The 69,909-nt window shown below is 50.3% G+C and overlaps 3 protein-coding genes across 6 annotated transcripts; 2 read left to right on the top strand and 1 right to left on the bottom strand.

The window, feature by feature from the left end:
- Window positions 1-10,813: 10,813 nt before the first annotated feature.
- Window positions 10,814-42,470, top strand: LOC120388114 (galectin-4-like). The gene is made up of 10 exons (XM_039509713.1): window positions 10,814-10,879; window positions 12,426-12,514; window positions 16,291-16,489; window positions 19,234-19,353; window positions 20,751-20,798; window positions 30,258-30,302; window positions 32,108-32,137; window positions 32,712-32,800; window positions 33,353-33,518; window positions 41,894-42,470. The coding sequence occupies exons 1-10, from the start codon at window positions 10,850-10,852 to the stop codon at window positions 42,035-42,037; spliced, it is 960 nt and encodes a 319-aa protein (XP_039365647.1). The 5' UTR covers window positions 10,814-10,849; the 3' UTR covers window positions 42,038-42,470.
- Window positions 42,471-55,346: 12,876 nt separating this feature from the next.
- On the bottom strand, window positions 55,347-62,544 carry TRAPPC6A (trafficking protein particle complex subunit 6A). The gene is made up of 6 exons (XM_039509750.1): window positions 62,422-62,544; window positions 60,776-60,843; window positions 59,806-59,923; window positions 58,875-58,958; window positions 56,878-56,971; window positions 55,347-55,511 (listed from the first exon to the last, which is right to left on the bottom strand). The coding sequence occupies exons 1-6, from the start codon at window positions 62,479-62,481 to the stop codon at window positions 55,480-55,482; spliced, it is 456 nt and encodes a 151-aa protein (XP_039365684.1). The 5' UTR covers window positions 62,482-62,544; the 3' UTR covers window positions 55,347-55,479.
- BLOC1S3 (biogenesis of lysosomal organelles complex 1 subunit 3) lies at window positions 59,829-64,856 on the top strand. 4 transcript variants are annotated; one of them, XM_039509747.1, is made up of 3 exons: window positions 59,829-59,954; window positions 60,406-60,879; window positions 63,823-64,856. In XM_039509747.1, the coding sequence occupies exon 3, from the start codon at window positions 63,840-63,842 to the stop codon at window positions 64,407-64,409; it is 570 nt and encodes a 189-aa protein (XP_039365681.1). In that variant the 5' UTR covers window positions 59,829-59,954; window positions 60,406-60,879; window positions 63,823-63,839; the 3' UTR covers window positions 64,410-64,856. The 4 variants fall into 4 exon arrangements, with proteins under 4 accessions (XP_039365681.1, XP_039365680.1, XP_039365677.1 ...); XM_039509746.1 differs by lacking the exons at window positions 59,829-59,954; window positions 60,406-60,879 and adding an exon at window positions 62,394-62,527; XM_039509743.1 differs by lacking the exons at window positions 59,829-59,954; window positions 60,406-60,879 and adding an exon at window positions 62,493-62,601.
- Window positions 64,857-69,909: the final 5,053 nt, after the last annotated feature.

Below are 69,909 nucleotides of genomic sequence, written 5' to 3'. Positions count from 1 at the left end.
GGGTGTGTGGAGCTTTTGTTGTTTTAAAACCCTTTTTCCTCTTAGGTTATGCTTTGTCCCTATTGTTAAGATTAAACAGTACTTTGGTCTGAGAAAGCCGTCCGGTCACTGTATGCTCCACTGGTCACAAGCTCCCAAAGGGAGGATCGCTGGCACTGAACCCACACAGACCTGCTGGGTAAACATGGTTGACAGGGCACTATAGCCTGGTCTGAAAGTGGGAGATGCACATGATTCCTCTCGAGAGGTAATCTGGGGGGTAAGTGCCCTGTGAGAGACCAAAGAGAGACAGAGGTTCAACCAGCCCTGGCTAGTGACACCTGGGTTTTAAAATACCTGAGTTTTAAAACACATCATTTTCCTAGTGAAGATGAGGTCCCAAAGGGGGTGTTTCAGTTGAGTTCAGCTCACTCAGCAGAGTTAACACCACTGAAAAGACCAATATCAAGTGGACAGGGCCTAGAACATCCTTGTTTGCTCAAAAGGGAGGGCAAGCTTGCCTCCGGGGCATTGTTATCTTTAATGCTCTCTGATTGTTCCTGACAGCTTTGTTTATGTTCTGGATCTGCTCTCAGGAAGTCAGCTTTTCTAGGGCTACACCTAGCTATTTGAGATGACTGGTCCTGCAAGTTCTGAGGAAACAAGCCTCTTAAATGTAATTGTCATTCTCGTGGTTGACTGGAGAGACAATTCCCTAAACCTATGAATGAGCCCTATGACCTTATTCTCTGGTCTAGTGCATAGCAGACCCATGAGCCCAATGCTCTAACTGCAGAATTTAAAAATTCATAGGCACAGAGGAAACAATTACAGACTTGAAAGCCTGATCCTGTGGTGGCCAACTGCCCAGTTTCTTACCTGAAAGTCTGGTTGAAAAGGGGACCTGACAGATCTACAGATCAGGCACTCAAAATTTGGTTACTGCAGGCAGGGAAGGTGCTGGGTCATCACCTGTTCCAGCCTCTACTCAGTCAGGACTGCCACCTACCTGCGTCAGGGGGCTGCAGCTCCCAGCAGGCAAGTCCCTCATGTGGGGGCTCGGACAACTCAGCCCAGATCCTCTGACATTTCTGCTACTGTATGCTTGGTGGCTCCTTGTGTAGGGGGCTCTGCAAAACTCCACCAACTGCCCCAGCTGTATTTGCAAGGCTGTGCTAGCAGAGCAGCTCTGGGCTAGGGCTCTTGCCAGAGCGAGCAGCAGCTGGTTCACAGGCTCATCCTCTCCTGGCTTCATTTGGGACAATATTTATTCAGTTGGTTTTTAACTCAGACTGCAAAGCAAAACCCTGGGTAACAGCAGCTTTGCCAAGAGTTAGCAGGAGCTAAGGCACTGCAAGGGCAGCCACTCCTGTGGTGAGGAGAATGCAAATCAGCCTGAGTGCATGTCCTCTGTCATACTGCTTAGCTCTGTCCACATGTAACCGAAAAGGGTGAATAAATAGTGTTTCTACTGGGAAAAAAAAAAAAAAGACCCAGGAGTGGGGGTGGAAGGAGAAAAGCCATGAGCGATGGAGGGGGAATGGGAGTGGACGGGGGCAAAGCCTCAGGGAAAGAGGCAGAGCAGGGACAGGGCGTCGGGGGGGAGTGTCCAGCATTTCCAGAGTGTCCAGTTTTTAAATATTACCAAGTTGGTAACCCTAATCCCGCCCCTTAGAAGTCAATGGGAATTTTGCCACTGGCTTCAGTGGGTGCAGGACTGAGGCTGTAGTGACAAGTGCATTTTAGTATTGAATTCTGCCTAACTGTACAGGAGAGGAGAGCAACAGCAGCATCCAAAGACAGGGACATGAACTACCCTGAAAGCATCAATTTATACTATGTGAGGATTATGCTAAAATCCCTCCCTCTGCGTGTTTCAAAGTGGCGAGCCAGCCTCCCTGTGCTGCGGTGTGTCACGTGCACAGGGACAGGCATGTAAAGGTTGAGGAGGACCTGCCCTGTGGCTTCTGTAACAGGGAGTCCCTGATGCAGGGAGTCCCTGGAATGAAGAGAGAAGGGAGGGGTGCTCACATGATGCTGGATAACGATTTCAAAACTGCTTATGTGACTGAGGAGCCTAAATCCCATTGACTTCCAGTAAGACTTAGGGCTTGTCTACACTGGTAAATTTAGCGGCAGAACTATATAATTATAGTGCAACAGTTATGTCAGTACTAGAGGGCTGCACACATTGGTACATCTGTAGGCCAAATGCACTGCACACACCAGGGCTTGTTGCATTCCTCCCTTTCCTCGCCACAAGCTCCATATGTGTCACCCTCCCATTTGCCTTTCTTCTAGGCAGGGGGGCTGGAACAATTTTTTATAGTGGGGGTTCTGAGAGCCATTGAACCAAACTGTAACCCCGGAATATAAGGGAAACCTCTTCAAGCCAGGGGGTGCTGCACCCCCTACACTCCTAGTTCCAGCACCTCTCATTCTAGGGACTCCCTGAGCCCCCCAGGCCCCACTCTTATGGCAAGAGCTCTGTGTGCCATCCCTCATCCCCATCCCAGGGTCTCCCATTCCCCACCATGCCAGGGGCTCTGAGTGCCCCCGTCCCTCATCCCCATCCCAGGGTCTCCCATTCCCCACCATGCCAGGGGCTCTGAGTGCCCCCGTTCCTCATCCACCATCCTAGGGTCCCCCCTTCTTCCCTTTCCCACCATACCACGAGCTCTATGTGTCCCCCATATCCTTCTCCCATACTATCATCCCCCATTCTCACCCCCTCCATTGGCCCCTCCTTCTCCCTCTCTGGGGACAGGGGCTCCATGTGTCCCCTCATTCCCCCCTTACTCTCCATGGCCCTCATTCCTCTTTTTGGCTCCATTCCAGGGGCCCTCATGTCCAAACTCCTGCCAGGGGTTCTGTGCGCTGCCCATCCCCCCATCCCAATGTCCCCATTCTCCTCTTGTTGTTATTATTTATTAGGTGTGTTATGTTAGCACCTAGGAGTCCGAGTCATGGACCAGGACCCCACTGTGCTAGGCTCCTGCAGAGGGACTCTGTGTAAACTCCTCTTTCCCCTCTCTACCCATGCAACGGTCCCCCAGTCTCCCTCCATGCCTCTTTGGAAGTGCACTAGTTATTCCAGAATAAAAACACTTTTATTCCCGACTAGCAGGGTGGCCAACCTGCAGCTCTGGAGCCACATGCGGCTCTTCAGAAGTTAATATGTGGCTCCTTGTATAGGCACCGACTCCGGGGCTGGAGCTACAGGCGCCAACTTTCCAATGTGCTGGGGGGGTGCTCACTGCTCAACCCCTGGCTCTGCCACAGGCCCTGTCTCCACTCCACCCCTTCCTGATCCCTCCCCTGAGCCTGCTGCGCCCTGGGGCGGCTCTAGACATTTCGCCGCCCCAAGCACAGCATCATGCCGCGGGGGGCGCTCTTCTGCTCGCTGGTCCTGTGGCTTCGGTGGACCTCCCGTGGGACCAGCGGACCCTCCGCAGGCATGCCACCGAAGGCACCCTGCCTGCCGCCCTCCTGACGACCAGCAGAGTGCCCCCCATGGCATGCTGCCCCAAGCACGCGCTTGGCGTGCTGGGGCCTGGAGCTGCCCCTGGCTGTGCCCTCACTCCTCCCTCTCCCTCCCCGAGCCTCCTGCATGCCATGAAACAGCTGATCGGGACGTGTGGGGAGGCGCTGATTGGCGGGGCTGCTGGTGGGTGGGAGACTCTGGGAGCGGGTGGTGGGAACTGCTGGGGGGCTGCTGACGTATTAGTGTGGCTCTTTGGCAATGTACATTGGTAAATTCCGGTTCCTTCTCAGGCTCAGGTTGGCCACCCCTGCTGACTAGTGTCCACATGGGAGCTATTCCAGAAGAGCTTATTCTGAAATACCTGGGCCAGTCAACTTCCCTGCTCTAATCATGCTGGTATAGTTCTGTCAATACATTTTCCCACCTAGACAAGCCCTTAGGCTCTTAAGTCACTTTTGGAAATGGGCCGTAGGCTCCTAAATCACTTAGAGGATTTTGCAGATGTTACCCACAGCCTGACAGTGCTCACTTTGGTGGCCTGTTCAAGTAACATTGGCAAAACTGACCCCCGAATTGAATAAACATACAGGAGGGGATGTGGCCTCTCCCATGGCACCCCTGCCCTCCAGCCTCTCCTGAACTGGAAGAATATTTGACACAAATCTGTAGCTGGTGACCATATAAGTGCTTCAAAGATAATCTGAAAAGCAGTCTCCAGTGGGCTGGCATCAGTCCCAAAGAACTTGAGCAAATGGCTCAGAACAGGACTCACTGGCAGCCTCTGACAAGATCAGCATGTGACAAGTTTGAGTGGGATCAACGAAACTATCTCCAGGCTGCATGTGAAAGGCGCCACAGAACTGCATCATCAAACATCATAGATTCAGACCTCCCATGCCCTCAGTGGGGCCGACTCTGTGTATCAGGGTTCAGACTGCGCAGCCATAGATGAGAACTGCAACAATATTGTCATCGTCATCAGCGAGAGAGAGGCTGGGGATGGGTATGTGGACCTGGTAGTGTGGACCCTTTCTGAGGGCCCTAAACACTATGGTGACCCCTCCTTTCTCCACCGTGTAATAACAGAGCTAATTTTGACTCCATTAGGAGTCTTGTTATGTGCTGCAGAGCTGAGATCGCTGATTCCTAGGTCTAAGCGTTAGACCTACTTTGGGCAAGTGGTTCTGAGTGTGCCAGCACTGGGGCCCCCCTCCTAACAGCTGAAATCACTGAGAGCTGCGTTAAGTGTTTGTGTGTGTGTGTGGAGACATATTGGGGAGCGGCCAGCAGGATGGCTGGCGGAGAAGAGCGGCTGGCGGTGAAGACTGCAGCAGAACCCCATGGAGAGGCTTGGCAATTGGCTGTTGACCTGAGCAGCGAAGCATGTAAGCTGCCCCATCCCATACCTCCCCCACACTTCCACCCAGGCTAGGAGGTAAACTCTGCAGATGAACTTCTGAACTCTGGGGGCTGCACTGACCAAGGACAGAAGCTGTGGGTGGGAGTGACTGTTGGGTTGCTGGACTTAAGACTCTGAGGGGAAAAGGACACTGCCAAACTTACCTGGGGGTGGGTCTTTTGCTCATGGTTTGTGTTATGAATCCTGTTTGTGGTGTTTCCCCAACATACTACCACAATGTTTTGTGTTATGAATCCTGTTTGTGGTGTTTCCCCAACATAATGCCGCATTGTTTCCCTCCTTTATTAAAAGGCTTTTGCTACACTCAGACTCTGCTTGCGAGAGGGGAAGTTTTGCCTCTTAGAGGTGCCTGGGGGGTGGTATGTAATTGTCCCAGGTCACTGGGTGGGGGCTCGAGCCGGTTTTGCATTGTGTTATTGACACGGAACCCCTAGATTCTGAACCCGGCCCTTGTTGCTGCCAACTCTGACGGGCAGAAGGGTTACACATACCTCTGTTTTTTCTGGAGGGGGGAGGGGCAGGGGGAGGTTGCCTTTAAGATGTGGGCATTCACCCACGAAAGCTCATGCTGCAAAACGTCTGTTAGTCTATAAGGTGCCACAGGATTCTTTGCTCCTTTAAGATGGTTTCTGAAGCAAGCACCTAATCACTGCTGCTTTAAGGTGGAATGAAACTGAGGCTTGGTGAAGGGATGTGGGGGCAGAGGGGTGCACTAGCAATTCCCACCAGTAGTGGATCCAAGCTCTCCCCGCAACTTTCCACAGCCCGGAGGGGCTGTTCTTCAGGTGGCTGAGTGAAGCTAACTCATTGCACATCCAGATGCTTCCTGAGGGAGAGCGGGTGAATCTGGAGTCGAAGGGTAATGGTGCTTGCCCTTCCTGCGCTCAGCCGGGGCCCACAGGGTGAGCAGGCCCTGCTAGTGCAGCCACAGAGCAGACGGAGAGCTCATCACAGTCAGAAATGCCAAGCTGGATTTCCAGCTAAAAACTGCTGGGCTCACCCTGAGAGCATTCCCAACCGAGAAGATTCATAAACTGCAAGGCCAGAAGGGACCATGGTGTTCATCTAGTCTGCCCTATAAAGCACAGGCCAGAGAACTGCCCAAATTAACTCCTAGGGCAGATTTTTTAGAAAAAACATCCAAGCTTGGTTGAAAATTGCCTGTGATGGAGAATCCATCATAACCCTGGGAATTGTTGCAACGGTTAATTATTCTCACTGTTAAATGTTCACACCTTATTTCCAGTCTGAAGTTTTCTTCCTTCAACTTCCAGCCACTGGATAATTTTAGACCTTTCTCTGCTAGATTGAAGAGCCTGTTATTCAATATTTGTTCCCCTGGTAGGTACTTACAGACTGTGAGCAAGTCACCCCTTACCCATCTCTTTGGTAAACTAAATAGGTTGAGCACCTTGAGTCTATCACCATAAGGCAGATTTTCTAATCATTTTTGTTGCTCTTCTCTGAACCCTCTCCAGTTTATCGACATCCCTTGTGAATTGTGGGCACCAGAACTGGACACAGGATCCCAGCAACGGTCGCACCAGTGCCAAATACACAGGTAAAATCGCCTCTCTGCTCCTACTCGAGAGTCCCCTGTTTATTCAGCCAAGGATCACATTAGCCCTTTTGGCCACAGCATTGCACTGGGAGCTCACGTTCAGCTGATTCTCCACCATGACTCTTTTTCAGAGTCACTGCTTCCCAGGGTAGAGTCCCCTATTCTGTACGCGTGGCCTGCATTCTTTGTTCCTAGTTCTATACATTTGCATTTAGCTATATTAAACCGCACCCCACACACAGCCCAGGGATCAACACTGCTGTGAATCAGATTCATGATAGGCTGCCCATTCAAACACCACCACCCACTAGCGCTCACTGGCACTGGACCCGAGTATGTTGTTGTTCAGCAGAAGATGGGCGTGGGCGGCTTAGGAGAGGTGTGTCACGCTCCCGGAGGTGCACATCTGCTGGGTGTAGCTCTTGATCCCTTGCCAACAGGTTCACAGTGCAGAAGGGACACGTGTCTTGTTATGTCTCCTCCAAAGTCTTGTGATGGGGCCTGAGGACAAAGGTAACCCAAGCTACAGGAGGTCATGGGATTGTAGCACACCTCACCCCTTACCCACCTCCTACCACTGATCCCTGCTTGGGTGGGCCAGCACCTGGGAATTCCTGTTACTTAGCTGGAATTCCTGCATCCTTTGCTCTTGTTTACTTCTAATTAAAGACGTGTCTTTGTTACCTCTTCTTTCCGCCCCCTCCCCATCTCTCTCTAATCCAACACCGGGGAGTTCCCTAGGACACTTTCCCCTAAGTGTCCCAGACTCCTGCTTGGCTATGCTATGTGCTACAGGTAACAAGGTGATGGGGGGGTGGGGGAGAGAACTGTCAGGGGAAGAGGTATCTGATGCATGGAGTAGGATTTGGATACTTTGTCCACTACAGGGCTCCCAGGGGTGACCATTGAAACAGGCTTGCAGTGAAGAGATGTGCAGTTGCTAAGCCTTCTGTACCCAGCACCGGGCGTGAACCAAGCCAGAAACCCCCTGGAACAGTGGTTCCCAAACTTTAACAACCCGTGAACCCCTTTCATGAAAATATCAACTCTTGCAAAGCCCCTCCTAAAAATGAATATTTCCAGGGATTTTTCTCCCTTACCTGAGTGTAAATGATAGAAGCAGTGATCTTGGAACTAATTTGTTTATTTATGACATGTTTATTACGCACTAATATTACATGATTAATTTTATTACATTATAAAAATGGCAACACTCTTCCAAGATTTCAAGCTCATATCACTTTGATTAAGCCTCCTACATGTTTCATCAAGGAGTGCCAGACATGAAACAGCATGAAGATATTCTAGAAGCCAACTCAAATAAAGAGTTCCTCCCACAAGTATTTGGGTCTTGAGCAGTCCAGGCAAACAATGTTTAAACTTCCTAGAATATCAGGGTTGGAAGGGACCTCAGGAGATCATCTAGTCCAACCCCCTGCTTAAAGCAGAACTAATCCCCAATTAAATCATCCAAGAGGTTTTTGCTCCATATCCCTAAATGCCCCCCCCTCAAGGATTGGACTCACAACCCTGGGTTTAGCAGGCTAATGCTCAAACCACTGAGCTAGCCCCCTCCCACCATGCTAACTTTTTCTGTCAGGAAGTTCTGGTCACGGGGTTGGCGCTGCCGGCCCCCACGCCCCACGGGGCTCAGGCGGCCGGTCCCCATGGGGCTTGGGCTGCCGGTCCCGGCCCCTGGGGTCCCTAGGGATGGCTCTGTCCACCATTGCAGAATTTTTTTCTGAGAACCCGCTGATACATTTCGTGAACCCTCAAGGGTTCATGAACCCGTTTGGGAACCACTGCCCTGGAATAATACTGCTGATATCAGGGCCAGATGGCCCCAAGCCAACTTGAGTATCATCAACTGCACAGCTCTCACTTTCCCCACACAACTCACCTTGGCAACGCCGGTGGCTCAGTCAGCTCAGGCAGGGGAGTGGGGGTGGGGGAGCACCCTGCACATCAATAGATCCCCAGAGTCATTTTATCCCAGGTCTCACAAGGGAGGTGGACACACTGACCTGACTCCACCATTCCCTCCACCTGAGGTCAAAGCACAGTCCCACCCCTGCTAGGGTGCTTGCTATACCAGCAGCCTGCCACCCAGAGCAGGGCCAGCTCATGTATCCAGCTGGGTCTCGGTAACACAGGAGAGGTTAGGGCACGGCTGGCGATGGATTTATTCACAATAACCAATCTGAGCAACCAGTTTGGGACCCTGCCCCACGCTGCCCCAGGCTCCTGGGAGACGATCTCAAGCAGAACATAGAATACCTGGCCCATGTCTGCAGCTGATGGCCGGATGATAGCTCCCTGAGGAACATGACATCACAGATTGACAGCTGTCCGGGGTGCTGCATGGCTGAGCTGGAGGGGTCACAAGAGGTGAGGTGCAGTGCTGTACTGTCCTCGGCTACGGGCTGGCGGAAAAATCCTGGAGAGGGAACCTGTGTGGGTTTGAGGAAGAAGTCGGAGGAAAGGGGAGAAGAGGGGATGAGAATCCATAGGGAACGGGGAGAAGGGACAAGAGAGGGAAGCTTGCAGGGAGGAGGGACGTGAGAGGAGAGCCGGGGGCGGGGGGGGGATGACTGTGAGAGGGGAACTTGGTGGGAGTGGGAGTCTGGTGAGGAGAACTCCTAGGGGAGGTGGAGATATTTGGGGGGACAATGTTTAGTTTTTCCAGAAGCCCCAGCTCCTGGAGTCCTGTTAACATCTGAGAATCTCAGCTTTCATTCCAAGAATAAAAGTTTTAGCTCTCCTGTTTGCCGAGGTAACTTGAAGCTATGATGCCCAAGGCTCAGAAATCAGAATCCCAATGAATTATAGATCGCATCTCCTGATTTTAAGCCCATCTGATGGTCCTTGGGCCTGACCGCTGAAGGTCAGATGCTGGGGCTGGCGGTGCTGTTGTGCTGAGAGGTGCTCAGAGGGTGATGAGCCATGAGCCCCCTGGCAATGCACTGGTGGAAAACAGACAGTAGCAGATGACCTGGGGGCAGCCTAGCCCCAAGCAATCTGCTCAGAGAGGCAGTGTGATCATTTGCACCCACTGCAGACCTCCCCAATGGTCCCAGGTTTCGTGGACCTGTCCTCCTGAGACCCCCCCCAAAACCCAGCTCCTGGCTGAAGTAGAACATTCCCTGTATTCAATGGCCCCTGCAGCTGGGTGCACATTGCAGCCAGTAGGTACCATTGGCAGGGCAGAGATGGGCAATCTCCGTGCCCTTGGGCATGCTCAGTTGCATAGCTGAGCTCAAGGACATTCTGGAAGAACCCATCCCGTAATGTTCAAGGTCACCAGGGGAACCCTACATTGCACAGGGCTGGCAGGGGCCAGCGTGGGGGACTCGGGTGGGAGGAGTGACACTGCCCCTGGGTGGGCTAGGCTGGAAGGCTGGGGCAGAGTGTGGCATGGACTCGGCGGGTAAGGTCCTGGGGCCAGCGGCTGCAGCAGGGACGGCTGCACAGAGATTGGCAGCTCCACAGGGATCTTCCCGGTTTCCCCTGTGCTGGGGTCAGTGGCCACCCCGCCTAAGAAGGGCTTGACTTTCAGTGGGTGACTCCGTTGCATCCTGCATTAGCCACTTGCTTCTAAGGGCACACCTCCCAACATATCATGTGTCCGTTGCTGGCTAGGGGACCGTGGGGTCAGCGCACAAGACTTCTCCGCTGCAGAGACAGTCTCAGAAAGTCCTGAAACCCAGCCTGGGGATTATGGCCACGGGAGAGAATCTGTGCATGTCCAGAGCCAGCGCGACGCTAAAGGAAGAGGCAGGCCAGACCAAAGGCATTAACCCTTTCCCTCCTTCCAATCTCATTCCCCAAACAAGCCCTGTCCGGGTGAGCAGGCCCTAAGGTCCCCAGGCTACTGCCAGGGTTGTGTCAAGACACCACTGCCATGTGCCTGCGCACTGGAGTCAGGCCGGCCAGAGAGCGCAGAGCGGTGTCCGTGGGTCAGGGTTAGCTGGCCAGGTCTGGATTCCACAGGCATAAGAGACACTGGTGTCTTTAAAAGGGAAAAGTCTCTTACCCAGCTCAAAAGCAGCCGAGTAAATGGCTGAGAGCCTGCGGGAAACTAACAACAGCTGCACTTGTAAGGGGAACTGGTGGCAGAGACACGAAGCAGGGAGTGCTCCTGCACTCTCACCCCACGGCAGGTGTATGTTACTTCCCCTTCCTTGCCAGCTCCTCACATCATCGGCACCGACTGCGGCTCTGGGACGGCAATGCCAGCGTCCCTGCCATAGGGAACCATACCTTAATGGGTTAATCAACGCACGCTGGTGGCAGGAGAGAGACAACCCGCCCACATTCTGTGCCTGCAGCTCGGGAAAACGAAACTTAAAGAGTTATAGGGAGACGCCTAGGGCTACCACAAGCAGCGGCTTTGGGCAAGATCAGCATGGCTTTCCAGCAGCCTATTCTGAACCCGGTGAGTGAGGCTAGGCGGGAACTGAACACCTGGAGATGCACACTGCCTTCTCTGCAGGAGACATCTGTCAGGGCTAGAGTGACCAGATAGCAAGTGTGAAAAATCGGGATGGATGTGGGAGGGGGAATAGGACCGGGGGTGGGAAATAGGGCCCTATATAAGACAAAGCCCCTAATATCGGGATGGTCCAGATAATATCGGGATGGTCCAGATAATATCGGGACATATTTCTGGACATATTATCTGGACATAATATCAGGATGGTCCAGATAACATTGGGACATATTTCTATCAGGTGCATAGAAAGCTAGCTATATTGTCGGGCTCAGGGGGTAGTGATCAATGGCTCAATGTCTAGTTGGCAGCCGGTATCGAGCGGAGTGCCCCAGGGATCGGTCCTGGGGCCAGTTTTGAATGATCTGAATGATGGGATGGATTGCACCCTCAGCAAGTTCGCAGGTGACACTAAGCTTGGGGGAGAGGTAGATACACTGGAGGGCAGGAATAGAGTCCAGAGTGGCCTAACCAAATTGAAGGATTGGGCCAAAAGAAATCTGATGATATTCAACAAGGACAGGTGCAGAGTCCTGCACTTAGGAAGGAAGAATCCCATGCACTGCTACAGGCTGGGGACCAACTGGTTAAGCAGCAGTTCTGCAGAAAAGGACCTGGGGATTACAGTGGATGAGAAGCTGGATATGAGTCAGCAGTGTGCCCTTGTTGCCAAGAAAGCTAAAGGCATATTGGGCTGTATTAGTAGGAGCACTGCTAGCAGATCGAGGGAAGTGAGTATTTCCCTCTATTTGGCACTGAGGAGGCCACATCTGGAGTATTGTGTCCAGTTTTGGTCCCCCCCACTACAGAAGGGATGTGGACAAATTGGAGACAGTCCAGCGGAGGGCAACGAAAATGATTAGGAGTCTCGGGCACATGACTTACAAGGAGCGGCTGAGGGAACTGGGCTTGTTTAGTCTGCAGAAGTGAAGAGTGAGGGGGAATTTGATAGCAGCCTTCAACTACCTGAAGGGGGTTCCAAAGAGGATGGAGCTCGGCTGTTCTCAGTGGTGGCAGATGACAGAACAAGGAGCAATGGTCTCAAATTGCAGTGGGGGAGGTCTAGGTTGGATATTAGGAAACACTGTTTCACTAGGAGAGTGGTGAAGCACTGGAATGGGTTACCCAAGGAGGTGGTGGAATCTCCATCCTTAGAGGTTTTTAAGGTCAGGCTTGACAAAGCCCTGGCTGAGATGATTTAGTTGGTGTTGGTCCTGCTTTGAGCAGGGGGTTGGACTAGATGACCTCCTGAGGTCCCTTCCAACGCTGATATTCTATGATTCTATGATCTCGTCACCCAGTCAAGGCCCCAACAGAGAGAAGCTCCCCAGCTACAATGGCCCGATACTGAGAGACACAGCAGAACGCCTGCAGTAGGGCCCTGTGAAAATTACTAACCCCCACAGGCCAGTGCAGGGCTTGTGCAGCTGGGGGCATGGGACTAGTGTACGATTCCTCTGCTGCCCTTAAAACTGTGAGTGGTTTCTTCCAGAGTGTCCCCTTTTCTGGACCCATATTTGGAGGCCTGAATGAAGGGAAGATGGTGTTAATCCAAGGAATAGTCCAAACCTTCGTGAAAAGGTTGGTGCTATTTTCCCCATCCTGTGCCGCGTCTCACCCACTTCCCCCACCAGCACTCCATCTGGACGCAGCTCAACCATGCCCCTGTGCTATCAGCACAAAACGGCTCTCCACTACCCCTCCCTCCTCACTCACCAAGTCCCCCTCACCTCCTCCACCGCCCCACTAACTCTGAGCTGTCCTTACTGTCATCCTCCACCAGCACGGCTTCTCCACCAGGCTCCTCCTGGCTGCTGTTATGGCTCATCCCCTCCACTGGCCCCTCTCTCTCCCCAATCTCCTCTCTCTTCCTGGCTCCTTTCCCTCCTGCTTAGCTGCACAAGGCATGACTCTATTCCCCATGCTAAACCGCCTCCCCTGAATCACCTGCCTCTCAACAAACTCCTCAGCTCTCACTCCTCCACCATGGTTTCTGCTCCCACTGCCCCAGCTCTCTGCAAAGGACTATGGGTCACTGTGAAACCCAGCTTCCAGAGCAATGCTGCGGCTGAGAGGGTGAAGGTGTTCCTTGAAGGTACGAACAGGGGAAGAGGAAGTAAGGAGGTGCTATCATCTCTATACCTCACTGGGTATCAGGACCAGCTTGGTATTCACACTTCAAACAGGTTGACTCACAGTTTCAGGACTTTAAGGCCAGAAGGGACCATTACATCATCTAGTCTGACCTCATGTGTAGTACAGGCCATCGCATTTCACCCAGTTACCCCTGCATTGAGCCCAATCATTTGCATTTGCTAAAGCACCTTCCTGAAAGGCAGCCAGTCATGGTCTGAAGACATCAAGAGATGAGAATCCATCACTTCCCGGGAGTTTGTGCCGATGGTTATTCAGCCATTTGACTGTAATTTCTAATTTTACATTAGTCTGGATTCAGCTTCCATCCACTGGTTCTTGTTCAGCCTTTCTCCACTAGGTCAAAGAGCCCTCTAGTAGCCAGTATTTTCTTGTTGTGAAGGTGCTTGTGCAACGCCAACAGACCCTGGTTGTCGGCGGGCAGGACTGAACCGGGGCCCTCTGTAGTTTAATGCATGAGCCTCCATTGCATGAGCCAAAAGTCCACTGGCTGTTAGCTAAGGCTGCAGAGTAAACTCATTAATCTCTCTCTCGCTAAGTGTTCTCGGTGCCACTAGATGTGACAGAACACCACACCCAGGAGAGGTGGGGGTTACACCTGTGCACTGTCACCAAGTCACCTTTTGATCCTTTGTGATCAGACAGATCGAGCTGCTTAAGTCTCTTCTTGCCAGGCATTTTCTCCAGCCATTAAATCATTTTTGTCTCTCTTTTCTGCACTTTCTCCAATTTACACCATCCTCTTTACCATGTGGCAACCAGAACGAGGCACCGTTTCCGGTATCCCTCTCACCCGTGCCAATGTTGACAGAAAGGGAAGGTTCAGAAAAGAGTGACAAGAACAATCCAAGGACAAGCTGCCGCACAGGGCAGGACTAAAGGAGCTCAGTTTATTTAGTTTCTCTCAGAGAAAGCAAACAGGTGATTTGATCACGGTGCATAGATGGCAAAAGTCTCTTTAATTTCACAAAGGCAGAACAAGGTGCAGTGGCTGCAAGGTGAAGCGAGACAAATCCAGGCTAGAAATAAGGAAGTATTTTTTTTAATAGTGATGGGAATTAAACATTGATAAAATTTACTATGCGCGTGCACACACACACACGCTAGCCCTCCTTTGCCCCCCCATGAGCCCCATGCCCCCTTCCCCCATCGAGACAGGGCTGCCCCCATGGGCTCCATGCCCCCTCCCCCCTGGGCAGGGCTGCCCCATGACTCCCATCCTTCCTCCCTCGCCTCACCTGAGGCAGTGCCTCTCCTACAGCCCCATCCACCCTGCCCCCTCCACAATGTGGTGCCATCCACACCCTCAGTTGCTCCCCCGACAAGGCAGGGGCTGCCCCTGTGACATTTTCTTCTGCACACTTCCTTGAAGAAAGGCCCCTTCCATTGCCCCCATTGTCCCTCTGCCCTACCCCCATAGCCCTACCCCAAGCCGACCTGCCCCACATGGCCCCTTCTCTACCCCACCCCCACAGCTCCATGCTCCCTGTGTCCCACCATGGTCCCGTCCCCCACAATGGTGGGCAGCTCCCCTGTCCCCTACCCTTTGCGCAGGACAGCCCCCATGCTCGCTCCTTGTCAACAGCAGCCCTCATATCCCCACACCTGGCCCCGCCCCCTGGCATAGGAAGCCCCCATGCTCCCTCCCTGCCAGGGGCAGCTCCCCTGCCACCCTAGCACAGTCAGTGCCTATTCTCCCCTTCTGGCACAGTTAGCCCCCATTCGCCCTGTGACGGGTTCCCCCCAGGGTGCCACCCGGAACTGGGGTACCACTGAGACCCCGACCCACCAGCCTGGGCTCCCTTTTACATGGCACTACAAAGCCTTCCAACCTTCACTTTCACCATCATACACACAGGTAGGGACACACCCAGCTGCAGTTACATGCAGGCTCTCTGACCAGCCCCTGCATGGGAAAGCTACTCCCAGCTCCTTAGGCACCCCCCGGAGTATAAACCCCAAATTATATCATCTTGTGCTGCACAGGGAACTCATAAAATTCACCCCCTTCCTCACTGCGGAGAGAAATATGCAAAAGCCTTTTGCCCCTGAGTTATGATTTACACACACTGGTTTAGATAAAGCAAAAATAAATGTATTAACTACAAAAGATAGATTTTAAGTGATAGCAAACAGATCAAAGCAGATTATCTAGCCAATAAATACATGAATAAATAAATAAAAAAGCAAACTAAACTTAATATACTAAATAGATTGGATATGAATTAGCAGATGCTCACCCTAAGAGATGATACCAGCAGGCTGCAGATTCTTAAGGGGAAAGTTGTACTCGCTTACAGCTTGGAATCCCCAGGTGTTTCATTCACAGGCTAAAAATCCCATTAGCCTGGGTCCAGCACTTCCCCTAGTTCAGCCTTTGTTCCTCAAGTGTTTCCAGGAGTCTTCTTGGGTGGGGAGTGAAGAACACCTGATGATGTCACTCCCTGCCTTATATAGCTTTTGCATATGGAGGGAATCCTTTGTTCCCAAAGCTTGGTTCCCAGGCCAGTCTATGGAAAAACACTGACATTCCAAGATGGAGTCTAGGGACATGTGGTCTCATCACATGTCCTTGTAAAGTCATAGCAGCTATTACACTGAGGCTGTCTGTAGTTCTCAGGAAGGCTCCCCAGGTGGCAGAAAAGCTTCCCCTAAGGCCTAGTGTTTTCCCCTAATGTCTCCTTGTCCTGACTACACCCTTTCCCACCCACTATCTCCACTGAAAGCATCTTGTCTAGTGGGAGTTACCCAGGTGTAACTACATTTGAAATACAGATACCCAGTCAATATTCATCACTTCAGATACAAAAGTGATACATGCACAAATAGGATAATCATATTCAGCAAATCATAACCTTTTCAATGACATCTTCTGTGCCTTGGGGGAGGGATAGCTCAGTGGTTTGAGCATTAGCCTGCTATACCTAGGGCTATGAGTTCAATCCTGCAGGGGGCTATTTAGGGAACTGGGGTAAAAATCTGTCTGGGAATTAGTCCTGCTTTAACCAGGGAGTTGGACTAGATGATCTCCTGAGGTCCCTTCCAACCCTGATATTCTGTGATTATCTTGCATAAAATACATTATTATTATTATTATTATTATATCATATCAGACTAATATCATTGTGAAGAATATGGGGTGTAGTGTCATCCCCCCCTCTTGGCACAGGCAGCCCAGGTCACACCATCTCATTCTGTTTCAGTTTTGGGGTGAACCTGCGGTGCGGGAACGGGGACATCGCCTTCCACTTTAATCCGCGTTTCAACGAGGGCCTCCCGGTGGTTGTGTGCAACACCGAGCAGAACGGCTGCTGGGGGGCGGAGGAAAGGACCTACCACATGCCCTTCCAGCCAGGCATCTACTTCGAAGTAATCATCAACGTCAGGGGCCACTGCTATCAGGTGAGCACACGGCCCTCGCAGGAGGGCAGCCGGGGTGGATACTCTGCGGCTGGCAGCTGCACGGCACTGCACCACGGCCCATCAAGGGACACTAGCTTCACAGGGGTGATGGAGGGGAAGCTGGTCCCCTGGCTGGGACAGGACACATCAGCAAGTACCAGTCCGTGGCCTTGAGGGAAGGTCAGTACAGACCAGTCTGTGCTTCTGGGGTGCCAGTATATGCAGGGGAGGCAGGTTTGGTGGTGCCTAAGGCTCTGGGAGTTTGCGTTGGGGCTTGGGCTGGGGCCAGGAGTTGGGGTGCAGGAGAGGGTGTGGGGAGTAGGCTGTGGGAGGGAGTTAGGGTCCCGGATCTGGGCTGGGGCATGGGGTTGGGGTGCAGGAGGGGGCACAGGGGGCAGGCTCTGGGAGGGAGTTAGGGTATGGATGCGGGCTGGGGCAGGGGGTTAGGGTACAGGAGGAGGTGCAGGGGTTGAGCTCTGGGAGGGAGTTTGGGTGCAGGGTCTGGGCTGGGGCAGGGGTTTGAGGTGCAGGAGGGAGTGCAGGGGGTGGGCTCTGGGAGGGAGTTTGGGTGCAATGGGTGTGGGGGCTGGGCTGGGGTTTGGCTTGGGGGAGAGGGTGTGGGGTGCAGCGCTTACCTCGGGCAGCTCCTGGAAGCGACCTGCCCCCCCCGTGGCAGCAGCTCCTAGGCACTGCCCCTGCAACTCCCATTGGCTGCAGCTCGGGGCAGGGGCAGCACACAGAGACATGCCCCCGCCCCCTGCTCCCAGGGATGTGTCAGCCGCTTCCGGAAGTAGAGTGGGCAGGTGGGCAGGAAGCCTCATTAGCCTCATTGTGCTGGTGGGGGTGGGGGGAGCCCTTTTAAATTGCCCAGGGGCAGCAGGCAGGGCCAGGGGGGACACTCCTGGAGAAGCTCTGTCTCCATGCCACGGCCACAGGGTGCAGCGGGGAATGAGAGCTCCTCCAGTTCCAGCGCCACAGCGGGGGGCTGGGTGCTGGGGCTCCCCCTGCTACACCGCGGCTTCTGCTGGGACGGGTGGGTGGCACTGGGGCTCCGGTGCTTGTGGGATGGCTTTTGCACACCCATGAGGTCCGAAGCTATGTCCAGCTAAACGTTAAGTGCAGACCAGGCCTCAGTGCACAGTGGAGCTGAGGCAGCAGCACCATGGGGAGCCTTTCACACACTGATTCCCAAGCTAAGAGCAGCCCAGAGCCTTCATAAAGGAGAACCTGTGACAGCTGGGCCCAGTAATCTACCCATGAGAACTCATGGGACATGTGCCAACAGAATTGTTGTAGGCAAATTAGCTGTAGAGGAAGCATGGGGATAGATTGAATTACTGCTGATGTCATAATGGCCCTACCTGAGTTACCCGAGTTGTTGATCTGAGCCTGTTTGCAGCTTATATAACCGTAACAATGAAATAAAAAAAATTATTAATCACTTAGTGAAATAACATAATTTCTTCAAATATAACCTGTGTGCAAGAGGCCTAGTAATGTTAACTATATGGAAAGTTTGAAGTTTCATCTATCCGGGAGGTTATCGAGATCATTCTGGGCAAAGAAAAGACTGACACTGGGTGCTAAATTTCTTAAAGGATCCAGTTTTTAATTAATGTTAACTCATAAACTCATTATGGATGTATTTGTAAATCTTCAGACAATCCATTCAGTGCCCAGTGAGTGAGTGCTGTCCATTTGCGGAGGACGTGCTGTATTTTTCATATAAAACAAAGAGGTTGAATCCCTGATTTAAGTGCAAAATGCAATTCAGGCTGAACTGTGGAATCAGGACCAGCATGACAACGCACTCTTGAACTGACACTGGGGATTGCACTGGTTGATCTAAATCAGTTTCTAAACCACTGTAGTTCAATTGGTACAATTTCCTTGTGTAGACAAAACCTAAATCCATGGCCCCATTCTCCTTTTGCACTAGTGTAATCTCTGTAGCCTCCTTGGCGTTACTTCCAGTTTACACGGAGGTGGCGGAAAGCAGAGTCAAGCTCTGAGTCAGTGGAGTCACCTCAGATTGCCCTGGTGTCACTGGCAACAGAATCTGGCTCAGTGTCGGCAATGAATGTTTCTGCTCATGTCAAACAGGGATACACAGAACCTGGTTAACTTCCATGCAGAGACTGCAGTCACTCGGAGGCTCCTCCTCTGACAGGCCCAGATACCAGTGGACAGGAGAGTTCAGCTTTTATGGTGCTGGACATTTTTTCAGCCAAACTAAAAGTAATTGAATAGACTTTTCTGAAACTTACCAAAACATTCCCCCTTGGGCTGAGTGCAGCCGAGGAGGTTTCAGCCCCAGAGGCGACATTTTCAGGAAGCTGTGAGCAAGTGAGAGCAGGGAAGTCCCATATTCTTGCAATATTGGGTGTTTTTCTTAAAGCCCCTGCTCCTGGAGTCATGTGGTTACATCAGATGCTCAGCTTTCATTAAAAAAAAAAAAAAGCAAATTTTCAGCTCCCAGGGCTGTGGAGAAAAGTTTGAAAATGTGATCCTGAAAGACCGGAAACCCAGAAGGCAAATAGACAGAATCCATAATTCTTTATATTGAAGACAATCTCATGATTTGATGGGATGTGATTCATAATTTGTGAACACTGGGGTTGGCGATATTGCAGCCCTGACGTGATCTTAACTAGAGTAAAGGCTCCCCCCCACTGCAGATACCCTCATCTTCTCACTCCTCCTAGCACAGCCCTCACCCATCCCTCCCTCTGCTCTTTCTCTAGGTCTCTGTGAATGGTCAGCACTTCCTGGAGTACAGACACCGCCTTCCCCTTCATACTGTCCAGATCCTGGAGATCAAAGGGGACGTGACTGTGAACTGCATCAACTTCACAAGCCCCAGTGTGAGTATCTGCTCCGGCCTTGTTAGCACCAGTTCCACTGCTCAGGCCGGAAGCCCAGTGGCAAGGGACGTTGGGTTAACAGACCTCTCAGCTGTCCCGGGTTTATGAGACTTATGAGAAAAGGCTGAGGGAACTGGGCTTATTCAGTCTGCAGAAGAAAAGAGTGAGGGGGGATTTGATAGCAGCCTTCAACTGCCTGAAGGGGGGTTCCAAAGAGGATGGAGCTCGGCTGTTCTCAGTGGTGGCAGATGACAGAACAAGGAGCAATGGTCTCAAGTTGCAGTGGGGAAGGTCTAGGTTGGATATTAGGAAACACTATTTCGCTAGGAGGGTGGTGAAGCACTGGAATGGGTTACCTAGGGAGGTGGTGGAATCTCCATCCTTAGAGGTTTTTAAGGCTCGGCTTGACAAAGCCCTGGCTGGGATGATTTAGTTGGGGTTGGTCCTGCTTTGAGAAGGGGGTTGGACTCGATGACCTCCTGAGGTCTGTTCTAACCCTAATCTTCTATGATTCTATGGTTTACCTTAATGTATTTCTTTGGGTTTACGAGCCGCAAGGGCAGGCAGCCTCTGCATATAGAATTCACTCCAGCAGTGTAAGTACAGCGCTTCCATTCCCATGTTCTGCTAACTTAGGAGGGAATGTGTATCTGAAGAGCAGATGCTCAGACCATCCTAGAAAAGTGAGCTGGAAAAGCTCTAGGAGACATCAGGGGCCAAAATGGTTGTCTCTGGCCATGGTCGCCTGCACAGTACCCGACATGTCCCCCTGCTGCATCAGCATGGGAGCAGTGGACTGGGTCCAACTGTCCCCCTGCGTATGAGACATTCAAACAGGGTTTGCCTCCCACTGCCCGAGTCCTGTCGGGCTGAGACGACTTCCTCTCCTGGGCAAGGGCTACGAGACCAAAGAAGCCAGAAAAGTAAGCGAGGAGTGTTTTGTCTTCCTCCTCCCGTGGCACTGCCTCTGTGTAGGCTTCAGGCTCCTTAGGGCAGAGCCCTGCTTTATACCTGAACTAAGCACACTTTTGGGTGCTCTACAAATGCCCCAGTCACCTGGATGGGAAGCATCTTGTGGCTGAGACCCCTGCACCCTATCGGAATGGGGCAGCCACACAGCTCACCGGAGTGACACCCCAAGACCTCGCTTCTCAACATCCTTTCTGAAGGGGAAGACACCTGAAGGTCCAGGTCTCTGCAGGAATCGTTTGTCTCGGCCCCTCATTTTGGGGCTTTGTCCCACGTCTGGGCCTTGGTGGGGCGAGAGGTTCAGCTTCTGCTTTGTCACGAAGCGAAGGGGCTGTTTAACTCTGATGACGTCATGCAGGCAGGGGAGTTTTAGCTGCTGAAGCTCAGATCACGGGTGCTGCGCTTACCTGGCCTCTCTGTCCTTGCAGATCTCCAATGTGTTTGCCCAGCCAGTCTTCGGAGCTCCAGCTCCCAGTGTGAGTATTTTGCTACAGATGAAACACATTGATCATACAGAGACTTTGACAAGACCCTGGGATGGGAGGGGGCAGGATAGGGAGGGAGACCCAGTGGGTAACATAATGCCTGGCATATTTATACAGAAGTGCCAGGTGAGGCTGCAGAGGCATGGGGTACACACACTATGCTTCAAGGACTCCTGTGTGGAGAGGGCCATGAAGAGAAGCCTGCATGGCTCCAAATCCCAGATCTGAAGACTCTCAATGCCCTGGGTGGTGCAGTAGCTGGTGGCCTGTGGCGCGAGCAGTCATGGGCTTGCAGAATGTGCAGACGGAGAGGGCACGCAGCTTTAAACTAGGGAGCAATTTGTGAAATCCGAGTTCAGCAAATCACTGGGAGCAGACGGAGCTATCAGAGGGGCCTGTGTGAAAGAGCAGAGACACTGACCAGGATTTACAGGCACTGTAACCATATAAAGAGCGGCTGCTTCTGAGGTTGGTTAGCTGCCAACATGGAACTCTCTCTTCTTCCACTCGTTTGCACCTGCCTACTGTTATATGCCGCTGAGCTTAGTCCCACATTTCCTTGTGTCCCACACAAACTCGATGTTTCATTTCAGCTGACTGAGGGCATAAAAATTATACAGTTAATGCAGTCACGTTCTTTTAGTCTTCTTCACTCTTAAGACTTTGTCAGACGTATCTCATAATACTTTTTATACAAAAATTTGACTTGTGGAACTCATTGCCATATGATCTCACAGGACACTTAGAAAAAGATGGGACATTTATATGGATGATGAGACCATTCAGGATTAAATTCTGGTTGGATTGAAGTCTGTGGCAAAAATCCCATTGGTTTAAATGGAACCAGAATTTCACCCCAACATTGTGTTAGAGAGAATAAAAAATATGAGACATAAACCCTCCTGCTTTGGGGCATAAGCTAACCACTAACTGGTAGTGTATGGATACAGACTAGATTGCCACTAGGTCTGCTGTGGCATGGCAGTCCCTGTATTCCTACAGGTATGTTCCTATCTGGGTCCTGGTGGCTGGGAGTTTTAGGGCTGCTGTACTTCAGACAGAAGCAAAGGAACTGCAGAGCTGTGAGCCTCCTCCTTGTACAAGGCAGAATGACTGAGGCGCTAATATTCCTTGTATGTCACAATTCTGTAGCAGACCCTGTAGAGTTGTGGATCTGCCTTGTGAAGAAATAGAAACAGATGAACAAGGAGAGAACAGTTCTACCTGGGATTTGGATATCTATGATCAATGGCATGAAACCAGCCTGCCTTCCATGAGGGAAAATAATCTGTCTCTGGCATGCTAAAGTTGTCAGAGTTCCCTCCCCACTCTGAACTCTGGGGTACAGATGTGGGGCCCTGCATGAAAGACCCCCCTAAGCTTATTTCTACCAGCTTAGGTTAAAAACTTCCCAAGGCACAAATCCTTCCCTTGTCCTTGGATGGTATTGCTGCCACCACCAAGTGATTCAGGAAAAGGACCACTTGGAGTTCCTATTTCCCCAAAATATCCCCCCAAGCCCCTTCACCCCCTTTCCTGGGGAGGCTTGAGAATAATATACCAACCAATAGATTAACAAAGTGAGCACAGACCAGACCCTTGGGTTTTCAGGACACTAAAAACCAATCCGGTTCTTAAAAGAACTTTAATACAAAGAAAAAAGTAAAAGATGCACCTCTATAAAATCAGGATGGAAGGTAATTTTACAGGGTAATAAAAAGATTTAAAACACAGAGGATTCCCCTCTAGGCTCAACTTCAAAGTTACAAAAACAGGAATAAACTTCCCTCTTAGCATAGGGAAAATTCACAAGCTAAAATAAAAGATAACCTAACGCATTTCCTTGCTATTACTTACAATTTGTGTAATTTTAGATGTATCATTTCAGTAGGAGCTGGGGGTTAGCTAAACAGAAATTAAAAGGTACAGTGACTAAAGTGAAATCCCTGCAAGCTGCATGGACACTTTTCAAAGACACCATAATAGAGGCCCAACTTAAATATATACCCCAAATTAAAAAAACACAGTAAAAGAACTAAAAAAGAGCCACCATGGCTTAACAACCATGTAAAAGAAGCAGTGAGAGATAAAAAGGCATCTTTTAAAAAGTGGAAGTCAAATCCTAGTGAGGTACATAGAAAGGAACATAAACACTGCCAAATTAAGTGTAAAAATGTAATAAGAAAAGCCAAAGAGGAGTTTGAAGAACAGCTAGCCAAAAACTCAAAAGATAATAACAAAATGTTTTTTAAGTACATCAGAAGCAGGAAGCCTGCTAAACAACCAGTGAGGCCCCTGGATGATCAAGATAGAAAAAGGAGAGCTTAAAGAGGACAAAGTTATTGCGGAGAAACTAAATGGATTCTTTGCTTTAGTCTTCATGGCTGAGGATGTTAGGGAGATTCCCAAACCTGAGCCAGCTTTTGTAGGTGACAAATCTGAGGAATTGTCACAGATTGAGGTGTCACTAGAGAAGATTTTGGAATTAATTGATAAGATTAACAGTAACAAGTCACCGGGACCAGATGGCATTCACCCAAGAGTTCTGAAAGAACTCAAATGTGAAGTTGCAGAACTATTAACTATGGTTTGTAACCTGTCCTTTAAATTGGCTTCTGTACCCAATGACTGGAAGATAGCTAATGTTACGCCAATATTTAAAAAGGGCTCTAGAGGTGATCCCGGTAATTACTGACCGATAAGTCTAACATCAGTATCGAGCAAATTAGTTTAAACAATAGTAAAGAATAAAATTGTCAGACACATAGTAGAACATAAATTGTTGGGCAAAAGTCAACGTGGTTTCTGTAAAGGGAAATTGTGTCTTAGTAATCTATTAGAGTTCTTTGAAGGGACAAGGAACATGTAGACAAGGGGGATCCAGTGGACATAGTGTACTTAGATTTCCAGAAAGCCTTTGACAAGGTCCCTCACCAAAGGCTCTTACATAAATTAAGCTGTCATGGGATAAGAGGGAAGGTCCTTTCATGGATTGAGAACTGGTTAAAAGTCAGGAAACAAAGGGTAGGAATAAATGGTAAATTCTCAGAATGGAGAGAGGTAACTAGTGGTGTTCCCCAAGGGTCAGTCCTAGGACCAATCCTATTCAACTTATTCATAAATGATCTGGAGAAAGGGGTAAAAAGTGAAGTGGCAAAGTTTGCAGATGATACTAAACTGCTCAAGATAGTTAAGACCAAAGCAGACTGTGAAGAACTTCAAAAAAATCTCACAAAACTAAGTGATTGGGCAACAAAATGGCAAATGAAATTTAATGTAGATAAATGTAAAGTAAAAAAATAACCTCAACTATACATACAATATGATGGGGGCTAATTTAGCTACAATGAATCAGGAAAAAGATATTGGTGTCATCGTGGATAGTTCTCTGAAGATGTCCACGCAGAGTGCAGCGGCATTCAAAAATGCAAACAGGATGTTAGGAATAGAAAAGGGAATAGAAAATAAGACGGAGAGTATCTTATTGCCTTATATAAATCCATGGTACGCCCATATCTTGAATACTGCGTACAGATGTGGTCTCCTCTTCTCAAAAAAGATCTACTGGTATTAAAAAAGGTTCAGAGAAGGGCAACTAAAATGATTAGGGGTTTGGAGAGGTTCCCATATGAGGAGAGATTAAAGAGGCTAGGACTTTTCAGCTTGGAAAAGAGGAGACTAAGGGGGGATATGATAGAGGTATATAAAATTATGAGTGATGTGGAGAAAGTGGATAAGGAAAAGTTATTTACTTATTCTCATAATACAAGAACTAGGGGGCACCAAATGAAATTAATAGACAGCAGGTTTAAAACAAATAAAAGGAAGTTCTTCTTCACGCAGCGCACAGTCAACTTGTGGAACTCCTTACCTGAGGAGGTTATGAAGGCTAGGACTATAACAGCGTTTAAAAGAGAACTGGATAAATTCATGGAGGTTAAGTCCGTTAATGGCTATTAGCCAGAATGGGTAAGGAATGGTGTCCCTAGCCTCTGTTTGTCAGAGGATGGAGATGGATGGCAGGAGAGAGATCACTTGATCATTGCCTGTTAGGTTCACTCCCTCTGGGGCACCTGACATTGGCCACTGTCAGTAGACAGGATACTGGGCTGGATGGACCTTTCCAGTAGCGTAGCTAGTGGGGTGCAGGGGAAACAGCTGCTTCTCCTCAGCACATTTTCCAGGGTTACCAGCGCTGAACTCCTGCAGCCAAGGGGGGGCAGGGGCTGGTACCTGCCGTGGTGCGGGGTGGCGCCGGTCACAGGAAGCGGAAAGCAGCGGCGCTAGCAACTGCAGCAGCGGGGCTGGTACCGGGAGCAGCATGGAGCGGCTGCGGGCTCCTCCTCTGCAGCACTGCCCGCCGTGGGGCTGGGGCTCTCCCGGGGCTCTGCCCTGCACGCGCCCAGCACCCCCGGGGCTGCTCCTGCCTCCCTGGGCTGGCCCCAGATCCCCTCCCCCGGGGGCTGGGGTCCTGCTGCGGCTTGCGCCCCTCTGCCTCCTCCGCGAGGCAGGCAGCCCCAGGGGGTTGAGGCCGTGCCACCCCTCCCGAGCTTCGCCCTCCAGCAGCCCCTGCACCGCCCTGCCGGACCTGTTCAGCTCGGCCCCACCGGGTCCTGCCCTGCCTCATGCAACCCGCCTCTACCATGGGGCGGCCCGGCCCGGGGGCACTGGGGGAGCTGCAGCAAAGCCCCGCCCGGAGCTGGTGCAGGAGACGAGCCCGGCTCTCAGCCCAGGCTCTGGCATCAGCCTGCAGCGGGGAGCGGAGCCACCCCCCGCCGGCTCGGCTCAGCCCAGCCCCACTCTTAAAGGGACACAGCTCCCACCGCGGCTGGGCCCGGCCCAGCCCGAGGCACGTGGGGGTGTTACCTCACTCCCCACCTGGGGGCCCAGCCAGGTGGGTGCTCAGCACCATAGCAGCGCAGAGGGGAGGCCAGCGCGGAGTGAACTCCATGAGGGCGGGGGTGGGGGCGCAGAGCAGCCAGAGGAGGAGCCAAGGGGGGGTGCCTTTTTTATGTTTGCTCCCCCTGCTCTTAGAATCTGGCTACGCCACTGCTTTGATCTGACTGAGGGGCAAAGTCTTGTTGGGATTTGCACCTAGTCATGTGAGAGAGAAGCTGTCACAGTCACAGTGATCGGCTGCTCCTCAAAGAGGAGAGAGAGGCTAAAATGCCCAGCGAAGGGAAGAGGCATTGAACACGTGTCCTTTGGTGCATCCGGCTGATGAGTAAGGAAGGCTGAGGGGGATCAGAGAGGAGTCACTTGTTTTTCCCATTAGAAACACAGGACCTGTCGCTGTGATGCCTGGAACATGAGTGAACTATTGGCTGCATTAGAGCCAAGAGAATGAAAGTGGAGCGTTTGAGAGAAGAAAGGGGTTTTGATCAGACTGTTTAATACTTGGTGCCTCTGCTTTGGTTGACATACACATAACTCCGGGTATGTCTACACTACCCGCTGGATCGATCTATCGGGGATAGATTTATCGCATCTAGTGTAGATGCAATAAAATTGATCCCCAATCGCTCTGCCGTTGACTCCGGAACTCCACCAGGGCGAGAGATGGAAGCGGAGTCGACGGGGGAGCGGCAGCGGTCGACTCGCCGCCGTCCTCACGGCTAGGTAAATCTACCTAAAATACGCCGACTTCAGCTACGCTTTTCGCTTAGCTGAAGTTGCATACCTTAGGTCGACCCCACCCCCACCCCAGTGTAGACCCTAGCTTCCAATGGCTTATGAGTACTTTGGAAAAAGGATGCAACTTAAACATTCGACATGCTTGCTCCTTCAGTTAATGTGTCAGCACACTGGATACATGCTGGGCTGAATGTGATTTGATTCACTGAATTTTGTCCCTATTTGTGTATGATCCTCGTGAGATTTTTTTTCTCTAATTTATGAAATGATTCACTGAGTAATCCTTGGCCTGCAGCTCATCTGTGAGCTGTTTGTTTCATTCGGTATTCAGGATGCATCAGTCACATGCTCTTGTTTCTATTCCCTGGCTGGATGAATGTAACCCCTAGAATTAGGGTTGTGTTGTGATCACTTGTAAATGCAAATCCAGAATTTGCTTTTGCAAATATTCTCTAGCATACGCTTCAAATATGCTGTTTCCATAAGCGTCCTGGAGCTCTTGCCCACTTCGGTTCTTGTTCTGGGTAAATCAACAAGTCAATGGCTGGACGAAGAAGCTGCTAGCAAGTTTGTGGTGTCTGTTGAGGATACTAAGGCTCAGGCTACACTAGCACTTTTGTCAGTAAAAATTTTGTGGGTCAGGGGTGTGAAAAAACACACACACCTGACCAGGGGTGAAAGCAACTTAAAGGTCTTACCATTATTTCAGGGTGGCTGGGGTCCGGGGCAAGATGGGGGGGCAGCTCTGGGCCCCCAGAAGGGGCGGGGCCTCAGGCAGAAGGGGCGGGGCTGGGACTAGACTCCATCAGCCAGCCCTTCAGCACTATCCGGCCCACACCGCCTGGGGCTCCAGCGGCAATTTAAAGGGCCCAGGGCTCCAGCCGCTGGTGTGGTAGCAGTAGCAGCAGTGGCAGCCGGGAGCCCCAGGCCCTTTAAATTGCTGCTGGAGCCCCGGGGTAGCGGTGGCCAGGAGCTCCAGGGCTCTGGTGGTGATTTAAAGGGCCTGAGGCTCCCAGCCGCTGCTGGGAGACCCAGACCCTTTTAAATGGCTGGGCCCCAGAGCCCTCCCCACCATCAGCAGCCCTGCCAGTACAGTCAGCTGTGTTCTGGCAGCCACTTTCTTACTGGTACGCTGGACCGGACCGGACTGGCTTCCTTTCACCTCTGCCCCGACCCACAAAAGTTTCACTGACAGAAGTGCCAGCAGGAGAGCTCTCTCTCACCTGCATAGAGCCACTACACAGGAGACCTTACAGCAGTGCAGCGGTGCAGCTGTAAGATCCGTAGCGTAGACCCAGCCTGAGCTGTTCTGGTTAGTTAGGCTCTGTCTACAGCAGAGAGGGTGTGTCCTGTTGGGAAAATCACTTCTTGCCCCCTCACCAGTGTACCCCAAGTGATGTTTCTCTGACTATACAAGTTGCTCTGATGTGTAATCAGATAAGTGTCTCTTGGTGTTAGTGCCATTGGTTGAGTGGCAGGGTGCATCCATCCCATGCAGGAGAGATATGGTCATTGCTCATGTTCCTTCTTGAAATGTTTGGATCTAATTTTTGGTTTTAAGACTCAGACTATGAGTTGGCAATTCAGCAAAAATAACTATCTCCCAATGCAAATATTTCCTGTACCCTGTACTCAGTGTAACTGGAAACCCCAAATACAATGATGCTTCCTTAATACAATAAACAATGGCCTGTTACTTCCAGTAGAGCTAGAAGGAGGACCACCACATCATCCGGATATCCCATGGTCTTGGGTGTCCGACAGGTCTTCTAAGCTAAAACTCACAGGTGCTGACTCCATTGGTGCTCCACGGCTGGAGCACCCACGGAAAAAATTTAGTGGGTGCTTAGCACCCACCAGCAGCCAGCTACCCGCTCCCCCTCAGCACCTCCCATCTGCCAGTGGCCCCGCTAATCAACTCCTCCCCTTCCCTTCCAGCGCCTCCTGCACTCCATGGAACAGGCAGCGTGCAGGAGGCGCTGGAAGGGAGGGGGTGGAGCGGGGATGAGGCGCGCTTGGAGGAGGGGGTGGGAAGAGGCAGGGCAGGGGTGGAGTGGGAGCGGGAAGAGATGAGGCGGGGATAGAGGCTTTGGGGAAGGGGTGGAGTGGGGGAGGGCCTGAGGCAGGGGGCGAGCACCCCCCGGATAGAGAGGAAGTCAGCGGCTATGCTAAAACTTGTCTAAATCCCCCCTTTATGTTCTGTGCCTACTTGCTAGCTGCACTTGCTTACATCAGTCAATGTTCCACTTATCTCAGACACATCCTCTTGTAGCAGTTACAAGCCTTAATATAATATATGGAGCTATACCTATCTCATAGAACTGGAAGGGACCCTGAAGGGTCATTGAGTCCAGCCCCCTGCCTTCACTAGCAGGTTTTAGTTCTAGTGGGTTTAGCCAGCTTAAACTATTTTTGTGTGGTTTAAACTAACACAAAAGCAACCCTCTTTAACCTCACAAAAACAACTTGAATTTGCCTGACAACGGCACAGCTAATGATAACTAGTTTCACCTAACTCACTAGTTATTTTTCTATTAAGTGCCCTCTTGCATTACCTATATTCCTTCAGTCCTCCCAGTCATATCCCATAGTGCACTGGTCATTTCAGAAATGGCCTGTCTGGTCTCCTTTCTGTACTACATTGCTCTGGGTTCCATTTGGCTGGAGCCCCATTGGTTCAAACGGCGCCGCCTGCTACATGGATTTCACATGTGAGCCATTTCTGGAGCTAGCTACTTCTGCGTGCTATGCCTCTACCCCGCCCAGCCCTGCTTTAACCATTAGACATTATTGCCTTCTTCTACTAACAATGTTGACTGCATCTGCTGGGGATAAGTACATCTCATGTTTCAGAGCCAAAGTTGATCTGATTATGTGAAGGCATCAGGAAGGTCCATGTGGAGCATTTTATACTTGGCTAAGTGCATAGCTGAGGATTTTTGCCTTGCTCTGTAGCAACATGTACTGGCCCCTGGCTAGGGGCAGGATGTCAGACTAGATGGCTCAACAGTCCAATCCAAGATGATAAGCTGCTATATACATCCAGACATATCAAAGAGAATGAGGCAGGGAGTGATTTAGGTGACACTAGGGACACGGTCCATAGGGGAACATTCATTAATGGAGCCTCCAGGATGGTTCATTATTTGTGTAAAGATCTGGGCCAGTTCTTGGTTTCCAAGAACATTTTGCTTAACCTGTATCAAATTCTGGTTAGGCTGAATTCCATTTCAGCCCTGAGGGAGGACAGCTGAAGGGAAGACAGAGCAAAGTTGGGACGATTCAAAGTTTCACAAATTGTTAAGGCCATAAGGGACCATTAGGAGTATTATCTAGTCTGATCTCCTGCATAGCACAGACTAGAGAATCCAACCCAGGAAAAACAGTGGGTGGAGCAGAACAGGATAAAGCAATGAAGGGAAAAGAAAGATAAGGAAATGTCCTTCGATCTAGCCCCAGTTGTTACTCAGGGGATGGATGTGCAGGAGGCAGTATGCTCGGAGTAAGATAAGAAGCATTGTGAAAGAGCAAAGAAACACAAACTGAGAGGTGCTGAGAACCTCTGACGCTATTGGGTCAAAATCAAGAGTGGTGGGATCTCAGAAATTAAAGATGGAAATTTGGTTCTGGAGAAGAAACAGCTGGAAGCATCAGCCTCACGGCTGCAGAGACAGCTGAACGAATAAGGGTCCCAGGTTCTCCCGAGTGTGTTCATGGAGCAGGGCCCACACGCAGGTAAAGGTGAGCGTGGGAATAAAATAACCAGCTGAAGAGCCTGAGAGACTGAATTGTGAAATCTGTCTTCTGTCTTTGCAGAGGAAGAAAGTGAAGAACTTCCCAGGACAGGTGTCAGCTGCCTCGGTATGGGGCACAGCCCAATGCAGCGTGGCGGCAACCTCATTCCCTGCTCTCTAGTGAAACACGGAGAGCAGCTCTCTCCAGGGGAGTTTGAAAGTCAGTGGGAGGGCAGTGAGTTCTCTTAGGGGGAGCCAGCTATCCAAAGACCCAGCAATGCCCCCTCATTCTCAGTGAGGGTCTGGGGGAAGCAATGCCTGGCTGGAGCAAATCCAGCAAATGTGTGTCTCAGGGGACACCTACACTGCCGCTGGTGGTGTACTTTCTGGTTTGGGTAGCCCTACGCAGGCTAAAAACAGCAGTGTAGCCACGGTGGCACAGGTGGTGTCATGGGGTAGCCCAGGGTCTCAGATAAGATTGTACTTGGGTAGTGAGCTCATGCTGACCCCCCGCACTGCTGCAGCTACCTCGCTATTTTTAGCATGCTAACGTGAGCACAGTTAGCCTGTGTGCATCTATCCAAGCTGGAAATTACACCTCCATCTGCAGTGTAGCCAGTCTGCCCACTCTGCCAGTGTGTGAAAGGGAGAATTCCATGGAGGGGAGAAGAATGGGATTTTTAAGAGGTTGCACATTGAAGCTAACTGGGGCAGGGGAAATAATGTTCTGGTTAGTAAGTGGCTGGAAGGCTGCACTGTCCGTCATTCCTCTGGCAGAAGACAGATTGCCACTAGTGGCACTGGGGTTCTACCACAGCCGAGGGGTGTCCTGAGCCTCTTTTACAAGTAACAAAAGCAAGATACCATTGAATCCGTTCCATCTCCCCTTGACTTTCAGGTCTTCTCTTTCCCTTTTATTGTCCGTGCCAAACCCACGGTCCGGCATCTCGCTCCATTCCAAACCTCTTGAAAGAAGAGCATCTCCTCCCAAAGCTCCCAGCAGGGCAATGAGTTTGATGGGTCTCAGTTCAGTTCCTGGTGGCAGGTGCCCTGTCACCACTGTCCCTCGACAGAGGGTCAAAGACTCAGATGGGCCACAGATGCTGAACGCCTCTCTTATCCGCAGAGATGGCCCTGCTCTGGCAGAGGTGGGGCACACACTGGCAGGGGGAAGTGTGTGTTGGCTGCCCGGGATGCCCCTGTCCTGGAGGCACCATGATTCCCAGCAGATCTGGGGGCAGTTGCAGTCCCTGGGGAGCAGGAGACGCTGGGCTCTCCAAGGGTTTCTTTTTTATCCATCTTCTCCATTGCATTTGATCTCTCACAAATGTGCCTATAAATGGCTATTTGTTTCCTTGCTTTCGGGCTCCTTCAAGGCATTATTGGTGGCAGGTTTTATGGGTTGTTCTTAGTCAAAGACTAAAGAGGCTGGGGGAGCTCCTGTCAGAGGTGAGTTCAGGGCCCGCCCCGGGGGAAGCTGTGCTCAGGAGATGACCTAGCGTGCAGGCTGGATGCAGAGCGCACAGGAGAGAAGTGTGCCCGACTGTAAAGTTCACAAGCTGAATGCTACTGAGAGCACATTCTGGGAGCCAGCTGTGGCCAGCTCCATGGAGAGGGCAGCTGGCATTCTCAGCTGCCTGAAGTGGTCCTCGTGGGTCACTGGTCTGCCTCCCCCAACTCCCATGCCCACTGGCAGCAGGAATGGCCGGGCTGCTCAGGACAAGAGTGCTGGTTTGTTATTGTAGGGGTGCTCATGAGTCCTGAGCAGCAGCCACTGACTCCCTTCTGGGGAGAAAAGGGCTCTGAGGGCTTTATATTAAGGGGAAGCCCGCACGGCATTCCCTGCACCCTGCAGAGAGGTAGGAGGAAACACAGACCAGGTAGGTTTGTCTGAGGGACTGTTCTGACTGCCTTCGTGTCTTCTCTCCTCAGCACAACACTCCTATGACCATGATCAACCCTGTGAGTACCCAGCCAAACAGCCAGACGGAACTAGTGAGAGCCGGGGCAGGGGCAGGATTTTCTGGCTTATCTGAGCAAAAGCCGCCCCACCCGAATCGCTCCTGCCTTAGTCCAGAGCCTCAGTCCCCATCTCAGTTGCCACTGTGCTGCCCAGTGAGTGCTGCTGGCCTGGCCTGGCCTGCACAGAAGTGGCACCAGGGGAACTGGCCTAGGCAAGCACATATGGACTGAGGCATCTGTTCCATACGTAAGGCAGGAGCAGGAGCTCAGCCGCAGGGTGGGGGCAGCTCCTTGCTCAGCCCTCTGCCCCAGGGCAGCGGTGTGGGGGCTGCACCTAGCTGAGCCACTGGTCGGGACACCACCAATCCTTGACCAACAGAGCCAGTGACAACCCCCACTCCAGCGGCGCTGGCCTTCCAAGGCCTGGCAGGAATGGAGGTGCCCCCTCCCCCAGAGTCACGCCATCCCTTACCCCAGGCCTGTCAGCCTTTAACCCCAATCTGGGGTTATGACAGCCTCCCCTGGTGCCGTGGGGAAGGACTGTGGCCTGTAAGATTTTGGACTCTCTTTTCAGGTTGTCCCATTCCAAGTGGCCATCCCAGGGACTATCTCCCGGGCCCGCAAGATCACCATTGTGGGGAACGTGCCTTTCCATGCAAACAGGTGGGTTTCTGATGCAGCCTGGAGGGGAACGTGGGGGCCTTGGGCTGATGTGCATGGGCTGGTTTGCACCCACCAAACACAGCTGATAGGTTACAGCCTGGGATGGGGTGGGGTGGGCAGGAGACTCACCAAACAACAATGCTTTAGAAATGGGGGGTGGAGGGGGAACGGGGGGTTGCTGCACTCAGCCCGTGACAAACAAAACCCTTTGTCTTCATTTGTGATGCAAACGCTAAGCACCAGGCCCAGCTGGATGCAATCACCCTTCCTAAGATTCCTTCTCCACAAGCAGAGTGGTCTGGTCACAAGATGCTGAAGGCAGATGAGAAAGTCCGGGCTGGGATAGGAATTGCCAGGAGCTGGGCATAGGAACCCCTGGTCAAAGTTGTGTGGGCTCCAGTGCCCGGAGGGGTGGGGGCGGGGGTGTTGACGGTGGCCCTGGCTACAGGACACGGGTCTGTCCCACTCTCCAGTGTGCACCATCCTGGGTACATTTCTCCCTGCGCCCTTGTCAGGAAAACCTCTGAACAAGCCCTTTCTCCCACCTCATAGCTTTCACGTCAATCTGAAAAACAGCATGACTGGCAACATCGCCCTGCACATCAACCCGCGGCTGAGGGAGAGGGCGCTGGTTCGGAACACCCAAACGCACGGCACGTGGGGCTCAGAGGAGAGGCAACTCTCCACCCTGCCTTTCGCGCCAGGCCAGGCTTTCCAGGTGAGTCTCAAAGGCTGTCTGAGGCACGCATTGGAACATGTTCTCAGCTTCATGCTGCAGCTGGGGTGCTGTGCAGTAGGGAATCAGGCCCAGTGGGAATCCACAGAGCCGCAGGCCCCTGTGGAACGAAATCCTTCAGAGATATTTCATGCTGAGACTGCATCGTGACCAACAAAATATTTTCCCACCTTCCTCTCCCCTTTGGGGGCCTTGCCACCGGCGGAGTGAGAGAATTTAAGGTTCACCCATATTGGAGTTGTCCAGACACAGAAACAGTCAAGGTCAGTTGTTTGTTTTTTAATGGGCAAGTGCCTACTCATTAGAGATTGGCTCAGCCTAGAGCTTGAGGTGTTCTATCCCTGTCAAAACTATTGTTAGAATTAACTAGTAGAATGCCAGATTTTTATATTTTTTGTGTGGGGAATCTTGTTAATTTCGTGGCCTCAATAAAAGCCTGTGGCAGTAAGCCCTACAGTCTAATCGTGCCTAATGTGAAAAAGTATTTCCTTAAATTTCATGGAACACCTCCCTGTTCTTGTGTGAAGAGACAGGGATAAGCTCTTGTGCTCTGGCTCTGGATCATTCATTCTTATAGCACCACTTGTTATTAAGGTTGTGTGACACTTTCCATTATAAGACCCTGTTTTCAGTTGCTTATAACTTAGCCTGGAATTCAGGGTGAAGTTTCCCAGGCCAGGTATCAGCTTCAGACTGAATAGTTTGGTAAGTTTCAGTAGAAACAGTTCAGCCATTTCCAAGAATGAAGCTAGGAAGAAAGAGGTTGTTTTGCTCATGCTCAAGAATTCTTGCAACCACTTTGCTGGCAAGACCCACAAAAGGGACTTAGGCGCTGCACTGCTGAGCCCAGCTTTTAGGTTCCTGGCTGTCCAGCAGAATCCACAGCCTCAAGCTGGGCATTCAGGCTCCCTATACAGCGCAAGGGGAAAGTTAGGTGCCTATGGCTGGGATCCACAAAAGCCAGCAGGCTGAGTGGGAGCTGCCTATCCCAGCCACGTAGGTGTCTCCCTCTGACTCGGATTTAGGTGTCTGTCTGTGCTCGGGATTCTCTGCTGTGACTCTCTCCTGGAGTTAGGCACCTACGCTGGATCAGCTCCTGCTTGGGCGGGGGGGGGGAAATTAGGGGGAGAAGGGGCGTTGACACCACCACCTTCTGTATTCCCTGGCCAGTAGGGCCCTCACCCAGGATGTGAGAGATACAGAGTCTGTCTGATCTGAACCCAAATCTCCTACTTCCTAGCCACTGGACGACAGAGGGTAGGTCACACTCGTGCTGAAGCTATTCCACCTTGTATAAAATACTTAACTAATCATTGGAGCTTAAACCCCTGGCCTATATAGGGTGACCGGACAGCAAGTGTGAAAAATCGGGACGGGGGTGGGGGGTAATAGGCGCCTATAGGAAAAAAAGCCCCCAAATATCAGGACTATCTCTATAAAATAGGGACATCTGATCACCCTAGGCCTATGTGGGAAGAGCAATGCCACCTCTTTGCATGGGACCCAATCCAGTACATATGATCTAAGGCAGCTTCTTAGCTTGGCCTCAGATATGGCACCGCAGGTGAGATAGGTGGGTACTGTCTAGTTTGTGAATCCCACTGGGTTTAGGCATTGGCCGGGTGCCAGGTGTCAGGCCTTGGACGGCTGTGTGCACACCCACCCACAGGGATTTAGGTGCCTAGGAAACTACCAGGAGAAACAGAGGCACCCAGAGGATTCAGGGGCCTACAGGCTTTGGCAGCAGCTGAGCAGGGGTTTTGAGGCTCTAAAGTTTGGACTTAGGTGCCTAAACTGGCAGTTAGGTGCCTAAATCCCTTTGTGGCTGTAGCCCCTGTGCTTTAGAAATTTGGCAGGGGAGGGGGAAATGTTTCTCTCCCTTGTGTCAGAGACATGCCTTTTGCTGTCCCTGCGAAACTCCACCCACATACGGCCAAGTTACACACCAATGCAAACTGCACTTTGCACTTGCTCCGTAGAGGTTTGTTAGAGGCTGCAAGTGTTATTCTCTGAAGAGTCTGTCTGCACAGAGCATGCTCCAGCCCAGGACTGTAGGGCCATGGGCTTTTCCCGCAATTGCTCCTCCTGGGGGTTGCTGTCCTGTCAGGTTCCAGAGTGGAGAGCAGGGAGACTGTCTCACCTGTGTTCTCAGTGCTCCCTCTGCTGGGCCCCGGCAGTGAAGTGGAGGAGGAAGCAGCCTGCCTAATGCAGAGGGATAAAGAGTAGACGCAGGGGTGATTCATAGTATAGTGATTCTTCCGCTCTACTCCGTGCGGATTAGGCCTCAGCTGGAGTATTGTGTCCAGTTCTGGGTGCCACATTTCAGGAAAGATGTGGACAAATTGGAGAAAGTCCAGAGAAAAGCAACAAAAATGATTAAAGGTCTAGAAAACATGACCTAGGAGGGAACAATGAAAAAATTGGGTTTGTTTGGAGAAGAGACGACTGAGAGGGGACATGATAACAGTTTTCAAGTATATAAAAGGGTGTTACAAGGAGGAGGAAGAAAAATTGTTCTTCTTAACCTCTGAGGCTGGGACAAGAAGTAATGGGCTTAAATTGCAGCACGGAAGGTTTAGGTTGGACATTAGGAAAAACTTCTTGTCAGGGTGGTTAAGCACTGGAATAAATTACCTAGGGAGGTTGTGGAATCTCCCACATTGAAGATTTTTAAGAGCAGGTTGGACAAACACCTGTCAGAGATAGTCTAGATAATACTTAGTCCTGCCATGCGTGCAGGGGACAGGACTCGATGACCTCTCAAGGTCCCTGTCAAGGAAGGGGAAGAGTATCTTCAGATACAGACTGGCTAACCTAGTGAGGCCGGCTTTAAGTCCAAAACACAGAGACTTGGGTGAAGGGTCAGAATATTGGCGGGGGGGGGGAACTACAAGACACAGACAATCACAGCAGGGACAATGGAGAGAAGAGGGAATATAGAGGAGAAATCAAATGAACATCTTAGATGTCTGTATACTAATGCAAGAAGTATGGGGAATAAACAGGAAGAACTAGAAATACTAGTGAATAATCACAATTGCAACATAATTGGCATCACAGACTTGGTGGGATAATTCACATGACTGGAACATTGGTATAGAAGAGTACAGCTTGTTCAGCAATGACAGGCAGGGAAAAAGGGGAGGAGGCATTGCCTTGTATATCAAAGATTTATACACTCTAACTGAGGTGGAGATAGAAGCGGGAGACAGACCTGTTGAAAGTCGCTCGGTAAGGATAAAAAGGCGTAAAAAACAAGGGTGAAGTCATGGTACAGGCCTACTATAGACCACCTACCCAGGGAGATGAGGTGAATGAGGCTTTTTTTAAACAGCTAACAAAATCATGCAAAGCACAGGACTTGGTGGTGATGGGAGACCGCAACTAACCAGACATTTGTTGGGGAAATAATACAGCAGGGCACAGAGAATCCAACAAGTTCTTGAAATGCACTTTTTATTACAGAAGATGGAGAAAGTGACTACATAAGAACATAAGAACATAAGAAAGGCCGTACCAGGTCAGACCAAAGGTCCATCTAGCCCAGTATCTGTCTACCGACAGTGGCCAATGCCAGGTGCCCCTGAGGGAGTGAATCTAACAGGCAATGATCAAGTGATCTCTCTCCTGCCATCCATCTCCATCCTCTGACGAACAGAGGCTAGGGACACCATTCTTACCCATCCTGGCTAATAGCCATTTATGGACTTAGCCACCATGAATTTATCCAGTCCCCTTTTAAACATTGTTATAGTCCTACTATAGTCCGACTAGGGGAGAGGCTGTTCTAGATTTGATCCTGACAAATAGGGAAGAACTGGTTGAGAGTTTGAAGGTGGAAGGCAGATGAAATGATAAAGAGTTCATGATTCTAAGGAATGGTAGTAGGGAAAAAAGCAGAATAAAGACAACGGACTTCAAAAAGAGAACTGGATAAATTCATGGTGGTTAAGTCCATAAATGGCTATTAGCCAGGATGGGTAAAGAATGGTGTCCCTAGCCTCTGTTCGTCAGAGGATGGAGATGGATAGCAGGAGAGAGATCACTTGATCATTGCCTGTTAGGTTCACTCCCTCTGGGGCACCTGGCATTGGCCACTGTCGGTAGACAGATACTGGGCTAGATGGACCTTTGGTCTGACCCAGTACGGCCGTTCTTATGTTCTTATGACTTTAGCAAACTCAGGGAGCAATTCTAAGGGGAAAAAGAGTTGGCACTTTTCTAAAGAGACATTATCAAGGGCACAAGAGCAAACTATCCTAATGCATAAGAAAGATAGGAAGTATGTTAAGAGACCACCCTGGCTTAACCAGGAGATCTTCAATGACCTAAAACTCAAAAAAGAGTCCTACAAAAAGTGTAAACTAGGTCAAATCACAAAGGATGGATATAAACAAACGCACACAAGTGTATAGGGGCAGAATTGGAAAGGCCAAGGCACAAAATTAGATTAAACTAGCTAGGGACATAAAGAGTAATAAGAAAACATTTTACAAATACACAAGAAGCAAGAGAAAGACCAAGGACAGGGTAGGCCGATTGCTCAATGAGGATAGAAAGATAACAACAGAAAACACAGCAATGGCCGAAGTATTACATGCCTTTTTTGTTTCAGTATTCAACAAAAAAGTTAGCAGTGATTGGACAACTAATCTAGTGAACATCAGAGTAAATGGGGTAGGATCTGAGGCTAAAATAAGGAAAGAACAAGTTAAGAATTACTTAGACAAGTTAGATGTCTTCAAGTCAGCAGGGCCTGACAAAATACTTCATAGAATACTTAAGGAACTGGCTGAAGAGATCTGAGCCATTAGCCATTATCTTTGAAAACTCATGGAGGATGGGAGAGATCCCAGAGAACTGGAAAAGGGCGAATATAGTACTTAGCTCTAAAAAGGAGACTAAGGAAAACCCAGGGAATTATAGACCAGTCAGGTTAAGTTCCATACCCAGAAAAATAATGGAGCAAATAATCAAACGATCAATTTGTAAGAACCTAGAAGATAATAAGGTGATAAATAACAGTCAACATGCATTCGTCAAGAACAAATCATGTCAAACCAACCTAACATCCTTCTTTGACCGGGTAACAAGCCTTGAGAATGGGGGCAAGCAGTAGATGGGGGAAGGGATAGCTCAGTGGTTTGAGCATTGGCCTGCTAAACCCAGGGTTGTGAGCTCAATCCTTGAGGGGGCGATTTGGGGATTGGTCCTGCTTTGAGCAGGGGGTTGGACTAGATGATCTCCTGAGGTTCTTTCCAACTCTAATATTCTATGTGCTATATCTTGATTTTAGTAAGGCTTTTGATATTGTCTCACATGGCCTCATCAACAATCGAGAAATATAGGCTAGATGAACATATTATAAGGTGGCTGCACAACTGGTTTGAAAAGTGTACTCGGGGAGTACTGATCAGTTGTCCACAATCAAGCTGGAAGGGCATATAAAGTGGGGTCCCACAGGATCTGACCTAGGTCTGATTCTATTCAATATCTTCATAAATGATTTGGATAATGGCATAGAGAGTACACTTATAAAGTTTGCAGATGATACCAACCTGGGAGGGTTTGCAAGTGCTTTGGAGGAGAGGATTAGAATTCAAAATACTCTTGACAATCTGGATGAATGGTCTGAAATAAATAGGATGAAATTCAATAAGGACAAATGCAAAGTACTGCACTTAGGAAGAAATAAACAATTGCACAAATACAGAATGGGTATGTTTTAGGGTACGTTTATACTACCCGCTGAATTGGCGGGTAGTGTTCGATGTATTGGGGATCGATTTATCGTGTCTCATCTGAACGCGATAAATCGATCGGCTAATCGATGCCCGTACTCCACCTCGGCAGGAGGAGTAAGCGGTGTTGATGGGGGAGCCGCGCGAGTCAACTCGCCGCTGTGAGGATGGCCAGGTAAGTCGAACTAAGATACTTCGACTTCAGCTAGGCAAATAGCGTAGCTGAAGTTGCATATCTTAGTTCAAACTCCCCCGCTAATGTAGCCCAGGCCTAAGAAGGAGTACTGCAGAAAAGGATCCAGGGGTTATTGTGAATCACAAACTACATATGAGTCAACAATGTAACACTGTTGCTAAATAAATAAATAAATAAAATAAGCAAATATCATTCCGGGATGTATTAGCAGGAGTGTTGTAAGGAAGACATGAGAAGTAATTATTCCACTCAGCACTGATAAAACTTCAGTTGGAATATTGTGTCCAGTTCTGGGCACTACACTTCAGGAAAGACGTGGACAATTGGACAAAATCCAGAGAAGAGCAACAAAAATGATTAAAGGTCTAGAAAACAAGACCTATGAAGAAACATTGAAAAAAGTGAGTTTGTTTAGTCTGGAGAAGGCTGAGCGGGGACATGGTAATAGTCTTCAAGTACATAAAAAGTTGTTATAAAGAGAATGGTGATAAATTGTTCTCCTTAACCTCTGATGACAGGATAAGAAGCAATGGGCTTAAATTGCAGAAAGGAAGATTTAGGTTGGATATTAGGAAAAACTTCCTAACTGTCAGGGTAGTTAAGCACTGGAATTAACTGCCTAGGGAGGTTGTGGAATCTCTGTCAACTAAAACTTTTTAAGAACAGGTGAGACTAACACCTATCCAGGTCTAGTTCAGTGGTTCTCAACCTATTTACCATTGTGGGCCACATATGCTGCTCTTATGCGTTATGTGGGCTGTATCCACACAATATATATACTACATGTATGGCCCTGAGGATGTCACATGGGCCACAGTTGTATGCTGATTGGGCCGCAAGTGACCTGCGGGCCATGGGTTGAGAACCATTAGTCTAGATAATACTCTGTCCTGTGTCAGTGCAGGGGACTGGACTAGATGAACTATTGAAGTCCCTTCCAGTCCTACATCACTATGATTTTATGTAATTAAAGACTGTACCAGGATGCTCACACACACAAGACAGATGAATTAAGGTTGCTGGGCAATATTAATCCCTAACATCATCTAATTTTTGAGTGCTTGAATTTGCAACTTTAATGTTCTTTTAATGTAGGTTTTAAAAATGTGATTTTATATACTCTGATCTGCTCTTCCCATTCGTCTCCTTTCCCAAGCAGGTAAGCTTTCCTCCCTGAAACAAATCTTTTAAAGATACTTCTGAGGAAGTGGCGGTTGAGTTGCATACTGCGTTCCCTACCAAAAGAGATTGAAATAAACATTCTGTGATCATATAGCAAAGAGTGATCTTGGAGATAAGCCAGCTACAGTTTCATTTCAGGAGCTCTGTTAGAAACTGTTACATTTGTGGTTTTCAGACATGCATTCACCTGGCATCAAACACGCAGGTCAGAAGGTTTTCTTGGCTTCATAAGAACATAAGAACGGCCGTACTAGGTCAGACCAAAGGTCCATCTAGCCTATAATAACATAAGAATGGCCGTACTGGGTCAAACCAAAGGTCCATCTAGCCCAGTATCCTGTCTACTGACAGTGGCCAGTGCCAGGTGCCCCAGAGGGAGTGAACCTAACAGGCAACGATCAAGTGATCTCTCCTCCATCTCCACCCCCGACAAACAAACAGAGTCTAGGGACCCCATTCCTTACCCATCGTGGCTAATAGCCATTAATGGACTTAACCTCCATGAATTTATCCAGTTCTCTTTTAAACGCTGTTATAGTCCTAGCCTTCACAACCTCCTCAGGTAAGGAGTTCCACAAGTTGACTGTGTGCTGCATGAAGAAGAACCTCCTTGTATTTGTTCTAAACCTGCTGCCTATTAATTTCATTTGGTGGCCCCTAGTTCTTGTATTATGGGAATAAGGAAATAACTTTTCCTTATCCACTTTCTCCACATCACTCGTGATTTTATATACCTCTATCATGTCCCCCCTTAGTCTCCTCTTTTCCAAGCTGAAAAGTCCTAGCCTCTTTAATCTCTCCTCATATGGGACCCTCTCCAAACCCCTAATCATTTTAGTTGCCCTTCTCTGAACCTTTTCTAGTGCCAGTATATCTTTTTTGAGATGAGGCGACCACATCTGTACACAGTATTCAAGATGTGGGTGTACCATCGATTTATATAAGGGCAATAATATATTCTCCATCTTATTCTCTATCCCCTTTTTAATGATTCCTAACATCCCGTTTGCTTTTTTAACCGCCTCTGCACACTGCATGGATATCTTCAGAGAACTATCCACAACGACTCCAAGATCTTTTTCCTGATTTGTTGTAGCTAAATTAGTCTTTTATCTTCTTGGCTAATGTGCTGCAAGATGAATGGATGGCTCCCCTGGGCCTTGTTATCAGTGTAACAGATGTTCTTGTATCCTTGGGTGTCAGGGCACACAAATGTAAATCTTCTCTCTCTCCTCCAGATGGAGATAGTGAACACGAGGAGCTGCTACCAGGTCTCGGTGAACAGGCTGCGTGTATTTGACTATGTCCACCGCATCCCTGCCAACCAGGTGGACCAGCTACAGATAGCGGGGGATGTGACACTCTCCTGTGTGCAGTACTGATGGCCCCTCCTGGGCCACTAAGTTCTCACTATTTGACTCAACCCACTGGGCTCAGTCTCATCCTCCACTCCAGAGCCCTCTCATCATCTTCATTCAACAGCTCCACTGCCAAGCCCGGAGATCTCAGCCACCAAATCTCACATCATATAAAAACGCTGAAGTCTCACTATGGGGGTTGAGGGAGGGAAGGGCTTCTCTCATTGTCTCTTCTTTGTCTATATGCATTTCTGATACTGTAGATTAAAGCCGTGGTTCTCAACCTTTCCAGACTACTGTACCCCTTTCAGGAGTTTGATTTGTCTTGTGTATCACAAGTTTCACCTCGCTTAAAAACTACTTGCTTACAAATCAGGGAGAAAAATACAAGTGTCATAGCACGCTATTGCTGATAAAGTGCTTACTTCCTCGTGTTAACCATAGAATTGTAAAATAAATCAACTGGAATATAAATATTGTACTTACATTTCAGTGTGATACTTGAGCCGGTTTTTCACTCGTGAGCCTTGTCTGAAGGCTGAGCCCCAGGCGGCATGGCTAAAGCATGTAACTTTATGGGTGCCCCTATGGCATGGGGCTCCAGGCAGTTGCCCTGCTTGCCACCCCCAATGCCAGCCCTGAACTTGCAAACTCCCCAAACCATCCAGTAACCTCCCCTGGGTGTCGTGACCTCCAGGTTGAGAAACACTGATCTAGATCATCTGAGTACCCCCTGGAAGACCTCTGCGTACCCCCAGGGGTATGTGCACCCCTGGCTGAGAACCACTGGATTAGAGTTTCAGGGCCTGATTCAACCCTATCTGATGAGGAGTTTGGAGAGGGTGGGGGGTTGTTTGAAAGCCTGACAAAAACACCATATCACTCATGGGTGAACACTGTTTACCAAGCGATCACTCTATAGCTGACCTCTCAGTCCTCAGCCTCAAAGGAAACCTGCACAACACTTTCAAAAGACGAGCCTGGGACCTTAAATTCATAACTTTGCTAGACACTAAAAATCATGGACTGAATAGAGACACTGGATTTCTGGCTTATTACAACAATCTGTAATCCCCAACCCTCCTCCCCACCAAGCCACCCCCCCCCCCTCCCCCAATGACTGGAGAAGTGCTAACAGGCTACTTCACCTTTGAAATATGTGTTATTTACTTATGCTGAACAATCTGTTCCATCTTGTATTTAGCTGTGACTATGACGAAGTGGGGGATTTTCTTTGAGTTTTGCATGAATACTATGGGAATCTCAGTTTCCCTGTGTGCTGCGTGCGTAATGAGGCGGTGGGAGAGTTTGTTGTTGAGGGGACTAGGTGTGACCTCGCCTGGCAGTCAGGACCCCAGAAAACTGCCTGGAGATAGGGAACCCTAGTGACCTGGTGATCCTCCCCAGCTTGGCAGTAAGCTGGTTCTGGCCACGGGGAGGACAAAGGGCTGTGGAGAGAGGACCCTGCTGACCTGACTCGCCTTCCAGCCAGGGGGAAACAAAGGATGGAGGAGAGGAGGCCCAGGAGGCCTGTTTACCTGGGACCAAGACAAAGGACGGTGGAGGAGCTGTTGGGGGAGATGATATAGGATGGTCAGCTGGAAGGAGGGGGCAGCTGGACTGTGGAGAGAGAGCAGCCAGAGCCCCCCTAGATGCAGGAGAGACCTAGATGTACTGTGCTGAGGGTTGCTAGGCCTGAGGGCCCAGAGAGTTTCCTGTGCTGGGTTCAGATGCTCAATAAACTCTTCTGCTTTATGCTGGCTGAGAGTCACTACAGGCTAGAGATGGGGGTTGAATTATTCCTTCTGGGCATGAAGACCCTGGGGTCCAGAGCGAGGACTCCCTGAGGGGCCCAGGCGTGCTGAAGGCTCAGAGAGGTTCCAGAAGATGGAGGGGCCTGCGGCTTAACCCCCGAGACAGAGTGGACCCCCAAGAAGGTCTGTCGATCTGAAGGGGACTCCTCCCAGGGACCGTACGGAGCCAAGAGAGAGCACGAGTCCTGTGAGTCCGTGACAATGACACTCTGAGTACTTCTCCCAAACCTGAAGAAGAGCTCTGTGTACAGTTGAAAACTTGTCTCTCACCAGCAGAAATTGGTCCAATGAAAGATATTACCTCACCCATCTTGTCTCTCTAATAAAATTAACACGGCACACATTCCATGGATTAAAAACTGGCTAACTGATAAGTCTCATCATAGGGGAATCATGGAGTGGGTGTGCTTCTAATGGGGTCCTGCAGGGATTGGTTCTGGGCCCTATGCTATTTATGTTTTTATCAGTGACCTGGAAGAAAACATAAAATCGTCACTGGTGAAGCTTGTAGATGACACAAAGACTGGGAGAGTGGTAACTCGTGAAGAGAACAGGTCACTGATACCAAGTCTTTAAATCAGCTATGCACTGAGAAATGGAATGTCATATGGAATATCATCTCTTGCAGCTGTACCTCCAGCCACTCAGGCACTAAACCAGCGGTTCTCAACCTATTTACCATTGTGGGACGCAGGTTGAGAACCACTGCGCCAGACACACGTTGGCCTGCCCAGCCCTGCGCTGCCAGCCTGCCCCTTCCCCTCGGGGGCAGGTCCGTGCCAGGTGCCACACCAACCCCCTGCCCAGCGCTCCCTGACTCCCTATGCCCAGTGCTCCCCTGCCCAGAGACACCCCCAGTCCCCTATGCCCAATGCCCCCGCTAAGACTCCCCCCAGTCCCCTATGCCCAGTGCCCCTGCTAAGACTCCCCACAAGCTAAAGCCCAGCGCCCCCCTGCCCACAGACCCCCCACTGCCCATCGCCCCATACAGCCCTGCCCCCACACCTGCCCAGCACCTCCCACAAACCCTGCACTGCCCAGAGCCCCCACAAAAACTCCCTCAGAGACCTGCTCTCCCGCACCCTTCCCCCGAGCTGCACTCACCGGCCCCACTGGGAGGTGCCTGTGTGTCAGGGTTCCCTCCCCACTCTGAACTCTGGGGTACAGAGGTGGGGACCCACATGAAAGACCCCCTAATCTTATATTCCACCAGTTTAGATTAAAAACTTCCCCAAGGCACAAATCCTTTATTTGTCCTTGGACAGTATTGCTGCCACCACCAAGTGATTTAGACAAAAATTCAGGAAAAAGGGCCACTTGGAGTCCCTGTTTCCCCAAAATATTCCCCCAAGCTCCTTCACCCCCTTTCCTGGGGAGGCTTGAGACTAATATACTAACCAGTTGGTTACAATGTGAGCACCTGGGTTTTTAGGACACTGAAAATCAATCAGGTTCTTAAAAGAATAATTTCATTTAAAAAAAAAAAAAAGGAAAAGAATCACACCTGCAAAATCAGGATGGAAGGTAACTTTACAGGGTAAATAAAAAGAGTTAAAACACAGAGGATTCCCCACTGACTCTGCTTCCCAGTTACAAAAGAGGAATTAAATTACCTCTTAGCATAGGGAAAATTCACAAGCTAAAACAAAAGATAACCTAACGCATTTCCTTGCCTTACTTATAATTTTTGTAATCTTAGATGGCTCATTTCAGGCATGTTTCCAGGAGATGTTTTTTTCCTGCCTGGACCCTCCCTCCATCCAGAGAGGGAACAATCAAAGAGCACAAACAAAACCTCCCCCCACCCAGATTTGAAAGTATCTTCTTTCCCCATTGGTCCTTCTGGTCAGGTGCCAACTAGGTTACTTGAACTGATTAACCCCTTACAGGTAAGGCAATTCAGTACAGCTGACGTGTATATTTCGGACACTGTGTCCATTGACCCATAATGCGAGGTAACCAGAAAGATTTCATGGTTAATTTTGGTAATGGGCTGACTTTTTACAGCTCTGCCGTCACAGATTGTTAATGGGCAATTCTGACAATAATTTTTTTTTGGTAACAATTTAGGCTTAGCCCTACTGGAGACATACTGTATCCATTCATGTTTATATATATCAAACAGAGATCTTTTTTGTTGTTTTAAAAGGTGCTTCAGCACTTTAACATTGCCTGATATTACCCAGAACAATTTATGTTCAAGTGATGCTAAACTAAGAATTTGCATTTCAGTGCATTCCATGGCTAAGGCAGTTTTATTTTTTTAATTTCAGCTGTTTTTGTGATGTTCATAAGGTGAACCTTCAGTCCCACTTCTCCATTCCAGGCATAAATATTGGTATTTCCTAGTGGCCTCAGGATTTGATTTGTATTTTTATTGTACCATTTTAAGAGGATTTTTGGTTCCCTGATGGGGATTCATGATTGATTAGTTAGGGGGGATTATTCTTGGCCAGGGAGAGGTGGCAGTGGGCTTTCCCAAGATACTCTTAAATATCTGGGACATACAGGCCCCCAAGAACAGGGACTGCCAAAACTTATACTGAGGTTTCATGGATTTGGAAGTAGTAGTGGTCGACCAGCGTCTTATGTTTTGAATTCCAGGGGTCCTTTTTTGTAAAAAGTTAAAGACATTATTAATCATGCAGAAGGTTTAATTTGTGAAACGTACCCATTTTAAGTCTTTATTCTTTTTAATACAGTATACCAATGGGCTGAGGCAGTCCACTATGGAATAGGGTTCTGTCCATTTTGATTTCAGGGAGTGGTGCCTTCTTTTTAATGTAAGGTACATAACTTGATCCCCAGTTTTCCATAGGGCCACTTTGATATGCTTTTGTGCTTGAATTTTTTTTATTTATTTGTTTAATAGCTTGATTGACCCTGTATTGAAGAGTGGTCTTATCTTCTTGCAGCTGCTTAAGCCATTGCAAATGTTTATGCTGTGTTACATTAGGGGTCTTTCCCCCGATCTTGTGTTGGGTGGACAGGATCAATCATAAGATGCATGGAGTGTCCAAATATAATTTGGAATGGCTGCATTTTGGTTTTTAATTTGTTGCTGCTGCGGATAGCTCCTAAAATTAGAGGCAGCTTGTCTGGCCACTTTTTTTCGGTGTGGTTTACTACCTTTCGCAGTGTTTCCTTAATGGTGCGGTTCATGCGTTCTATCTGACCCGAGGATTGGGGTCGGTATGATATATGAAACTTTTCTTTGATTCCTAAGCCTTGCAACATCAATGTGAATTTTTTTTCCCACAAAGACCCCTCCCCCCCCCGTTATTGGAATCTATTATTTCAGGGGTACCATATTTACACACCACCTTATTAAAAACTTCTTAGCCACCACCTTGGTGCTGTTGGTTTTAGTAGGAAATGCCTTTACCCAGCCTGAAAAAGAATCAATTATTACCAACGGGTATTGAAATTCTTTTTTACTTTTAGGCAACTTGTCAATAAAATTAATCTGGCCTCTATGCCAGGGCCCGTGCCTTCGTTGGTGCATCATGGGCTGCCAGTGAGGGGGTCGTGCTTTATCCTGTGCACACTGCATGCAATTCCTTACCCATGTTTTAACATTATCCTCCATGGTTTTTTATTTTGCAACTTGTTTTACTCTATTTAAGGTTTCCTTTACTTTTTCATGCATGAACTGATGGGCTACATTAATTAGTTCTTGCCTCTCTGCCTTTCCTGGAGTTCGGTGATTTACAGCATCATCTGTTGGTTCAGGGGTCTTGGTAGGGGCACCTTTAGCTTGGCTTCTAGTTACAATTGCTATACTGTGTTGCTGGGCTATGTTATTCACCCGACTGTTCCAGACAGCTTCCTCGCTTGTTTCCTTGTTATTGGCTTTTATGTGTTTGATTTTCAATTGGTTAGGATTTTCTGTTACCTGCTGATAAATCCACTTTTATTTATTTAGATGTGCAATATCTTTATCATCCGCCGCCCTCCACTTATTTTTTTATTTTTTTTCAGTCCTGCATTCAGAACTGAATTCCCTTCGCGCAAAAGTCGCTATCAGCGTAAATATAGACTGGTCGTGGGAAACGCTCATATTGTTTCAGAACCTGATAAGTTGCATGTAATTCAGCATGTTGGGCTGACCCAGGGTCCAGCTGGCCCTGAATAACGTTTTTATTTAAATTGATAGCTGCATATTTTACACTTTTTCCATTTATTACCATTGCACTTTCATCAGTGAACCAAATATGCTTCTCTTGCCCTACCGTATTCCATTTCTCCAGTGGAGGTACTTGGACTAAAGCAATTCTTCGCCCCAGAGTGATCTCTGGACAGTCGTGTCGGTTTTCTTTTTAAATTAAAGCGCGTGTTAGCATGTCTGGTTTAGACACTGTTTCTGTGGTTACCCCTCTGTTAATTAAAATGAGAGTCCATTGTGCCATTCGGGTATTAGAGACTTTCCCTCCCATCAGCTTTCCGGACAAAATGTATTTTAGTGGAGTGTGGGTGCTTTGAATAGTGACTGCAGCTATTCCTGTGAGTGGCTTAAAAGATTGCACTGCCCAGACGGCTGCCAGGCATTCACGTTCACAGGGATTAAAATTTATCTCAGCTCCTTGTAACTTCCTGGATTTCTATGCTACTGGAATTAGTTTTCCCTTTTTATTATTTTGTACTAGGGTAGCAGCCAAGGCTGTATTGCTGGCAGCTAGGTGAATAACAAAAGGGAAGCGCAATGCCAGAGCTGTGAGAGCTTTTCGCTTTAAGAGCCTTAAAGCAGCGTCCTGCTCCTCTTCCTAATTCCACTTGGTCTTCTTTTCTAATAATCGCCACACGGGGTGTCTAATTTTAGCATACTTGTAAGTGGGGGATCTGAGAAAATTAAACCCTCCCAACAGTACTTTCAGGGAGTGAGCGTCAGTAGGAGCCGGCGTTTTTACTAGGGATCTTACTTTGCACTGATCTATTTGCTTTTCTTCTTGCTCAATAATTACACCCCAATATGTCACACAGTAAACAGCAGATGCAAGAGAAGATCAACGTAGTGGCAGCCACGTCATCACAGGTTGGCCTCAACATCCACAAGGACAAGACCAAGATCCTTAGGATCAATTCCATCAGCAACGACCCAGTCACACTGAATGGACGCCCCCTGGAAGAAGTACAGTCCTTCACCTACCTAGGTAGCATCATCGACCAGCAGGGTGGCACAGACGCAGACATCAAAGTAAGGATTGGTAAGGCAAGAGCAGCCTTCTTACAGCTCAAGAACATCTGGAGCTCCAGAGAGCTGTCTTTGGCAATAAAGATTCGACTGTTCAACTCCAACGTGAAATCAGTCCTACTGTATGGAGCTGAAACCTGGAGGACAACCAAAACAACCACCAGGAAGATCCAGACCTTCATTAATAGCTGCCTCAGAAGGATTCTCCAGATCCGCTGGCCAGACACCATCAGTAACATCCACCTCTTGGAGAGGACCCGTCAACTCCCAGCAGAGGAAGAAATTAGAAGGAGAAGGTGGGGCTGGATAGGACATACACTACGCAAGCAGCCAACCAACATCACCAGACAGGCACTGCGGTGGAACCCCCAAGGCAAGCGGAAAAGAGGCCGCCCAAGAAATACCTGGCGACGCGACCTTCAGGTTGATAGCAAAAAAATGGGCTATACCTGGAACCAGCTAGAGCGAATGGCCCAGGATAGAAGACTCTGGAGATCTGTGGTTGGCGGCCCATATCCCGGTTGGGGTGACGGGCATGAATGAATGATGATGAATGATGTCACTTGGGGCTGCACCCATTGAACCTTATCTAAGGCTACTTTGAACCCCGTTTTCTGAATTAGTGCCAAAACCTTTTTTGTTAGTGTTTGATTTTGTGCCTCGGTTTCCCCTTTTTATACAGTAGACCAAGTTGGTAATTTTTTTTATTTTGCATTTTTTTTATCCCTTTTACAATATACATTCTGGGGAAAATGCACATTCCTTTTATAATTTAACTTTTATAATATTAGCCATATGAATTTTTACATAAGGTGTAACTGGGTTTTTTTGTGCTCACAGAGTTTTTATGCACCCTTATTAGAGTGACGGTTTAATTACACAGAGCTACCTTAAGGCTCAGTGTGGGGCACTGTCTTTTCTTTTTTTTCTTTCTTTTACTACAATTCTTATTTGTTATTTTGTTACCAACAAACAAATCCAAATCCTGGTTTTGACTGCCCTGCTGCAGCCATGACTTTGGTCTTTTTAAAAGATATTGAACTTATAAAGCATTAAGGTACCTTAAGGGTTAAATGCTAAATATCAAAGCCAAACAACCCTAGTTACCTGTGTCTGGCAAAAAGTGTTTCCTGGTTTTGCAACTTTGAATGGCATTATTTAAAACCAAAACCAACTGGTCCTTAGAACCTTACATATTTACACACACACATAGATACATACAGTTGTTTTTTTTAACATTCCTTCTGCACTGCTCCATTTTTACACAATGACAGGTTTCAGAGTAGCAGCCGTGTTAGTCTGTATCCGCAAAAAGAACAGGAGTACTTGTGGCACCTTAGAGACTAACATATTTATTTGAGCATAAGCTTTCGTGGGCCTGTTCTTTTTACATAGCTATACACAGATTACATTCCCTTTATACATTTGGGAGCAGTTAAGTTCCAATAGAAACCCCTTATGTTCTTTTAGCAAATTTGACTAAATTGTTTATAGTCAAATGATTTAAATCAGATTGTCTCTTTGCCTGGCTTATTTACAGACATTCCTTTGGAAAAGGGCCCATTTTCCCTTCAGAATGGGTGCAAAGAAACCAAGAATTTTCTTTCTATAATACTTAAAAAAAAAAACATTTTTACAACATTTAATTGCTTAATTTCCTTCAGCCTCTGCAATATTAACTTCTTACTTTAAAAAAAAAAAAACTAGCTTATCTTCTAAAATGACACCTTGATCAACAAAGGGTAGGTCTATATACTACTTACTCGCCGAGCGCGTCGGCGCTGGCGTTGGAGAGTTCAACGAATCGCAAACTATCCTACGCTAGTTCGCGATAGTTCGCGCTCGCCCCGCTCCGTCGAACTCCACGCCACCGGCGCGGCGGGCGCGGAGTCGGAGCCCACAGACTTCGATCCCGCGGCGTCTGGACAGGTAAGAAATTCGAACTAAGGTAGTTCGACTTCAACTACGCTATTCGCGTAGCTGAAGTCACGTACCTTAGTTCGACCCCCAACCCTAGTGTAGACCAGGCCTCAGATTTCACCATTCTAAGTATTGTTCCAGGGATCTGAAATTCCCATGCCTGTACTTCCTTTTTTTCTTACTCCTGCCCCTATGCCCTCAGGGCTTCCAACCCGTTTTTCAATTTTTTTTTATCTGTTGCCTGCCTGTCTGGGCCCGATCCTGTTTTCCTCGCTGAACTGTCCCTTTGTATGGACACAGGCTTTGTTCCACTACCAATTTAGCAAGGAGGGTGGGCTCCTTAACTATCCCCCACCCCTTCTGGTCCCTTTCCTTAAACACATTTTTTAAAACTGTGAAATGACCACAATATCACTCACAAACCAACCAACCAAACACGACAGTGCCCAAACGCCTATATTTTTCAGAGTTCGGTTTAACAGGGCAAGATCTGTTGAAAAGGAGGACTCTCTTGAACATCTTTGGATTGCTTCCTTTCAAACATTTCCTACATAGGTGTCACTACTATTTGCCCTCACTCCTTTATTCTTCAGAGTTGAGTCTCACATAGAAAATGCCGCCTGAACATATTTCTTTATGAATCTCTTTTACCTTTATAACTTTTCCGTGCCCACGCTTGTGCTGGGACGTACAAAACACAAAAGTCTCTACCCGCTACAAAGAACTCTGCCTGACAGAGCAGGAAGGGGAAACGCTAAGCCCCCTACCTTTTGGGCTCGATCCTGCTATGACTAAGGGTATATTTACCTATGCAATTTTTCCCCAACACACGGGTAGGAGCGAGGACTCTAATCCTCCTGCTTATGGCCTGGCACCTCTATGACCAGGGGTGTATATACCTAGACAGTTTGCATATATCTTATCTGTATAGTTTTCCCCGACGGACGGGTCGGAGCGAGGACTCTAATCCTCCCCCTATTGCCCGTCTATGATCAGGGGTTTATACACCAAATATAAAAAACCCTCCCAGGGATCAAAGCGAGAAACACTTACGTTCTCCTCTTGTGCTCAGTCTTGCTATGGCTGAGGCTGTATGCACCTAGGATTTTTCGGTTTGGAGCGAGGATCTCTAAGTCCTCCTCCTACTGCCTGACCATACTACAATCAGGGGCATACCCACCTCCAATTATTTCCCCCAGCAGTCTGTTTCTCAGCCCTGCTACAACCGAAGGTGTGTATACCTTTCAATCACAAACATTCTCAATTCATAAAATACCAACAGTGAATACAATATTAACCACACCTGGTTCCCTCTTTACTGCCCAGTATCTTTGTGAGCGGGGGTGTGCACACCTGAATGTAAGGTATACCTTCTTAGCAGTATTGTCAATAATTACAGCGCATATTCTTCTAAACTCTCAATTCTATTAGACTAGATTAAGCCGTTTTTCTCACCCCGTTGGATATTGCCGTCCTTAATTTACAGGTTTGTTCCTTAAACCTGGGCCAATCTCCTCTGTCGGAGTCTTTTCCTCTCAGTGTCTTGGTTGCTTGCAGTGTAGGGGAGTGCAGGAGAAGGGCCCAGCCTGGGCCCCGTGTTCAGTTTTATACCCTCAGTCCATGTGCTTGTAGAGCACAAGTCCAGGCATGTCTGGGGGCACTGCTGAGTCTCCTGGCAAGATTGGGCAATTCCCCTGGTGTGGCCTCATGCAGGTGAGTCATTGAATTGTAGCTTCCTTGCTGGACAATGGCTGTTGATGGTTATTTGGCACCACACCCGGGCGTTTGTTACTTTCCTTGCTGTTGCCTCTGGGGAGCTAATATCTGGCTGATTCCCCAATTTACAGCCTGCTTTAGTGACAATCTTAAAACACAATCTCATAACTTCATCCGCATTAATGACCTACATATACGGATAGAAAAGTGACTTTCAGCAGATCATAACCTCTCCCCTGATACCTTATAAGGCCTGTTTTATATGTAAGATCACAATTATATGTAAATGAGGAATATGGGGTTACCGGATGCTCCCCCAAGGTACAGGATGTCACAGTCGTATCCAGTCAAATGCCTTACAGAAGTCTAAGTGTACCCCATCAACACTGCTATCTCTATCAGTCAGACGTGTAATCTCACCAAGAAACGGTATCTAAATTAGGGTTGGATCTTTACTTTGTATTTCCTGGTTTTCAGAAGTTTGAGTGTAGCTGGACTCAGTGTTCTGGAAGGGCATGAATGAGCCACAGGCAACCTTAGCTCTGTGTTAACCAAGTTTTCTGCTCGTGAACAGGAGCTGTGGAATGTTATGGGGTATAATCCCTCCCACGTGGGCTCTGGCCCCTTTTTCACACTTTGGAGCCGTGACAAGTATCTGCTGACTTCTTCGTTTCCTGCCATTATTTGGGAAGCTCTGATAGATGCCACTGGGTCACGCTAAAGATGCAAAAAAATGTCCTAGTGGCCCAGTCCTGTGAGGGACTTAAATTGCTATTAGTGATTCATTTTAGACCCATATTGCAATACATCCATGATATACAGAAAGCTCAGACACTCAGATCACCATTTTTGGATGCAAATGGCTCTTAGGAACGTGCGCCAAGCTGGGGCTTTCATCAGATCCCACGGCCTGGACTCTGATGGGTGGAGAAAGCAAGAGAAGGAGCCTGGGGGAGTGAGCATGGAGCTCAGCAACAGCAAAGGGGGCGCAGAGCAATGCCGTGCTCTGACCAGCTGTACACAGCACAATGTTTTCTTAACAAGCCCTTTGTGTGGCTGCCAATAGGCTCCTGACAGTCTCTCTCGTCCGCTCCCTCTTGTGGCTCTGTGGATTCATTGCGGTTCACACTCCGTACCTCACTGGAGGTGTGGCATCACCGAGGCTAGGGTGTGTCAGTGGAGGAATCAGGCAAGAGGCAGCACCTAGGACAAGGAATTACCTGGGGCTGTAGCCATGCTTGGCACCTGGCAGAGCTGCCCGTGTCTGCCGGTGCCCACTGTGCCCACACACAGACCTCCACCGCTCAGGGCCTGCAGATGCTGACAAGCTGTCCCAGCAGAGAGCTCCAGAGAGAACACACGTAAGGTATTTCCCCTACAAGGAGCAGTGGCAGAGCCGAAGGCCGCCACTGGCGTCTGACAAGGGTACTTAGGGCTACCTTTCACTCTCGCTACAGTGGTGCTGCAGTCCCTGCAGGCCATACTCCATGTGAACTGGAGCCCTGATTGCTGGGCCTGGAGCAGAGGCACTGACTTATGTTCCCTCGGGAGCACGTCACCCCCAGTCCGCCCCGAGGTCCAGCCCTCACCCCGCCTCTTCCTGTCTCCACTCTGCCCCCTTCCCCGAGGCCCCCGCCTGCCTCCTGCCTGCTGCTCTCCGTCCTCCCCCAAGCGCCTCCCAAACAGCTGATCTGTGGCGCCACCGAACAGCTCTGGTGGGTGCTGAGCACCCACTATTTTTCTGTGCCCCTCTCCCTCCCACAGGCTGCAAGCAGCAAGAATCGAAGGCTGGCAAGAAGTCACAGGCTGGAAGAGCCAAACCCCTGATCATGGAGCCACTCCCACTACCACAACGGAACAAATGGTTCCACCTCCCATCTCTCCTCCAACAGGTGTGTTGTGAGCAAGACACGAGAAGTCATTCTTCCGCTCTACTCTGCGCTGGTGAGGCCTCAGCTGGAATATTGTGTCCAGTTCTGGGCACCGCATTTCAAGAAAGATGTGGAGACATTGGAGAGGGTCCAGAGAAGAGCAACAAGAATGATTAAAGGTCTAGAGAACATGACCTATGAGGGAAGGCTGATAGAACTGGGTTTGTTTAGTTTGGAAAAGAGAAGAGTGAGAGGGGACATGATGGCAGTTTTCAGGTATCTAAAAGGGTGTCATCAGGAGGAGGGAGAGAACTTGTTCACCTCAGCCTCTAAGGACAGAACAAGAAGCAATGGGCTTAAACTGCAGCAAGGGAGGTTTAGGGTGGACATTAGGAAAAAGTTCCTAACTGTCACGGTGGTTAAACACTGGAATAAACTGCCTAGGGAGGTTGTGGAATCTCCATCTCTGGAGATATTTAAGAGCAGGTTAGATAAATGTCTATCAGGGATGGTCTAGACAGTGTTTGGTCCTGCCACGAGGGCAGGGGATTGGACTCGATGACCTCTCGAGGTCCCTTCCAGCCCTACAATCTATGAATCCCTGCTCACCCAGAGACCTGAGAATCACTCCCAAAGCCTCAGGTCACAGCCACCACTTTTCTGCTACTGCACCTCGGACAGGGAGGGATATTCTTCACACCCCACCAGCTCGAGCTCATTCACTTCCGTGTGGTAGCAGCAGAACACCAGCATTAGGCTGCCAGGCCAGCCCCACACCTGACGGAAGCTGGCTGGTTACACGGGAGATCAGCATAGACGAATGGAAATCAAAAACACTTTATTGCAAATCTACGACATCCTGGTACCCAGAAAGCAGAAACCAGCTCCACTGAAACAGGGCTGCAGCTTGCTCCACTGTCTCTCTTCCACCCGTTCCCAGCTGCCAGCACCAGGTCAGGATTTCTGAATCACCACTTGAAATTTACCTGGTAGAAAGAGAAAGCACTGAGCGTGCAATGCAGGCCCTTCGCGAAGGGGAGGACACAGAAAAAGGGAAATGCTGCCATGGCCATAGGCGCCGACTCTGTGGGTGCTCCGAGGCTGGTGCACCCAGGGGGAAAATTTAGTGGGTGCTCTGCACCCACTGGCAGCCAAGCTCCCCCACGCCCCACCTCCTCCTCCCCTGAGCATGCTGCGTCCCCGCTCCTCCGTCTACCTCCCAGCGCTTCCCGCCTGGCCGCCGCCAAACAGCTGTTTGGCCGCTCTGGGGCCGGGGGAGGAGCGGGAAGGTGGCGAGGAAGAGGAGGGGCTGGGGTGGGGATTTGGGGAAGAAGGGAGGGGCGGAGTTGGGGCAGGGACTTTGGGGAAGGGGTTAGACTGGGGGCAGGACAGGGCCTCGTGGAAGGGATGGAGTCGGGGCGGGGCAGGGGGTAGATGAGGGTCAAGCACCTATCGGCGGGAGCAGAAGTTGGCGCCTATGGCAATGGCCACAGAAAGGGGCTGGGTTAGAGAGATCTCATGGCTGAGACACCTCTGCCCGGGAAATCACTGTCCTGGCTTCATCCATGCAACCCCAGCAAATACTGAACCAAGAGCCCAAATCTGACTCCCTGGGCCTCTCTTTCCCTGGACACATCCCCAGACGCCTCCTCACGGAGCGCTAGCTAGGAGGGGTCCCTTTCAGAGGTGAATATTGGGCAGGGAGAAGGTTGGCCCCCCGGCACACCCGTCTGTTCTACACAGGCGGCAGCAGGGCACCTTTAGGGCCTCTCCAAGAGAGGAGTTCAGCCTGCCTGGCCTGCTCCATCCTGGGCCCCTCTCCAGAGGCCACCGGCCAGGGGAGCCAGCTGGGGCCAATGGCGACGATAGCTTTGTGACAAGGGCTACCCCGTTGCCAAGAACTGGACTCAGACCGTCTGTCTTCCTTGTTCCACTCAGGGCCACAGAACAGACAGCAGCTGGCTGGAACATCTGGGCAACGCCCAGCACATCACGCTGGGACCCAAGGCTGCCCAGGGCTCTGACAGGCAGGGAAGTAGGGAGCAGGGTGCTCGCTGGGGCCACCCCCTTCTTCCCTAGGGCAGGGATGGGGGAGGGGTATATCCAGTACAGACTAAGGTGCCCTGGCTTGCGTCCTACTGGATCTCAGCTCCCTCTCCCAACGCAGAGGCTAACTACTTACTGGACGAGCTTTCGTGGGTGAATACCCACTTCTTCGGATGCAAGCACTGCTTGCATCTGAAGAAGTATTCACCCTCATGCTGCAAAACGTCTGTTAGTCTATAAGGTGCCACAGGACTCTTTGCTGCTTCTACAGAACCAGACTAACACGGCTACCCCTCTGATACTTACTGGACGGCATCACTGCCACCTCGGCGGTCACAGTGCTGTCAAAGCCCAGGTTGCAGAGAGCTCCTTTCACAAGGCCACATGTAAAGGCGAGAAACTACAGGAAAGGCAGAGAGCCGGTCAGTTCTCCCCTGGGGGGCCTTCTGGAGCAGCAATACTTGCCCTAGATAGAGAAGGATCCAGCTAGGACTCACCAGCTAGCCTGGGAGTGACTCTCTCTATGTGCAGACTGCTCCAGTGGCTAACCAATGGAATCATAGAATATCAGGGTTGGGAGGGACCTCAGGAATTAGGGAATTATCCTCACAGTCACGGACTCCTCTGGTGAAATCCTGGCTTGCCCATCTCAGTGGGGGGTTCTACCATTGACTTCAGTGGGCCCAGGATTTCACCCACACATTGTAAGGCCAGAAATAACAGTTAGGATCATCTGCTCAGATCTCTTACGTAATACAGGCCAGATAACCTCCCCCACTGATTCCTGCATCAAGCCTGTACCTTATGGCTGAGAAGATCTTCGTAAGATGTCCCATTTTAATTTCAAGAATCCAAGTGGTGGAGAATCCGCACCACCCTTAGGTGAATTCTCCCAGCGGTTAGTTCCTCTGACTGTTAAAAATCTGCACCTTATTCCTACTCTGAGTTTATCTAATTTCAGCTTCCAGTAACTGGAACTTGTTCTAACTCACTTGGCTAGATAGAAAAACCAGAAATCTCTTCCACATGTAACCATAACTGTCTTTTGGATTAACGAAAGAGACTGAACTCTTTAGTTTCTTCCAGTCATTCCGGTAGCTCTTCCCTGCACCCGCTCCAGTTTTTCCAACATCCTTTTTAAAAAGTGAACCCCAGAATTGGAGGCAGTATCTCAGTACTGGTCTCATCAATGCTCTGCAAAGGGAAAAATCACCCTCCTGCTCCTACTCACTATTCCCGTTAACCATGGGCGGCGGGTATCACAGGCCAGAGGAGGCTGAGCCTCCCCAAACAGCCCAGCGTGGCCATGCCCATGCTTCGCCCCCAGACCCCCTCCTGCCTGCTTCCAGTTCCCGCTCTTCCCCCGGGGCTCAGGCGGGGGCGGGCCAGTGCTTGCACTGCTGGGACTCGGAGTGACTGGGGCCAGTACTTGCACTGCCCAGCGCGTTGGGGCTGGGGACTGCCCGCCTGGCACTCTGGGGCTGGGGGCCACTGGGGCTGCCCGCCTGGCTCTCCAGGGCTGGAGGCTGCCTGCCCGGCGCTCCGGGGCTGGGGGCCGCCCGCCCGGCACTTCCGGGGCTGGGGGCCGCTGGGCCTCCCGCCTGGCGCTCTGAGGCTGGGGGCTCCCCATTCGTTATTCTGGGGTTGGGGGCGCTCAGGCGGCCTGGGGAGCCAATGGCCATGGTGGGGGTGCTCTAGGCTCTGGCAGGGATGGGGCAGGGCCTCAGGCAGAAGGGGAGTGGCTGGGGGCTAGCCTGGCCCAAGGGGCGGTTCATGCACCACCCATGCCATTAACGCATCCAAGCATCCCGTTAGCTCTTATATGGGCTTTCAAGAGTTACACCAGCTCCAAGTTCAAAGCACAACAGTGACGGATTTCACCAGAGGACCTGGAACCCAGAGCACCCGAAAGCCGGCCAGTCACAGTCCATGCAGCTGTGTTCATTATTTTAGAACATCCACGGTATGCTGAGGCCCCCCAGATGAGGTAGAAAGGCCTGGTCCCTGCCCCAAAGATCTTACAACCTAATATGGTCTATCTGAGCTTGAGGGGGGCAGTCAGTCACAGGGGAAAAGCAGCCACAAGGCCTACCTGGTTCAGATTCAGCTTCCAGCTTGGCTTGCTAGACAGCACGTCCATGACTGCTTTGGAGGAATTTAATCTGTTGGGTTTTATATCGGGGATCTGAACACTGAAGAGGGTTTTAGCCATGATGACAGAGGTCACAGTGCAGCCTTTCCTGTGGTGCTGACAAACAAGGAGGAGATGCTTCTACTGGAGGATGTCCCCACGTTGGGCTTACCTTGGGTGCCTCCTCCAGGTACTGCTTCCCATTGGACAGCTGGCTGAGGAGGAGGAATTGATTGTCTTGCAGCATGTAGGTTCCCTGTGGGAATGAGAGATCTGTGGGTTTGGGAGTCAAAATAAGTCATGATGGCTGGGCCTCAGAGCCGCAAATACTAGGCCCATTAGAAATTAAACCAAGAGTCGGACTGTGTGAGCAGCATGTACCCGGGTGCCCCCTGCACAGCACATGAGACCATCAGCAATTGCCTAGAAATCCATCAGTGACTGCCACAGGCTCACGCAATTCCTCTAGCACAGCAGGAAGGGCACTTCCTCCCACTAATTGATCCCAGTGCTGCTTTGCAGGGGGAGTACTCCAGCTGCCCCTTGGTCAGTGCACTCGCTGTCTCTGAGGCACCTCGGAATCTAAGTCAGGTCAGTTCCAGAGCAGGGACAGGCACAGGACTCCCAGAACACTCTGGTCCAGTTCTGGATACACTTCATGGTCTTTGTTTTAATCTCTGAGCTCTAATGGGCTAGGACCTGCCAACCTCAGTGACCGCCTCTCTCCCCAGGACAATGGGGACAATAGGGTGGAACTCCGGGGCTGGGCATTCTTAGTGGAGGGTCCTCGGCTGAAAGGCTCTGTTCTGGAAATAAGGCTGTGCTTGTGCCACACACCCCTCAGCCACAATGCCAGACTCAAATGTTTGCTCAGGCCTCTTGATACTACCTGAGGCAGCAGCCTAGTCCTTCTCCACCCTCCTCTTGGAATAAGCTGTGGAGCAAGAAGTACTTTGGGGAGAATTAAGGCTTCTCTTCTCACCCGTCTGCATCGTGCAGCAGGGACACTGAGATAGCTAGGGAGCAGCCTGCAAAGGCCAAGACAAAACTGTGGGAGAGCATCCAGTCTTCCTGGGAGCAGGGGAAAGCCTCTCAGCTCTTACCTGATGGTTGGTGCGCAGATTATCCACCTGCTTCTTGAAGACGGTTAACCACAGATCCTTGCAGAGGAATTTCAGGACATCCAGCTCATCCTTGAATGACGGCATCTCCTTTGTCAACCTTCAGCAGAAGGGGGAAATCAGAGTGTTTGGTAATTGTCTCTTTGAATGGATCCTACAGTATCAGGCAGCGGGACTAGAGAAAACCCGGAGCTGAGTCACCTGTCGAAGCAATGCTGACAGGATAATTGGCAGACTACCAGGGCTCATTTCCTGTTTTCCTTGTATCTTGTCAAAAGAGATTAAGCACTAGATGTATCAGAAGGGAAGTTGGATTACTCAGGCTTGGGCTTGGAGCCGTGCCTGGGAAGGGAGCTGGGAGCTCCTTCAGCACATGCAAGGGGGATTGAAGCCACTCTGGCGTTTGGAAGTGCTTTTCGCTTAACGGCTCAACAGCACGGAAACAGAAGGGCTAAACATTATCAAAAACAATTAAGTCACTTAGGACCCTAATATCATTCACTTTCTGTGTCTATTTGAGTCAATGAGCCTCAGGCTCTTAAATCACAAATGCGCTTCCTTTGTGCTCTCTCATGGTTTTAGGACAAATCCCCCATGGAATCAGCCACCCCAGCCTAGCCCAACATCCAAAACTCTGCCAACAGACTCACCAGCTCACTCTGCAGGAGGAACTGCAGGAGGGCAGACAGCCCAAGCAAGGGGAGCCCAGAGCAAACGGTGCCAAAATTAGAAGTGAATCCAGCTTCAGGACCCCTGCCATGTCCCAGCCCCTCCTGGGGCCTTCCCTCCCTGGTGCTCCATTTCAGACTCTGATTCACTCCCAGTTCACAGGGACCGCTTTGTACTGGGAGTCGCTCCTGCTGATCTGTCCACCATGTTAAGCTTCCTCCTCCACCTTCACTCCATGAATCTCCCACCCAACCCCGCCTGTGCTCTGGTACTCTGTACTCACCTCTCCGAGAGTCCTTGGCCCACTCGGAAACCCACTCCCTCCAGGGCAGCAAGACCTTTCTCCTGTTCCTGTCAAACACCACAGATGAAAAGGCTCAGAATGGGGTCAGTGCACGTTAAGCCATTTGTCTGGCGCTGGGATTAGCCTGGCCTAGCAGCCCCTCCAGGCTTCAGAAGGGTGGGAGAAGGTCTCTGACCTGGGAGCATCAGGGCAAGATGCAGCCTGGTGAAGTTGACGCTGAAGAGTGGGTTATGGTGTGTTGGGGTGGGGTAGGGGGAACCTGATGCTCGCTCTGAAGTTTCATCGATTCGTTGACTCCAAGGCCAGAGGGGACCAATGTGATCATGTAGGGTAGGGTGACCAGATGTCCCAATAAAATCAGAACTGTTCCGATATTTAACCCTTTGTCCCGCGTCCTGATCAACGTACGATCGGGACATCATTTGTCCCGATATTCAGGTAAGGAGGCAAGCGGGAAGGAGGCACTGACCCCGTGGGTGCTCCGGGGCTGGAGCACCCATGGGGGAAAATTGCAGCCAAGCTCCCCTTTCCTTGCCTCCTTCTCCCCCCGCACCCCCAAACGTGCCACGTCCCCGCTCCTCCGCCCCTCCAGCGCTTCCTGCTGCCTAACAGCTGTTTGGCAGCGCTTAGCGCTTTCCAGGAGGGAGGGAGAGAGGGGGGACGAGCGGGTATGCCGCGTGCTCAGGGGAGGAGGAGGAGAAGAGGCAGGGCAGGGGCAGGGACTTGTGGGAAGGGGGGGGTGGTGCGAGGGTGGAGGGATGGGAAGAGGCGGAGGGTGGACAAGCACCCACCCGGCCGAGGGGACGAGGGCACCCTAGGGGTGAGTGGCGGGCGGGGGGGTGAAGAGGCAAGCGGCGGGCGGGGAGGCGAGTGGTGGGTGGTGGATTGAGGAGGGACGCAGCAAGCCAGCAGCAGGCCAGGAGATGAGGAAGGGTGCAGTAGGAAGGCAGAGTGGGGAGAGGGCGGGACCTGGGGCAGAGCCTAGGAGGAGCGGGGATGGACTGTGGGCGGGGCTGATAGCATCCCAATGTGTCCCCCTATTTTAGTGTGGTAATCTGGTCACCCTAATGTAGTGTGACCTCCCATAAAGCACAGGCCAGAGAACTGCACCCACCCCCTGGCACAGAGCCCCTCCCCCAGCAGAGAGCCCCACCCTGCACTGCACTGAACGCTGGCACAGAGCCCTGCCCCCAGCAAAGCCCTGCCCCGCCCCTCACCCAGCCTCTGGCACAGAGCCCCTCCCCTCACCCAGCCTCTGGCACAGAGCCCCGCCCCCAGCACAGAGCCCCTCCCCTCACCCAGCCTCTGGCACAGAGCCCCGCCCCCAGCAGAAAGCCCCACCCTGCACTGCACTGAACGCTGGCACAGAGCCCTGCCCCCAGCAAAGCCCTGCCCCACCCCTCACCCAGCCTCTGGCACAGAGCCCTGCCCCTCACCCAGCCTCTGGCACAGAGCCCCGCCCCCGGCACAGAGCCCCGCCCCTCACCCGGCCTCTGGCACAGAGCCCCGCCCCCGGCACAGGGCCCCGCCCCTCGCAGCGCGCCCCGCCGCAGCCCAGCGGCTCGGCCCCCGGCACAGAGCCTTGTCCCCTGCCCAGCGCTCCCTCTCACCCCCCCTCCCCTCACCGCACACAGCGCATGCGCCATCTCCATGTGCAGCGCCTGGAACAGCGGCGAGTCAGCCATAGCCGCAGTCGCGACTTCCGGGATTGGACACCATGTGACTGATCAGGTGACCTGCCTGCGCCGGGATCAGGTGACCTGGACTCGGTCCCTGCCGTTCCTGTTCCGCCTCCGCGACCGCGGGTAGCGAAGAGAAGCGGGTGGGGGCGGGGCTGGTGGCTCGGAGTGTGGGGGCTGTTTGAGGGGCTCTGGGGGAAGCACGGGCGCTCTAGGGGGGTGGGATGAGTGGGGGCCTCTGGGGGGCCCTTGGGGAGAGGGAACAGAGGCGATCTGGGGAGGGGAGAATGGGGACGAGTGGGAGGAAAGGAGTGGGGGCGCTCTAGGGGGGATGAGGAGGAGGACTCTGGGGAGGGGAGAATGGGGGCGCTCTAGGGGATGAGTGGGAGACTCTGGGGATGGGTGGGGGCACTTGGGGAAGGAGTCAGGGTGCTCTAGGGGATGGGCGGGATGAGGGAGGACTCTGGGGAGAGGGAACAGAGGCGCTCTGGGGAGGGGAGAATGGGGGGGCGAGTGGGGGGAAAGGAGTGGGGCGCTCTAGGGGGCGGGATGAGGAGGACTCTGAGGAGGGGAGCGGGGCGCTCTGGGGAGGGGAGAATGGGGGCACTCTAGGGGATGAGGAGAGACTCTGGGGAGGGAATGGGGGCACTGGGAAGGGAGTCGGGGTGCTCTAGGGGGATGGGCGGGATGAGGGAGGACTCTGGGGGAGGGGAGCAGGGGCACTCTGGGGGTAACGGAGATGCTCTTGCGGGAGAGGTGGGATGAGGGGATGCTCTGGGAATGTTGTGGATGTGGCGGGAAGTGTGGGGGCACTCTGGGGAAGCAGGGGTGCTCTACAGGTGGAGGAGTAGGGGGCTGGGTTGGGAGGGTTGGGGTAGGGGACTGTAGGGGGAGCAGGGTGCTTTCTGGGAGAGGGGCTGGGGAGGAGGCTCTGAGGCAGAGGTGGAAGGGATGTCTGTGGGAAGAGTGTGAGGGGGTCTCCCTGAGAGACGAATGACAGGCTTCGGGGACTTTGCCCATGGCCATATTCTGTCCTGTGCTGATGTCCGTCATGCCATGGGCTGGTGGTCTCCCTATCCTGTTACTGTGTTGTCCTCCACTTGGGGTCATTCAGCACCTCTCCCCTGGCTGGGTACCTGCCAGACAGCGGCTGTTGGGCTGGTTGTTGCTGGCACGTAGCACTTCAGCTAACAGCCCACCTAGCTGCTCCCCCCTGGAACTTCACAACCACTTGCCAGCTTCTTCCGGGCTCCTGGGACCCATCGACCAGCCGAGCTGTCCCAAGCTCTTCTCCATTGTCTCCGTTTCCCTTCTGTTGCCGTGACTGAACTGCTTTTGTTTCTTTAGGTGGCTGATGCCCAAGGATGGCAGCGCCCCAGTACAAAGCAGTGGTTCAAGGGGAAGCATCTGAGACCGATTCCGATGAAGAAGTTTATCTGTCATCCGTTCCCCAGGCCTCCTTTCCCAGCCTCTCTGGTGTGAAAGTCCTCGGGGAAGCGTCTGAGACAGATGACGAAGACGAAGGGAGCCCAAGTGGGCACAAAGTCAGGTCTAAGCTAGTCGACCTGGACCTGCCTCCCCTGATTGTCATCAGGAAGGAGGAGCCAAGGTCTCCCGTGGGAATAGAAGAGAAGCCCGCCCTTCGTATCCAGCACCAGGGGCGCTATAGCACCTTGCTGCAACAGAAGCTGATTGAGAGCAATGCCCGCTTGTGCTACGATGTCAGCAGCACCATCAAGCAGGTGTATCAAATGGCCACCAAGGAACTCGGCACCATCACTGCACAGCTCAGCAACTCGCAGAGCGGCATCATCAATGCCTCGCACAATATCCGCCTCGTTCTGGATGACTTGCAAGCTGTGGCTGACAAGATGGACATCGTCACCAGCTGCAACCTGCTGCCTGATATCCAGATGGAGCTGCCTCCTGCATAACCTACCCCTTCTCTTGGAACTAGGGGATCTGAGCTATCCCGCTCCGTTGGCAGCTTGGAGTGCTGGGTTGGTTGGTTACTGATGGGTACTGGCTTGTCACAAGGAGGGGATGTGGAATATCAAATGGAGCTGCTTTAGCCCTGAAGGGTCTTTGTAGTTTTGATGACGACAATACTGCCCAGCTAGTCCCAAGCGAATTAATGACCAAGATCTCAGGGAACACCACTCCCAGCATGCACAAAGGTCTCACGCAACTGCTGCTTAATAGAACTGCTGTTAACATTATCATGTGGCTGGAGCTAATCCCAAGAAATAAGTGCAGTGGGTGCGCTGTAAGGCCTGTGCTTTAGGGTAACACTTTCAGAGTAGTATGCCCAGCACGTGTCTGAAGGCCAAGGACAGTGCCTGTCCCGTAGCTGATGTCAGTAAACAGCTCCAAGCATGGAATGTGTGGGTTCTTTTTTCTGAAGCGTCTCCATGCCCCATCTGGTCAGCGAAACTACTAAGGGGACTAACTGTCATGTGGGTATGTCCCCTAACATAGAGCAGTTGTCAGATGGTCATTTCTAGTCATCCTTCCCCAGGACAGAATTTAAAGCAGTGATTTCTCAGTGAAAGGTTTCTGAGCCTGTTCCCTGATGTTTTGTCATTTGTGAAGCTAATACAGGCTCAGTGGTGCTGATAAATACCGTGTCAGCTCTAGTTCTGCCATTTTCTTCACTGCCGCCTACTTCTAGGAGGGGTTACACCAGGCGGTGTCCTTGGCCTTCTCGTCTTCTCCCTCTACACCCTTTGTTGGTCATCTCCTCCACTCACCTGGCTTCAGTTACCATATTTACACCGATGACTCAAACCTACTTGTCCAGTCCTACATCTCCATCTGTCTCTGTAGCCTCCTTGGTCGTACCTTCCTTTAGCATAGTGGTGAGTATCCCTGCCTGTTATGCGGGAGACAGGGTTCAATTTCCTGACAGAGAGGCTTCACTTGATTATGTGATGTGGTAGCCTGCAATAGCACTAGAAAAGGTTCAGAAAAGAGCAACTAAAATGATTAGGGGTTTAGAGAAGGTCCCATATGAGGAAAGATTAAAGAGGCTAGGACTCTTCAGTTTGGAAAAGAGAAGACTAAGGGGGGACATGATAGAGGTATATAAAATCATGAGTGATGTTGAGAAAGTGGATAAGGAAAAGTTATTTACTTATTCACATAATACAAGAACTAGGGAATGAAATCACCAAATGAAATTAATAGGCAGCAGGTTTAAAACAAATAAAAGGAAGTTCTTCTTCACGCAGCGCACAGTCAACTTGTGGAACTCCTTACCTGAGGAGGTTGTGAAGGCTAGGACTATAACAATGTTTAAAAGGGGACTGGATAAATTCATGGTGGCTAAGTCCATAAATGGCTATTAGCCAGGATGGGTAAGAATGGTGTCCCTAGCCTCTGTTCGTCAGAGGATGGAGATGGATGGCAGGAGAGAGATCATTTGATCATTGCCTGTTAGGTTCACTCCCTCAGGGGCACCTGGCATTGGCCACTGTCGGTAGACAGATACTGGGCTAGATGGACCTTTGGTCTGACCCGGTACGGCCTTTCTTATGTTCTTATGTTCTTATGGACATGATGACTCAGGAGGTCCCTTCCAGTCCTATGTATCTTCCTCCCAGATGTCTCGCTGCTATCCTAGGCCCAGATCCTCGGTGATATTCAGGCTCCTTAACGTCCATTGATTGCAATGGAAATTAGGACCCTAAATACCTTTGAGGATTTGGGCCCTAGCAACCCGTCTCCTCTTTCCCTTTCTCTGTCACTGTACAGAACACCACCATCAGGCCTGCGACTTGGGTGTCATCTGTAACTTTTCCCGCACCTCACACAGCCAGGTAGTGCCTAAATCATGCTGCAGCTTCCTCTGAACAGCTTGCCTTTTACCTCCGTCCATCCTGCTCACTCTCTCCCCTGGGCCCTCACCATCTCCCGCATGGCTCCTATAGCCTCCTCCCTGGCATCCCTGAAACCCGCATTGTTCTCCCGGCCATTCATTTTGATTTAGTTGGGGGATTGGGCCTGCTTTGAGCAGGGGGTTGGACTAGATGACCTCCTGAGGTCCCTTCCAACCCTGATAAAGCAAATTGTGACCATTATGATCACCTAGTCTGGCCTGTGTCATGCAGGTCAGAGAACTACATCCACTGATTTCTGCCTCCAGACCACAAACCTCAATTCAAAACTCTGCTGCGAAGATTATTATTTCCTTGGATTAGTGTAGTATGATGCGCAGGTGCCTTAGTCATCCTGTACTATTACTCTAACCATCTCAAACCCGCTTGAATCCCTCTGCTGGCTCTCCCCACTTTTCTGCGTGAGATTCAAGCTTCTTGTGTTCACCTTTAACCCCCCCCCTGCCGCACTCACACACACACCTAGTCCTTGCCTGTTCCTCTGCTTTTGTAACTTACTGATTTTGCTCCCCCTGTCTCCCCAGGAGTCTCAGCCTCAAATCTCCTTCCCCTTTTGTTCACTTCTCCTACAAGCACCTTTGCCCAATCTTCCACGGCTCTCCTTATGCAGGGAACACTCTCCCTCAATTAGTCTGTTTATAAACAGCTCCCCTACCCAAACCAAACGACTCCCACCCCAGCTTGTCCTTCAGATCCCTTCTTAAGATTCCCTTTTCTTCTGCCTACATAAGAGCTAATTGGCCAAGCAAAAGGAGCCCTTGCACTCAGCTTGGCTGTAGCGTGATCACTTTTGAAGACCGCCTCCAGTTCACTCTGGAATTTCAGAGACTGTTTTAAGTATCAATGGCAGAATCCTGTTGATTTCAATGAAAATCAGAAAACTGGAAAAGCCTGATTTCTGCCAATCTAAACAGTATGATTCTGTAGGCTCAAATTACCTCCCCCAGGCTTGTGGCAGGGGAGCATCACTCAATACAGGGATGAGGCAGTGACATCAAGGTGAGGTGAGGTTAGATTTAGGGAACCATAGGGCTTCCTCTGCTTGCAGCACCCAGTGATTACGCTGTGGGCCTGGTTTTAGTGGAACTCATGCTGCCAGAAGCCTCTTGCCCCTGCAGTCTGGCCAGCACCCCACCCAACAGACCCTATCCCCCAACTCCAGCCAGCTGCACCTCCCACTTCAGTTGGCACCTTTGCACTGGGGAGACGAGTGTCTGTGGACAAGGGGCCCTCACCTCAGCCTGCGTAAGTAACAAGGTGTGACCCTCTAGTTATTATTGCAGTTAATGTCTCACCAGGGTTAAGTAGGTGGTAAGTACTGAGGTCAAATTTATCTTTTGTGTCTCTGATTACATACAAAAACTACATTAAAAGGATGGTCAGTTGACAAAGTCACGCAGTCAAAAGTTAGGAAATACCAGAATTAAGGTTGTCTCTGTCTCCTTGTACTTATGTATTTTGATTCCCATCTTTAACTATATACTCACATCGTATTTTTCCACAGTACGTCTCCCTCCATCAGGGGACTGGCTGGGCGGTGCTAGCTGAATGGGTAATTGTTCAATATTTTATGCAGGCATATGACGCAGTGAGTGGTCTCCTGTATTTACTGCTCATTAGCCAAACACTAAACACCGAATTACTCATTTCCTCATGGGCTCGTCTCTGGTACCCATCTTTATAGTAGCTGAGGGCTTTCGTTAAATTATTTCTCTTCACAAGAGCCTGGGAGATATTTACTGTGCCAGGCTCACAAGTGAGGAACTGACACACACAGAATTGCGCTCATTTTGTTTGGGTGCTGAACTTGAGACACTTATAGTCAGATTTTTGAAAATGTTGCAGCTGCTCTTGTCCAGGTTAATGATCTCAGGCCATGACGTTCGAGAAAAAACGTGGCGACTCTCACAGGGTCCTCTGTAAGGCCTTGGTCCAAGGTGTCAAATCCGAAGAGAATCACTTGCCTTACAATCTGACATTTTAAAGTGTGGGCAGTGTTAAAGTCTGCTCTTGGCTGTGACAGACGTAGCAATTACCTGCAATATGCTGGACAAACCTTGTTGAACGAAGTTTAAGTATTTTAGGAATTCGGTGTATTAAAAATGCAAATGTTTGTGGTGGTGTGGGATTGTGGTCTAACAGAAACTGTGGGAAGCGTTATGAGCTTCAGGGGACTCATTTAAAACAATGGGCCAGACAAGATTAAACTTCTAGATCAGGGGTGGCCAACCTGCGGCTCCGGAGCCACATGCGGCTCTTCAGAAGTTAATATGCGGCTCCTTGTATAGGCACCGACTCCGGGGCTGGAGCTACAGGCGCCAACTTTCCAGTGTGTGGGGGGGGTGCTCACTGCTCAACCCCTGGCTCTGCCACAGGCCCTGCCCCCACTCCACCCCTCCCCAGAGCCTGCCCTCACTCCTCTCCACTACGCCTCAGACCACCTGCACGCCACAAAACAGCTGATTGGGAGGTGCAGGGAGGGAGGGAAAGGCGCTGATTGGTGGGGCTGCTGGTGGGTGGGAGGCACTGGGAGCCGGGGGGGAGCTGATGCAGGGGGGTTGCTGACGTATTAAGGTGGCTCTTTGGCAATGTACATCAGTAAATTCTGGCTCCTTCTCAGGCTCAGGTTGGCCACCTCTGTTCTAGTGAGTGGCTTTCCTAAGAAATACGTGGGAGAATGGGAATGCAAATTACCCACCTCTGGTCCCATCCTTCTGAAGCCGCCGCCTGAGGAGAAACACATTGTCTGCTGATCACCCATTACATGAGGACAAGTTCAGCAACCCAAACCGGATAAAAGAGTGACTCAGATTCATGGGGTTGCTTGTTCTGAGCTAACAGCTGTTATGAACTGGTTACCACAGAAAAACCCCACACAGGTGGAGTGTGGGGGGTTGGGTTTGAAACACTGTTTACTGGCTGGAGCCTTTAGTGGAGTTCAGGTTTTAATATTTTCTCTCTAATGCTTTTACCTTAAGAAGAAATGTACTTGCTTAGAAGGGGCTGCGTCGGAGCATAACTGTGGCAATTGCATGGTTTATAGCCTCTGAGGGGAAAAGCAGACCAGGGTGCTTGAGCAGTCTGACTTTGCTGGGGAATTCCCAGTGTAGGCAGGGAACTGTGCAGCCTGGAAATTGCCAAGTCAGGTGGGAGAGAGTGTTAGTGACAATGTAGGATTCGGGCCTGTATCTTTGCCTGAGGTAGAATTTTGGGTCTTGTTTGCCCGGTTGATTTTTGATATTCTTATATCTTATACTAATGTGTGCAAACGAAGGACAAAGACTGTGTGTGATGCTTCTGCCTAGCCAGATGGGTTTGTTAGTATAATGGGAACAGCTAAAAGCAGTTAAAGTGTTACTGGGCATCGTGGGAGTATAATATACAAGCGCACACTTGGAGACGGCCTCAACTCCTATCTCAAGGCAAGGTCAGGCACCCAGTGGGGAGGGGCAAAGGGGGGCTGGGGGGAAAGGTATAAAACACTGAAAGGCCAAAGAAATGCCTGTCCCTGACCATAGCACAACCTCATTCCTCACCC

Source organism: Mauremys reevesii, linkage group 22, assembly GCF_016161935.1.
Source record: "Mauremys reevesii isolate NIE-2019 linkage group 22, ASM1616193v1, whole genome shotgun sequence".
Classification (NCBI taxonomy): Eukaryota; Metazoa; Chordata; order Testudines; family Geoemydidae; genus Mauremys; species Mauremys reevesii.
Note: the sequence above shows the minus strand (reverse complement) of the source record. Positions and strands in the feature narration are given on the sequence as shown.

Excerpts from the sequence above, each read along its gene's own strand:
- TRAPPC6A (XM_039509750.1), bottom strand. The coding sequence starts at position 62,481 with ATGGCTGACTCGCCGCTGTTCCAGGCGCTGCACATGGAGATGGCGCAT. Across the intron at positions 56,972-58,874 it reads ACCTGGAGGAGGCACCCAAG|TTTCTCGCCTTTACATGTGG; the intron begins GTAAGCCCAACG and ends CCTTTCCTGTAG. Across the intron at positions 55,512-56,877 it reads GGTGGCAGTGATGCCGTCCA|GTAAATTTCAAGTGGTGATT; the intron begins GTAAGTATCAGA and ends TCTTTCTACCAG.
- BLOC1S3 (XM_039509747.1), top strand. The coding sequence starts at position 63,840 with ATGGCAGCGCCCCAGTACAAAGCAGTGGTTCAAGGGGAAGCATCTGAG.
- LOC120388114 (XM_039509713.1), top strand. The coding sequence starts at position 10,850 with ATGGCTTTCCAGCAGCCTATTCTGAACCCG. Across the intron at positions 32,138-32,711 it reads CTATGACCATGATCAACCCT|GTTGTCCCATTCCAAGTGGC; the intron begins GTGAGTACCCAG and ends CTCTCTTTTCAG. Across the intron at positions 33,519-41,893 it reads CGCCAGGCCAGGCTTTCCAG|ATGGAGATAGTGAACACGAG; the intron begins GTGAGTCTCAAA and ends TCTCTCCTCCAG.